Genomic DNA, 71426 nt, shown 5'->3' with positions numbered 1-71426 from the left:
CTGACATCCCTACTTCCAGGGCATTAGCTATCCGGCCCAATTTTCTGTCGTCTGCAAATTTGATCAGCATTCCCTGCACCTCCTCCTCCAAGTCATTAATGACAACGTTGAAGAGCACTGGGCCCAGGACTGAGTCCTGCGGTACCACACTCTTTACCTCTCCCCAGTTTGGGAAGATCCCACTGATAAGCACTCTTTGACTCCGATCATGTAGCCATCTGAGGATCCATCTGATCATTGCTTCATCTAGCCCACTTTGAGCAGGTTTGCTCATCAGGATGTCATGGGGCACTTTGTCGAATGCTTTGCTGAAGTCGAGGTATATGATGTCCACAGCATTCCCACAGTCCACAAGGGAGTCTACTGGATCAAAAAATGAGATCAGATTCATCTGGCAGGATTTGTTCTTGACAAATCCATGTTGGCTTTGAGTAATCACTGCATTGTTTTCAAGGTGCTTCCAGATGGATTGCTTTATCATCTACTCCAGAATTTTCCCAGGGATTGATGTGAGGCTGACTGGTCTGTAGTTTCCATGATGTTGGATACTTGAAATGTTTGAATTCATGCAGGCGGATCCTCTTGTATTTAGTGCTGTCATGCTGATACCTTTGTAGTAAAATGACAAAAAAAGACAAATCTTGTCTGAGAGTGTTTCTTAGTACTATTTCTTAGTAGAAATAGTAGGGATGGATGAAAATCCCTTACCTGGTCCCACAGCTTGCTTCGTGGTGGAGGGGAGGCGCTCCATCCCTCCCCCTGAAATTCTGGGCGGGGGGGAGGTACCCCATCCCTCCCCACCAAAATTCTGGCCGGGGGGGAGGCGCCCCGTCCCTCTGGCCGAAATTCTGGCTGGGGGGGAGGCACCCCGTCCCTCCGGCCGTGAAACCTCTTCTCCTGCCGGGATGCAAATGGCGGCGGCCGTAGCCGCCACCGTTTGCGTCCCTGCAGTCAGCCGTGATAGGCTATGTAAACATTTACGTACCCTATCACGGTGTTTTTTGAAAATCTAGCTGTGATAGGCTACGTAAATCTTTACGTAGCCTATCACGTTTGTTGTTGTTGTTTTTTACTTGGAAATGGCGGTGGCAGCAGCTGGTTGGGAGACCGGCCGCCGCCGCACCGCCGCCGCACCGCCGCCGCACCGCCGCCGCACCGCTGCCACACCGCCGCCGGGAGCCGCCGGGAGCTGCCGCCGCCAGGGACATTCGCACAAGGTAAGTCCCATCCCGGGGGGTGGCGGGGGGGATGGCGGACTGTTTCTCCACCAATTTCGGGGAGCCGAATGCGTTGGCATTCGGTCTCCCAGAGATTCATGGAGAAATTCTCCGACATCCCTGAGAAATAGAATCTCGTATCACCCATCTTGAGAGTGAAGGATTAGGCATGCTCTAACATGGTTTTGAGAGGGTTCTCTATGTGTGTGGTTCATCAGGTAACACAGCATTGCCTTCATACTGGTAACATATCTTGAGAGAACCTCTGAACTAGGGCTTATGCCACAGGACCGGGGGTGGGGGGTAGAGGTGGGATCATAGGGGGAGAAAAAGTACCATTTTGTACCTTTTCTGTTTCTGGTATTCTGATGGCCAAAGCATAAACAGAAAATTATCAAAGGTGTAAAGTAAGGTAGAGAATGGCTATTTCCATCCCTGTCTTTGAGGGCTGAACAAGACTTCACATAATGAACATCGTGTCATGTTTGCGATATTTCAATCGTTGTTGCTCATTGCAGATGCAGCTCACTGTGCCCCATGCCCAGAAGATCAACACCCAAACAAGAACCAAGACCAGTGTATCTCCAAGAAGATCCATTTCCTTTCCTATCGAGAGACACTGGGGCAAATCTTAGCTTCTCTAGCTCTTTTCCTCTCCTTGATCACGTCTCTAGTACTGGCAACCTTCACGCAACACCGTAACACACCAATCGTAAAAGCCAACAACCAAGAGCTCACTTATGTCCTCCTCATCTCCCTCCTGCTCTGCTTCCTCTGCTCCTTCCTCTTCATTGGCCAACCCACAAAACTCACCTGTCTTCTGCGACAAAGTGTTTTCAGCATCATCTTCTCTGTTGCGATTTCTTCCATTTTGGCAAAAACTGTCATGGTAGTTCTGGCCTTCATGGCCACCAAGCCAGGAAACATGGCCAGAAAACTCTTGGGGAGACAACTGACAAACTCCATTGTCCTGGCCTGCCCCCTCATCCAAGCTGTGATCTGCACTTTCTGGCTGATGACCTCTCCACCATTCCTAAACATCAACTTCCATTCCCTGCCTGGAGAGATCATTGTGGAATGCAACGAAGGCTCAGTCACCATGTTTTACACTGTCTTGGGTTACATGGGTTTCCTGTCTCTTGTTAGCTTCATGGTGGCTTTCCTAGCAAGGAAACTGCCCAGCAGCTTCAATGAAGCCAAGTTTATCACCTTCAGCATGCTGGGGTTTTGCAGTGTTTGGGTCTCCTTTGTTCCCACCTACCTGAGCACCAAGGGGAAGTCCATGGTGGCTGTGGAGGTCTTCTCCATCTTGGCCTCTGGGGCTGGTCTCCTCAGTTGCATCTTCCTTCCCAAATGTTACATTATTCTCCTGAGGCCCAGTCTCAATTGTAAAGATCACCTAATAAGCAGAGGAGCCTGTGATTAGAATACAGTCTTAAAACAAACCTCTGCTAATTCATTTTCCAGTCCATCACCCACAATTCAGATTCTAATTTTTTCTTACAGGATTTATTGTGATCCCAATTTGTTTTATTTTAAAATGAAACCTTCTAGTTAACTCCTGTATTGCTGTATATTTTTATACTGACTGGGAGGGATGGTGTTTTGTTTGTTAGCTTAAAGTTATGGACGGCTTTAATATTTTTTACATCATTGGGGTTGGTCTGAATGACCTTTGGGGGCACTTTACAGCCCAAAGACTCTGAGTGCAAAGAGATTCAGAGTCCCGCCCAACTGTGTAAGTCTTGGTTCTAAGATTTCAGTAGGCAGAGGAGATGCCTGGAGGCAACCCCTCTTAATGACATGACAAGAGACAGATAATAGCCCATAACCTTCTGTTTGTGTGTTTCAATGGGAGATGGGATGGGCCAAGAAATGTTTGTGGGCAGAGGTGACGCCACTCATCCTTTCTTTCCCCTCACTAGTCTCTTCTGGAAGAGGGTGACTGTTCTCTTTCTCTCTCACTGAGGAATATCCTGATTGCCTTTGGTGTGTGATTAGAAACCAGCTAAGCTCATGTGTGTCTTGGACAATCTGTGCCATAAGTGGATCTGAAGAGGAGGTAGTAGGTTGACTTTGCTCTCTGCAGTAAATCCTGTTGGACTCAGGGGTCCCCCTGGACATTGGAAGGGGAACAGGGCCCTGTTGGTGTGCTAATGTTGTGGTTCATCACCTTATGCTCACCCTGTATTTACGTAGAAATAAAATGTCAATCACAGAGGTCTCCTTGTATGGAAAATGAACCATGCCTAAAGTGCTGGAACCCCTGAAACTTCTCACTGTTCAGAGTTGGGGTGGCTGCACATAAAAATGCTGCAGCCCAATTTGTTACATGGATTAACCACTTGCTAGAATGTTTTGTTAATAGGCAAATTGTTAAAAGACCATTTAAGGCATTTGACTGAGTGGAATGTTTTCTTGTTTCTTTGTTGGTTTATTTCATGTTATGGGAACTACATCCCAATTTGTTAAAGCTATATATTCAGCACCAGATATTTGAATGAACAAAGAACTGATGGGAAGACAGGATTGTCCCCTTATACCATTATTGGTTTCCCTGGGCATCAGACCACCTGCAATTGCAATCCACCTCTTACCCCACATGTATGGTACCAAGATAAATACGATTCAGATGAAAGCCACATTGTCTGCAGATCACGTCCTGACATATCTGACCCAGCCAGACTGTTCTTTATCAAAATGGTTTGAGGAGATTTGAAAATACAGCTCCATCTTATATTATCAAATGAACAGATCAACAACAGGACTTATCTCTATAAAGTGATAGGATCATGGAGAGAACTGAATTCTATTGAATCAGGGTCTCAAAACTGCCACCCAAGAAGGCTTTTATTACACAATTGCCAGGCCTCATTCACAGGGTTTGAGAAGGTTTTCAGACATCGCCATCTTCCACTTGTCACTCTCTTGTGTTTCGCAGCACTGCGTCTGTCTTGTTTTTCCCTCCACAAAATCCCATTCTGGAGGAAAGAACCAAGTAGCTTCACGAGGCCTTTGGACTGATGGTGCCAGGAGCCGTCTGTCTGGAGAGCACCCCCTCTCCTGTCAGCGGGCGGAACCACATCGTCTAACATGTGGGTGGTGGAGCAATGAGGGGCAGGTGGAGAAATGTATGCAAACCCCTACTACTGATACAGATGCACAGTGCCCCCTAGAGCATTTGGTCAGTTGCATCCTGCCAGGCAACCTGAATAGTTTTATCTAGCCTTAGCTAAACCACACTTGGAATACTGTGTACGGTTCTGGTCACCACACCTAAAAAAGTTACGGTAGAGCTGGAAAAAGTCCAGAAATGGGCAACTAACAAGATCAAGGGGCTGGAGCATCGCCACTGTGAGAGAAGGTTCCAGTAGCTGGGATTGTTTAGCTTAGGAAAAAGAAGGGTAAGGAGAGACATGGTGGAGGTCTACCAAATTATGCATGGTGTGGAGAATATGGATGGTGAGACATTTTTCTCTGTCTCTCAAAATACTAGAACCCGGGGTCATCCCATGAAGCTGATTGGTGGGAGATTCAGGGTAGATAGAAGGAAGGACTTCTTCACACAGCACATAGTTCAGCTGTGGAATTCGCGACCACAGGATGTAGTGATGGCCACCAATTTGGATGGCATTAAAAGGGGTTAGAGAAATTCCTGGAGGGAAGGCTATCAATGGCTACTAGTCTTGAGGGTTATGTGCTACCTCCAGAACCAGAGGCAGTGAGCCTATTTACACCAGTTTCTTGAACATGGGTGGGAGGGTGCTGTTGCACTCCTGTCCTGTTTGTGGGTTCCTGGTCAACAGCTGGATGGCCACTATGTGAACAGAATGCTGGACTAGATGCACCCTTGGTCTGATCCAGTATGGCTCTTATGTTCTTATGATCTTATCTCTCTTCTTTGTCCTCCAAAATGTGAACAACACTTTAATCCCTTTTCTTGAATAGACTGACTGGTTTCATACACCTTGGGCTTTTGAGATGGAAGTTACAGTCAGTAAAAACTTGGGTCCAGGTAATTACCAGGCACGAGGTCATTTCATGATTTGCTGGCGAGACCACTGACATCAGAAACGCAGGCTCTTACATCATCGGGCACATCAGCCATCAGTCTCTTCTAAGGTGCTGGCTTTGTACTGAATGGAGATCCCCCATAAAAAAAGACCCACTCAGTGCTTCTAGAGCTTTCCTATAATAACATCTCATGGGAAGCCAGATGTTCTCTCGCTGTCCCAGAGCATCCTCTCTGCAATAAACGCAGCACATGCTCTAAAACTCAAGGCTGTAGTCAAATAGGGAATATAACTCCCCAAGTTAGACTTCTTTTTTTATTGGGAATTCTGAATATGTGTGTGATTGTTGCCTTCCCTGTTGTTTCTCTCTCCCTTCTTTCTCTTTCCCCCCCGCTAAATAAACTCCTTTTTATATTTGGACATGTGGCTGTGTTGTTTTAAAAGGGATTTCTCACTGAGCTCTTCCCCACATGGTTACATTTGTCTTTTTAAAGTTTTAGATGGGTTTTGGAACGTTCACTTTTTCTGTGCTTTGGAAGGAAAGCCCAAAGTACCTACCTACCTTCCTTCCTTCCTTCCTTCCTTCCTTCCTTCCTTCCTTCCTTCTTTCCTTCCCAGGCTTGGGCTGAAGGAAAGGGTCCTTGGCGATTGTGCTCAGAAGCAGATGGACAGACTAGGGTGTGTGAGGAAGTGTTCTCTGAATGGCGGCAGCCTGTCAGATATTCTTTTCCTGGGGAACCCACATAAATAAGAGTGCTACCAGGAGGAAAAGCTATCCCCCCTCCCAGTCTCGTGACAGTATCCAGCAGCCACCTGACAATCAAAATTCCTTCCAGCCCTGGAAACAGCAGCTAGCCAGCCCCATGCTGCCCCAAGGGGTGGGTGGGGATGCCACGTCTGCTTTGCAGGAAGGGCTGGGGTGTTGGTGGGCCCTTGCAAAGTTCTCCGCAGTCACTGGTGTAGTAGTAGAACTTCAGGAGTGCTCTCCTCCTTCCATGAAGAACAGGCACAGCTTTTTATGAAGGAACAGAAAACTGCTCACATGAGTGTAAAAGACAATGGAGGCCAGGAGATGATCAGCCATCTTAAGAGTAGCACCCAGGCTGCTGCTTCTTCCCAGGCTGCTTCTGGGTGGCTGAGGCCCTCCTACGCATCCTAGTTGGTCTTCAGTCGCTAGACTACCCTTGCAAGCACTCCGCCACCCCTGGATTTCCCTGGGAGGCTGAGTGATGATGCAGGCATCCTGCAGGACACGTCCCCATCTTTGAGTCAGTGGGGAAACCATGTCCCCACCAAAGAAATGGAGTAACAGGCTTTGACTGGGAGAGCTGGATTAGCCATTATGGTAGGGGTGTACGAAACCCCGCTTACCTGGCTCCGCCGGGTTCCGCGGGGGGGGGAGGCAATCAGTTCCTCCCCCCGGAATCCTCAATGGGGGGGGGGAGGCGATCCGTTCCTCCCCCCCCCGGAATCCTGCCCGGCTGGCTCTGCTCCGTGGCCAGGCCGTGGAGCCACTGGACGGGCCAACTTGACGCGGGGCCTCTAGCCGCTGCTGGGCTGCTGCGGACGCATCCTCAAAATGGCATCCTCCGTAGGGGACGCTATTTGCGTCCCCACACAGACCCATGATAGGCTACGTAAATATTTACGTAGCCTATCACGGCTAAAGCAGTGACGCATATGGCGTCCCCTACACCATTTGCATCCCTGCTTTAGCTGTGATAGGCTACGTAAATATATACATAGGCTATCACAGGCCAGCGTAGGGACGCAAATGGCAGCTGCTACGACGGCCGCCATTTGCGTCCGCAGCAGCCTGGCAGCGGCCAGAGCTGCTGCCACCCCCACTGCCGCCGGAGCCAGAGATGCAGCCAGGTAGGCTCCGTTTCATGGGGCTTTCGCAGGGAGGTGGGGCGGGGGGCTCTGTTCTGCCACGGATTCTGTGGGGCTGAATGCACTGGAATTCGGCCCCCTTGGGATCCATGGCGGAATTCTCTAACATCCCTACATTATGGTCCTCTACCCAGAAGTCTTGGGTTCCGCCTGACAGCAAATAAGGCCTCATCCAGCCAACAGTTTCCAGAGGGCTGTCAGTGGTGTTAATCTGTTGCAGAGCAAAGCATCTCATGGGACATTGTTTATAAAATTTGCTGCATCATAAGCTTCCATGGTAGAGAGTGAAGTCAAGTGGGCCTTAGGAAGCATGACTAACAACAAAGCTAGCGGAGATGACAGTATTCCAGCCGAGCTATTTAAAATCCTAAAGATGATGCTGTTAAAGTGCTGCATTCAATGTGCCAACAAATCTGGAACACTCAACAGTGGCCACAAGACTGGAAAAGGTCAGTTTACATTCCAATTCCAAAGAAGGGCAATGCCAAAGAGTGTTCAAACTACCGCACAATTGCGCTCATTTCACATGCCAGCAAGGTGATGCTCAAAATCCTACAAGCTAGGCTTCAGCAGTATGTGAACCGAGAACTACTGGAATTACAAGCTGGGTTTCGAAGAGGCAGAGGAACTAGAGATCAAATCGCCAACATTCGCTGCATCATGGAGAAAGCAAGAGAATTCCAGAAAAACATCTATTTCTGCTTCATTGACTACGCTAAAGCCTTTGATTGTGTGGATCACAACAAACTGTGGCAAATTCTTAAAGTGATGGGAGTACCAGACCACCTTACCTGTCTCCTGAGAAACCTGTACGAGGGTCAAGAAGCAACAGTAAGAACCAGAGATGGAACAACCGATTGGTTCAAAATTGGGAAAGGAGTATGACAAGGCTGCATATTGTCGCCCTGCTTATTTAATTTATATGCAGAGTACATCATGAGAAATGCCGGGTTGGATGAATCAGAGGTCAGAATTAAGATTGCCGGGAGAATTATCAACAACCTCCGATATGCAGACGATACCACCCTAATGGCAGAAAGCGAAGAGGATCGAAAGAGCCTCTTGTTGAGGGTGAAAGAGGAGAGTGCAAAAGCTGGTTTGAAACTCAACATTAAAAAAACGAAGATCATGTCATCTGGCCCTATCACTTCCTGCCATATAGAAGGGGAAGAAATGGAAGCAGTGACAGATTTTACTTTCTTGGGCTCCAAGATCACCGCAGACGGTGACTGTAGCCCTGAAATTAAAAGACGCTTGCTCCTTGGGAGGAAAGCTATGGCAAACCTAGACAGCATAGTAAGAAGCAGAGACATCACCTTGCCGACAAAGGTCCGTCTAATCAAAGCTATGGTTTTCCCAGTAGTAATGTATGGCTGTGAGAGCTGGACTATAAGGAAGGCTGAGCGCCGAAGAATTGATGCTTTCGAACTGTGGTGCTGGAGAAGACTCTTACGAGTGCCCTGGACTGCCAGGAGGTCAAATCAGTCCATCCTAAAGGAAATCAACCCTGAGTGCTCATTGGAAGGACAGATAATGAAGCTGAAGCTCCAATATTTTGGCCACCTAATGCGAAGAGAAAACTCCCTGGAAAAGACCCTGATGCTGGGAAAGACTGAAGGCAAAAGGAGAAGGGGACGGCAGAGGATGAGATGGCTAGATAGCATCACGGATGCAATGAATATGAACTTGAGCACGCTCCGGGAGAGAGCGCAGGACAGGAAGGCCTGGCGTGCTATGGTCCATGGGGTCACGAAGAGTCGGACACGACTGAACGACTGAACAACAACAACAAAGCTTCCATGGACTGAGGTGGTCTACAGTCCAGAGAAGCTTATGCCATAATAAATCTGTTATTTTATTTTATGCTTTCTTCTTTAAAATCTGGGTTTGCAACATGCAGACCCTGCCACATACATCCCCCCAATGCCACCCCAGGATTTTTTAAGAAACAAAATGGCACTCTGTAGCAGCTATTGAGTGCTAAAATGAACAAATATAGCTTGATGGCAAGCTAACTTCAGCACTTTTGTCACTGCTGAGGACCACACGTCCGTCTGTCATCACGTTTTGACGACAGCCCCGCAATTTTCTTTTAATGTTAGTTGTTTCCCCTCCCAGAGCAAATGGGGGGGGCTGTTCTGAGGGTGACAATGGCCCCCAGACCTCCTGTAACTGCCTTCCCCTGTTTTAATTCATGCAAATAAGTCTGCTGTCTCCTCCCAATCTCAATCTTGTAGGGTTATATGAGAAGTTTGTTTCAATTCATGTTTGATGAGGATTTATCCATGAGAGGGATCCACAGCTGGCCACAGAGTCGGACTCAAAGAGTGCTTCTCAATGGGACCTTCTCAAACTGGGGAGAGGTAACGAGTGGGGTACCACGGCGCTCAGTCCTAGGCCCAGTTCTCTTCACCATTTCCATTAATGACTTGGAGGAGAAAGTGCAGGGAATGCTGATCAGATTTGCAGATGACACAAAATTGGGCCGGATAGCTAATTCCCTGGGAGACAGTAGCAAAATTCAAAGTGATCTTGCTAGGCTGGAGCACTGGGCAGAAAACAACAGAATGACATTTAATAGGGATAAATGCCACGTTCTGCATGTAGGAAAAAACCAAATGCACAGTTACAAGATGGGGGATACTAGGCTCAACAATACTACAAACGAGAAGGATTTTGGAATTGTTGTAGAGCACAAGCTGAATATGAGCCAACCATGTGACGTGGCTGCAAAAAAGGCAAATGCTCTTTTGGGCTGCATTAACAGAAGTATAGCTTCCAAATCCAGGGAAGTACTAGTTCCCCTCTACTCAGCACTGCTTAGGCCTCATCTGGAGTCCTGTGTCCAGTTCTGGGCACCACACTTCAAGAAGGATGCAGACAAGCTGGAGAGGGTTCAGAGGAGGGCAACAAAGAAAGTACTCTTAAAGTACTTCAAAGGTTGCCACAGAGAGGAAGGCAAGGATCTCTTCTCAGTCATCTCAGAATGCAGGACACAGAATAATGGGCTCAAGTGACAGGAAGCCAGTTCCCAGATGAACAGCAGGAAAAACTTCCTGACTGTTAGAGCAATATGACAATGGAGCCAATTCCCTAGGGAGGAAAGGCCTCTCCCACACTGGAGGCAGTCAAGACGAGGCTGGACAGCCATCTGTCAGGGATGCTCTGACTTGGATTCCTGCATTGACCAGGGGGTTGGACTCGATGCTCTTGGAGGCCCCTTCCAACCCTACTATTCTATGATTCCATGACTTCCGTCCAGCAGGGAGGTAGTCGGACATGTGGCAATAAGTGCAATACACTGGATAGCCTCCTCCCCACTTCTGGCTTTCTACCTTTCTCACTGGGTTTCTTTTCACTATTTTGGTGTGTTTCCTATTAGAAGGTGGGGAAATTATTCATAGTTATTTATTTACAGTTACTTACAGTGAGTACGGAGTTAGGAGGGAAGAGTTCTGTGATTCTACAGTTCTGTCATTTTTTCAGATTATGCACTTTCTTCAAAGGAGATGTGGAGGTGACAGAAATTAGTACTAAAGGAGGGGGGCCCACATCAAACTGTAAACCATGCCCCATTTGCGAAGGTGACAGTTGTGCTGCCCCCCGTTGAGACGGGGAGTCCCGCCCTAGCCGGAAGCCCCACATATGACCTTCAGGGTCACCTGACAGGGGTCATGTGACCCCTCTACGAACTCGCCATGGCACCGTGGGCCCAAAGGAATTAGTTTTAGAGCCCTATGGGGCACAGGCGCGGAAATGGCCCGTGGTGCCATTTCCAAGCTGCGCCCGGAGTGGTCCTGTGGGGGTCATGTGACCCCTCTACGAACTCGCCACGCCCCGTGGACCAATAGGGATTGGTTTTAGAGCCCTAGCGGGTACGGGCACAGAGATGGCCCGCAGGGCCTTTTCCAAGCCGCGCCCGGAGTGGTCCTGCAGGGTCATGTGACCCCTCTATGAACTCGCCATGCCGCCGTGGACCAATAGGAAGAGGTCTTAGAGCCTAACCCTGTAAGGTCACGCCCCGCAACCCCATTGACCAATAGGGACTGCCTTGCCCCCAGAAAAACAGCCTTTTATCATGCCCAGACTCGTTTTCTGCACAGAGAACATGGCGCAGCCAAGCACCTCTCCAGGGCCATCTGGTATTCTGCCACTGGCTGCAGGACGTGACCCCCGAAAATTATATATTAGTACCAGTTCTGATGACTCTGCTTTTCCACCACCTAAACTTCTACGCAAGGAGGAGGCCGAGGTTTCCCAAATGTGGCAGATCATGTTGGAAGCCATTTCACTAGAGAACATTGTAGCATAGGTAAGATTTCAATGTTTCTATCTATGTGTATGGATGGATGGTTGGAGGGGATATTTTATGGTGGTTTCCGAAGTTTGCAAAAGGGTTACAGGCAGGATACAGCTTCATAATAGATTGTACCATTTTTTCAGGACCCCTGTGTGAATAATGTTGGTGCAGAAGGTCTTGGAAAAACTGCTGAAATTAAAGCAGAGGGGCCATCACCGGTGGCATTATGGAAGATGGCCTCAATAGGAAACTTTCAAATACAGGTACGTGTGATTATTTGTAGTATCGTTATTAAAGACATGCTGTGTGTGTGTTTAGGAGACACCAAAAGTATTTTCTTAATTTTGTTTTTTAGGGTTGTGCTGATCTGTCAACGGGGCAGCCAGGCCATGTCATCCTGAAAAGTATTCTAGGCCTGGAAGCGGATGAAACAAGCTTCAGCTCACCCAGAAAGCGCCGCAGAGCAATGCAACGCATTGTCAGAGCCACTGTTTTTGGAATTCTGAAGCACTGCTTAATTGAATATCTACATGATACATGTATTGGATGTATAATCGATGCACCAGGACAATCCTCACATGAATGCGTATCTTGGCCAAAGAGTGTCATCTCTAGGAAGCTGAGAATTGTATGTGGGAAAATATGTTTTAAAAGTATACTGCATATTATTACGTTAATCGGATATAGCGAAAACTGTCTCGAGATCACACAAGATTGTGTTAACGAAATGTTGATACTGGTGACTAAAATTGGGCGTTCACACAGAGCTCTGAAACTGCTGGATAAAACCCTGAAAAATACCGACCATGTATTTTTAAATCATGTAATGAAAGTGATTAGAAACAGGTCCTATAAATATTTTCTTACATCTGTAAAGCAAAACTCTGAATAAAATGGCTAATGTGAAAACTGCTGCATTTTTTGTTTTGTTTTGTCAGAATTGTTTTTGAAAGAATCATTAAACATAGAAATCACAAGGGCTGCAGCCTTCAAGAGTCTTTAAAAAGTAAAACACTCCTTAAGCGCCACCGATATTTTGTAAAAAATACCCTAGCTAGCCCCCCCAAAAAAGCCTATGATCCCCCCCCCCCGGTAAAGTGACTTTTGAGATGAAGAAGACACAGATCAAGCAAAGGAGTCCACAGAATATCAGGATCCAACCACAACGTTCCCCTGTGTTGTTAGAAAGTTTTATGTTCTTTCTGCAGAGCACTTCTGTCTTATGTTTAAAACCTACTATAAGCCTACCTGCAATTGAGCCATCACCCTAAAAAATGCTGCTAGGTTTCCCAAAAACTATGCTCACCCCTGTAAATGATTGTGTAGCATTAATTTCCATTTTTGAGATGGGTCCTGAAACCCCATTACGTGTTTAGGGTAGGGCGCTGCTAAATTTTAGGAATTAGCTTTTTATCACTAGTTTTCAATACAGGTCAGAGGGCTCATGCCGCATGTCTCCAGATGGGGGTAGATTACATGGGCATTGAAACCGCATTACGTGCTTTGGGCATGGGTGTTCCTAAATTTTAGGAATCAGCTTTTTATCACTAGCTGCCAATACAGGGCAGAGGGCTGGTCCCGAAAAGGTTCATGCCGCATGTCTTCAGATACATGGGTCCTGAAACCGCATTACGTGTTTTTTGAGTAGGGCGTTTCTAAATTTCAGTGTTGGGAAAACAACCAGTGTTCTAATCTAATCTTTACACATTGATACGTAGGGGAAAACTATTCCCTCCTTTTCTTTTTAAATTATTATATTTTATTTTTGTCAGAATCATTTTTGAAAGAATCATTAAACATATAGAGAGCACAAGGGCTGCAAGTAAAACCTTCAAGAGTCTTTAAAAAGTAAATAATTCCTTAAATGCCACATAGATTTTGTAAAAATCCTACATGGCATGCCCTTTAGAAGAGGGGTGTGGGTGTGGGTGTGTGGGGGCAATGGTCTAGTCCTCTCACATTTGCTGTTAGCAGCTTGGTTAAAAAAAAAACATTAATGTAAACATCTGATATTGGAGAGAGGGGGAAAAAAATCTCAATAACGGTCTTTAAAATGATGGATACATAGGTATCCATTTTTAAAAATAAACATGATGGGGTGGTAGGGGGACCCCCCCCCCAACTTCATGCATTTATATGTAGGGGGAAACTATTTCCTTTTTAATATTCTATTTTTGTCAGAATCATTTTTGAAAGAATCAACTTCTATCACTAGTTTTCAATACAGGTCAGAGTGCTGGTCCCGAAAAGGCTCATGCTGCATGTCTCCAGATGGGGGCGGTGTAGATTACAGGGGACCTGAAACCCCATTTTGTGTTTTTGAGTAGGTGGTACTAACTTTTAGTGATGGGTTGGAGGCCAACCTTAGGGGAGGGGGGGATCCTTAACTTTATCCAATCACAGTGCCTGAATTCACACAATAGGACTAGCGCTGATAAAAAAGAGCCCGCACTTCTCTGTGTCTTTACACCCCCCAAACCTGAAGGGAAGGACCTGGAAGCCTACTTACATGTGAGTATACCGTAACTCTTTTTTTTTCCTTCTGCCAGCTAAATAAATATTTAGTGCGGATAAACTAAAATAAAAAGCAATACAGTTTATGCTTCTTTTCCCAATTTATCCCCGCAGAAAAACTAAAACACCCTTCAATGTTCTAAAAGAGGAGCAATATGCCTGCAGGCAAGTTCATTTTATTTATATTTATATTTATATTTATATTTATATTTATATATTCCTTTCTGGGGTTGTTATACTGGAAAAAAAAATAAAGGCTCTTTCTCTAAAACTTGTCTATTTTTTTCTTCTTATCCATAGAACAATCCCCAAAAGCAGTCTTGATGCCACAGGTCTATCAAGAAGGCATGTATTTTCTAGTTAATTTGTATGTTTTAAGGGGGGGGGCTTGTGTGTGTGTGTATATGTGGGGGGGGGGAACCACCTGCTGCTATCCACCTGCAGCTATTGGTAAAAATGAATCTGCATGACCAGGGAGCGCCAGTAGGTTAACCATTTTTCTTTATTATTATTATTTTTTATGCTTTCAAATATATATTTACATTCAGAGCTGTTGCTGCAACCTCTATGCATAGAACAACAGCCATTTTAGGGAAAAATAGTGCATGCAAGCAGCTTTGATTTTTGTCTTCACATTGAAGGAATGTGTAGGAATCCAGGCGTTTCTATCTTCAAACGTCCTTACAAATCCTTTTTCCTGCAATAAATAGAAAATTGTAGCTTCATCAGGCCCTATTTTTATGGAAGGTAAAACATTATGTTGGGGGTGGGGTGGGGGTTGGGGGTGGGGTGTCTTGTTTTTAATACAAGAGCAGTATAGCTTCTTTATCACCTTAGAACCCACACCCCACCCATAATAAATATTAAAAGAACACACATCTGTAGCAAGGGATATGGGTCTTAGTGTGGTGGGGTGTTTCAAGCTTACCCATCCATCATGATCCATGATCCAATTTGCTTTGGTGTTTATGATATAGGCAGTGATAAAATTAGCAATTTCTTCTATATTCTGTCTTGTTAGAGCCCCATCGCGTGTCTGTAGCTTCTGTACAATTATACCTCCAAACAGAAAAATGGTTAAAATCCACCCCCAGTTGATTTTTCCATCAGCAATCTCAGACTGCATCACCACAGTAGAAGTGTTGAACGCATCAGCCAGACTATGAATTTGGAGATTAAGGATGAGGGGGTTTAACTGCTGTTCAATATCGTCTTGAATTGTAGAGAGTGTTTTTTGCAAAATTAAGAACGTTTTGCATTTTGCTATTTTATAGGGTATTTGCCCACAAGCTGTGCTTAAATAAGCATGAACTAGCATAGCTGTTTCCCCCTCCATGCTTCTCAAGGGGTCTGCTAGAAATGGTCAAAAGGCTCTCATACCATACGTAGTGTGTGTGTGTGTGGGGGGGGGGATCAAAAGCTTGAGACAAGACTGTACATACCTTTGAGTGATCAAACTAGCACCTTCTCCTTATTTACTATCTCATGAAATCACATGTCTGACAGAAATGCACCAAAATTAAGTCAAATGATAAAGAACTGGGTAAGGCTTTTGGGGTGGGGGTATTTTTAATGTAAAATCAACATGCTGTTTCTGAAAGTACAGGCTATGTGTATAATGTTTTATTTTTATGTATATTTTTTACAGAAGACTTTATGGCCAGCCATCCTTTTAGCAAGAAAAGGCCCAGGACAGCACTCACACCGGCATCTGGTAGCGCAGATAAAACAGAATTGTTCTAATAATTGTCTTGTGGTTTTTAAGGTTTCCTGTAAAGCTGAAAGCAGTGTGTGTGTTTTCTATTTTAGAAACCACAACCAATGTTCAGGAGGCTGCTGTGATTAATCCCCCAAAGAAGGCCACAAGAAAAACCAAACACATAGACTCACCACCTTCTGATGATAAAATAGGTAAAAAAGTTAATGATGGTAAGGGATTAGGGGGGGGGGTCATATCGAAAGTAGGAATCTACTGAAGTGGTTATTGCTTTTTGCAGTGAACATGATGCCTGTTAGAGCTCCTTTTAAAACTCCAAAGGCTACTGGACCGCCACCAGGCACGGGTAAGGCATTGACGGGTTGTGTGTGTGTGTGTGTGTGAGAGAGGTTTGTACCGAATTAATAAGGTTGTGTCCTACCCCTTCTCATTTTTATTTTTTATTTTTTGGTTTTAGACCAGAAACCTGCAACTGTGAAAAGTGTCTCTGTAAAACCACATGACCCGAGAGGGCCAAAGGCCAAGATATCAAGATATGAAGGGCACCTAGAGTCTGCAATCTCTAAACCAGGGAGGGGACTTGCTAATTGGCTTGAACATGCTTCTAAAAGACTGAAAGAAGGCTATGAGCTCATGAAGTGCCATACAGAGATTGAAGCAGCCATACGCAAGTTTTTAAGTGCTGATAATGATGGGTTATCTGAAGTAAGCTCTTTTCAGAATATTAAAATGCATACAAAGTATCCTGCACATGGCAACACATTCTTTAGATATGTACAAGTTGGGGGTGGTAAACCACGCCGGAGGTGTTGGAAAAGACGGCATAGGAAGAACACATTCAACAAAGCACGATTTTACTGGCAGAGGAGGGTTAGTAAAATATTAAACAGGGCTAAAAAAACACTCTATGCTTGTAAAAATCAAAGGCCTCCTAAGAAAAGCTGCTCTCCATTGGCAGACTCTCAGGATGCCTCACAGTTTTCTGAAGCATGCATAGAGGGTGACCCTCCAGAGGTGGCGTCTCAAGATACCTCACAGTCTTCTGAAGCTTCCAGGGATGCCTCAGGGTTGGACCAAACCCCACCCACAAATAACACAAACGCGAACCAACCCCCGCAAGTGTATGCAGAACTTGTGCATAGGTGGGAGTGGGAACATGAGCATTACAGGTCAATGCACATAGGTGAAGAATTTAGATTTGTTAATTTAGAACATGTAACATAATTCTCACAGGCTGTGACTGCATTATACACAACGATCCAGCAAATCCTGGATGATGTTAATAGGAGAATCTCTCTTCAAGATTTTGTCCAACTACGATTGGACCACGGGGGATTAGCTTATCCTCTTTTTTCAGTTAAAAGACATAGGGATGTTTTACATGTAGAAGATTTTCTATCCCATATCAGTAATCTCCTGCAAAGCCGTGCTGAAATATGTGGGGATGTTACGCTGTGGTTGATCGTTACAATTGTGAGGGCTCCACAGGGCGGTGGGAATCCAAGTAGGAAAATAGGTTCTCTCCCGAACAGTCAAATCATCCTTAGAAAATGACAACATTTGGTAGATCTAAATTACACAGGCACCAATCTCTGCTTTGCTGGGGGTCTTTTAGCCGTAATGGCCAAGAGGACACCCACAGATGCAGAATTGTTGACTGCCGCCAGACAGTTACATACGGAGCTTGGTTGGTCTGAACAGAAAAAAGTAGCCCTCCGTGACATTTCATTGATTGAAAACCATTTAAGGGTCAACATTCAAGTCATACGTTTCGCAAAAAAAGGTTGGGGGCTATTTAAAGTACCAGGGCCTAGGTACCCCAAAACCTATACTATGATGCTACACGACGATCATTATTATGGTGTGCGTAATGTAAAGGTGGTTTTTGGAGCTCAAAACTATTGTGAAATATGCAGTGCAATCTTTACCCACAGTCACAGTTGTCTATATACGTGCAGGCTCTGCTTGAGTGCAGACTGTGCTGTAAATGTTGGTAAAATGAAGAGGTGCGGACGTTGTCGGATGAACTGCAGATCCAGCGCCTGCTTAAATAGACATAGAGAATTGGCCTTAGAGGGTAAAGTAAAATGTGTCTTTAGAGAGTATTGTGAATATTGTCAGACTTCCCAGAAAGGTGATCATGACTTTGAGCGTTGTCCAGGAAGGCGGTGCGCTGTCTGTTGGGGGTTTATCACATATGGTGATAAGCATGAGTGCTACATGGGGCATCTTAAGAAGCCTAACGTGTCTGTGAAATATGTGTTTTATGACTTTGAAGCGCACCAGTCTTCAGGATTTCATGTTCCTAATTTCTGCTTTGCAAAAGCGTTTGCGGGTGAAACTGTAGAAAGGTTTAAGGATAAACCAGGTAAGGGTAAGAAGAATAGAAAGCGGCGTGTGAAAGTGCATGGGGATGTAAGCCCGTGGGCCATGGCTGGCAAAACGTGGGAGTTTAAGGGTGATTCCTGTCTCTCTGGTTTTATCAAGACTTTCACAGACAGTGTAGGGGTGCACGAAACCCACTTACCTGGTCTCGCAGATTTTCGCGGGGGGGGAGGCGCTTTGCTGCTCTCCCCCCGAAGTTCAGGCCGGGGGGGGGAGGCTTCCCACCTCGCCTGGCCGAAATTCAGGCCGGGGGGGAGGCTTCCTGCCTCGCCCGGCCAAAATTCAGGCCGGGGAGGAGGTGCCTTGCCTCACCCGGCCGCGAAATAAAAAGTTTTTTTTTAAAAAAAACGCCCCCGTGATAGCCTACGTGACGATTAACATAGCCTATCATGGCTAGATCTGCAAAGTCAGCCATGATAGGCTACGTAAATCGTCACGTAGCTAGGGGTGCACGAAACCCACTTACCTGGTCTCGCAGCTTTTCGCGGTGGGGGGAGGCGCTTCGCTGCTTTCCCCCCGAAGTTCAGGCCAGGGGGGGGAGGCTTCCCGCCTCGCCCGGCCGAAATTCAGGCCGGGGAGGAGGCGCCTCGCCTCGCCCGGCCGCGAAATAAAAAGTAAAAAAAAAAAAAAAGCACGTACACAAATGGCGGCCCCCATAGGGAGCCGCCATTCACGTTCCTTATTTGGTCGCTGTAGTCTACGTAAATCTTTACGTAGACTACGGCGAAAATAAGGGCAACGCAAATAGCGTTGCCCTTATTTTCGCCGTAGTCTACATAATCTTTACGTAGACTACAGCGACCAAATAAGGAACGGGAATGGCGGCTCCCTATGGGGGCCGCCATTTGCGTACGTGCTTTTTTTTTTTTTAATTCACCCGTGATAGGCTACGTGACGATTTACGTAGCCTATCATGGCTGACTTTGCAAATCTAGCCATGATAGGCTACGTTAATCGTCACGTAGCCTATCACGGGGGTGTTTTTTTTTTTAGTTTTATTGGAATGGCGGCGGCGGCAGCCGGTCGAAAGATCGGCTGCCGCCCCCGCCCCTGACGAAGACCCGACGAACCGCCGCCGGGACCCGCCGCCGGGAGGGACATTCGGGAAAGGTAAGTCCCGTCCCGGGGGGTGTGCGGGGGGCAGGGGGGGTGCGGAGAATTTCTCCTCAAAACTTGTTCGGTGGGCCGAACATGTTGGCGCTTGGCCCCCCGAAGTTTCGGGGAGAACTTCTCCGCCAACCCTAAGACAGTGTGCAGTTCAAAGGGTGCACTTTTATAGCCCATAACTCAAAGGGGTATGATGGTTACTTTATTCTCAGCCAGCTGATAAAAGAGAAACTTACTGTAGATCTTATTACTCAAGGGGGGAAATTGCTGTGTATCACCGTGAAGGGGCTAGATATAAAATTTATCGATTCACTCTGTCATCTACCCATGACCCTCTCAAAGCTACCAAAAGCCTTGGGTTTTACCGGCACCAAGGGCTACTTCCCACATTATTTTAACAACCCTGAGAATTGGGACTATGTGGGCCCGCTGCCTAAAGCAGAGGACTATGGTGCCCAATACATGATGCCTGGAGAGAGAGAGGCTTTTTTAGTGTGGTGTGATGAGAACAAGTCAAAAACTTTTGAAGTGCAGAAGGAGTTGATGTTTTACTGCAGGCAAGATGTTAATATTTTGGAGTAGGCATTCACCAAGTACCGACATGAAATCATGGAACTGAGACAGACAGTGAGAGCATTTTGGAATGGTAAGAAGTATGTGAACAAAAGGTTAGCAGTAGATCCATTCCAATACCCCACTCTGGCTAGTACATGTTTTGCAATGTATAGGTTTAAGTTTCTGAAGGAATACACCATTGCCATACCCCCACCAGATAATTATCACCGGCAGTGTAAACGGTTTTCTACCCCTGCAATTCGGTGGTTGAGTTACATAGAGCATAAAGAAAACATTCAGATTCAGCATGCCTTAAAGGGTGGGGAATTCAAAGCTGGCCCTTATTTTCTAGATGGCTATGCGGTCATAGATAATAAGAAGACAGCCTTTGAATTTCATGGCTGCTTTTGGCATGGGTGTTTAGTGTGTTATTCTCCTGATGATAAAACCCCCCTGCAGGGTAAAACATATGAATGCCTGTACAACTCCACACACAAAAAAGGGATGCTGAACTGAAACTGATGGGGTTTGAAGTCAGGACTATATGGGAACACGAGTGGAGGCATATGTTAAAAACAGATGAGGGCCTCAAGAGTTTTCTTGCTGGTGCTCATTTTCCAGACCCTCTAGAACCTAGAGATGCTCTCTTTGGGGGGCGTACTAATGCGATCTGTCTGTATTATAAACCTGAAGATGAGGAACGGATTCATTACTATGATTTCACAAGCCTGTATCCCTATGTGAACAAGAATAAAGCATACCCTTGTGGTCACCCCAAAATAATTTATGAGAACTTTAAACCGCTCTCAGATTAATTTGGGATTGCAAAGGTTAAAGTTTACCCACCCCAAAGTCTTTTCTTCCCGGTCCTCCCTACCAAGGTGGGCAGTAAGCTCATGTTTGCCCTGTGTGCAGCTTGTGCAGCAGCGCATCAGCAGGAAACATGTAAACATTCTGATGAGGAACGGGCTCTGCTAGGAACATGGTGCACTGTTGAGCTGAATGCAACTGTAGAAAAGGGCTACAAGGTTGTGAAAATTTATGAAGTCTGGCATTTTGAAAAGTGGACCACCCGTTTGTTTTCAGATTACATTGACATGCACCTTCGCCAAAAACAGAAGGCTTCAGGGTAACCACACTGGTGTGTCAGCACAGAAGATAAACAGCAATACATCGCTGATTATCTCCAAAATGAAGGGGTGGCATTGCGCCCCGATGAGATTGCCGTGAACCCCGCAAAACGGCAAATTGCAAAATTATTTTTAAATTCTCTGTGGGGAAAATTTGGCCAGAGGACAAACCTGCCTAATACACAAGTGGTGAGAGACCCTGATGAGTTATTTCAGATTCTGTTTTCTGATGCTTATGAGGTTTCAATGTGTGAATTTATCGATACTGATACCGCATGCATGTCCTGGAAACATTCTGAAGATTGCATGATAACTCTAGGTAGGAAGAATGTGTTCATAGCTGCCTTTACAACTGCATATGCTCGGCTGAAGCTCTACACTTTGCTAGATGGCCTTCAAGATCGATGTTTATATCACGATACAGATTCAGTGATATTTGTGAGTAGGGAGGGGCAGTGGATGCCCCCTCTCAGTGATTACTTAGGAGACCTCACAAGTGAAATCCCTGCAAATGAATTTATCACAGAGTTTGTGTCGGCTGGTCCTAAGTCCTATGGTTTTAAACTTTCAGGAGAAGGGAAAGTTTTTTTGAAGGTCAAAGGCATTACAATGAACACCACTAACTGTGAAAAAAATAATTTCAACAGTCTCAAAGACTTAGTTTTTGCCTACGTCTCAGACAGGGAGCGCAGACCGCCTTGTGAGATTGTCGTACAGCAGCCAGGTATTGTAAGGAACAAAAGCCATTGGACTCTGGAAACTAAGACTCTCAGGAAAACTCAAAAGGTGGTATATGATAAAAGAGTTATTACTGAAGGGTTTAACACACTGCCTTACGGATTTTGACTATGAATACACGCTGGCAACACCCCTTTTCAGCCATTCTAGCAGGGCATAGCAACTGCGGGAAAAGCTTTTTCATGAAAAATATGCTGGACAATGCTCACAGTGTGTTCTCGGTTGTACCTGAAAATATTGTGTGGTGTTATGGTTGTTGGCAGCCTCTGTACAAAGCTCTGCTATGTAAATACCCATTTATTCAGTTTCTGGAGGGTTTGCCTGCAAAATTTGATGATAATGATTAATTACCCCTCAATAAAGTAAATTTTTTGGTGATAGAGGACCTGATGTTGTCGGCATCTGAGAGCTGTGAAGTCGAAAAGGCCTTTACTCAGTATGTACACCACAGGAACTTGAGTATTTTTTTCATCACGCAGAATATTTTCTGCAAGGGCAAAAGCATCCGCACCATCAGCCTAAATGCAAAATATATGGTGCTGTTCAAAAACCCCAGGGATAAATTACAAATTGCAATTTTAGCTCGTCAAATGTACCCGCAAAACAGTCAATTCTTCATGGAGGCGTTTGCAGATTCTACAAGCAAACCTTATGGTTATCTGGTGGTAGATTTAAATGCATCTACCCCAGAAACTTACAGGTTAAGAACAGGTCTTTTTCCACCAGACTGGCCTGTAGTGTACACCATGAAAAAAGCTCCAGCTGGTTACAAAAGGCATCGCCTTTAGTGCCAGCCCATCTATTGATGCCCAGCTCCTCTGCAAGGCAACATGTCTAACCGTGTAAAGAGAAATTTGGCACTCTTAAACATTCTTATTAAGGCACCGCCACGCCAGAGGAAAGCCATTTTCTATGCAGCATCTGATGATCTGATTGCGGCCATCTCAGAAATAGCACTCAATACTTTAAAAGGCAACATTCCTCTATCTCCCCAACAGGTACGTACATTAAGAAAGAAACGTAACCTTATTAAAAGCCTGAGTAAGAAGAAAGTCTCTCTGAGAAGAAAGAAGCATCTGGTGGGACAATCTGGTGGGTTTCTTGGACCGTTACTAACTTTTGCAGTCCCCCTGCTCACCGGGATTTTAGCCAATCAGTAATGGAGTATGCTGAAAAGATGCATTTGGTCCCTGGCCACCAGCTGGAAGAATTAAAGGGGCCACCTCCTAAGGAGGAAAGCATCAGAACTGCAGCAATCAGCTCACTAGATACTGAGATGCAGGGAATTCTCCACAGAAGCGACTTAACAGAACATGAAAAAGTTAAACGTTATGCTTCTTTGCTTCAAAAATATCTGACCCATGTAAGACAGAGGGAGGCGGAGAAAGAAAACCTAAACCTGTTTCTACCTCAGCCACAACATGCCTCTGTGGAAGCGTCAGTAGTCTCTGACAATGTCTTCCAAGAAGTACTGGACAGTCTTCCTGCTAGATATAAGAACAATGCAAGGCTCCTATTGATCAAAATGCAGCAAAACAGAGATGTTTCCTCGTGGGATGAGAAAGGAGCCTTTGTGTACAAGGGGGTGGTTGTACCTGGTTCCAATATTCTGGATTTGGTGAAGGGGATCACACAGACCCTGAAAACCAAGCATACCCCAAAAGGATGGGATGTTTTTATGAGTGCTCTGGCTGAACTAAATGTCCCAGCATCTGTAGTGGGTAATCCTACCCATAGAGAAACCTTGGACTACCTAAAGAACCCCAAAGGCGCGATGCCAATGCTGTTGCACACCTCTACGAGTGCTAAAAAACAAAAGCGTTCTGATGCTCCTACCTGGTTCAGCTTATGATGTAACCTTTTGTGGTTTTTGTTTTATCAGGACTAAAAAATAAATTAGTATTTATAAAAAACTTAAAGTAATCTGCGCTGTGCCTGTCTACTTTAAGGGTAAATACTTAGAAAACATACAGACAAGAAATTCTTTGTTTTAAAAACCCCAATAGAGGATGCTTTATTGGGAAATGCGGCTATGAAAAGCACAGTATGATCTACAGCGTAGGGCAGGTTGGAGAATGTCTAAGGCATGCCTGTGCAAGTTGGAACTTGTGTAAGACATGCCTGGGCATGTTGGAACTTGTCTAAGGCATGCCTGGGCATGTTGGAACTTGTCTAAGGCATGCCTGGGCATGTTGGAACTTGTCTAAGGCATGCCTGGGCAGGCTGGAGCATGTCTAAGGCATGCCTGGGCAGGCTGGAGCATGTCTAAGGCATGCCTGGGCAAGTTGGAACTTGTCTAAGGCATACCTGGACATGTTCTTCTTGTTTTTTACAAAATGATCCACCATTTGATCCTTTCTTTCTAAATTGTGAGAATAGGGTAAATAGTTAGAAAACATACAGACAAGACATTCTTTGTTTTAACAAACCCCCAATAGAGGTTGCTTTATTGGGAAAGACGGCTATGAAAATCACGACATGATCTACAGCGTTGGGCAGGTTGGAACATGTCTAAGGCGTGCCTGGACATATTCTTCTTGTTTTTCACAAAATGTTCCACCATTTGATCATTTCTTTCTAAATTGTGAGAATACAGTTCTTGAATCTGTTTAAATGTTAGGCCTTTACAATGCTGCTGCAGGAAAAATACACAATGGTAGCCACAAACCACGGACTCATCGGCTTGGAGTTGCCTGGGTTGAAACACAGTCTTCCTGGCATTTTTTCTTAAAAAACTCATGATGGTTTTAGGGAAGAGGTGGTGGTTGGGCGGGTGCCCGTAGGAATCAAAAAACTCTCCACTTTTATCCTCTGTCAAGTAGATGGCCAGCCAGTGTTCTCCAGGTAGGTTGTGGGGGTGGGTATTGACTACTAACCCCACAGGCCTTTGGTGTACCCTCCCACTGGGAAGCATGCCACAAGGAAACACACCGTAGAAAATCTTTCTGGTGTAGGAGCTTGAAGATAGCACACAAGTTAGCTGCACGCTGTCCATGTTACATATAGTCAAACAGGACATTTCTCCGGTGATTTATTTCTATCACATTGTCAAAAACACCATAAACAATCATGTTGACCGTGGCAGCCAGGGTTTTAGCAAAACGGAATTCTGCTCTCAGGTTCCCAGTTTTAATCAAAGAATAGTGATCTCCACATTCTTGGTCCAGCGTCAGGTCGAATGCAAAAAGTGTGTAACCGTTCGCATACTCCTCACGGTTAATTAAAAGGGCCCTATCTTTCATATGTTTGCCAGCTGTTTGTACCAGACTCATGTATTCTCTTACACAGTTTCCATCTTCAAAATTGGGTTGGAGTGGCTTCGTGGGGATTTGCTCTCCATCCAGGTAAAGAGCTGCGAAATTAATATCATAATGCTGAAAATTAAATGGATTTTTATTGAAAGCTCTGCTGAATGAATCATTGTCCACTAGTCCTTTAACAACCTGTTTAGGCAGTTGCCCCCAAAACAGGTTTTCCTGATTGGCAACGCGGCTTCCTCTGGGAATGCTAAACACTTTCATACTCACACGATCCACGGGTATTTGGCGTTGGCTGTCAACAGAACCTCTGCATGGCCTAAGCCAACGCCAGGGGCCACCCTCACTTTTTTCACAAATAGGGAGGCTGACAAAATTTGCAGTCTGTAACGTCTTGCTGTGTTTTCTGTCATTAAGCAGAAAGCATCTTTGCTGCGTGTAAGTTTAATTTTCACATCAACTCCATTTAACAGCAGCTTTTCCTGAAAAAAACAGCTCAGTATGAAGATGTCCCAATAGCTCTATTTTTCGGCTAAGAGCTGTTAGGTTTGCTCTTTCAATGAAGCCTTGATTGTTTCCGTCCAGACCCACAGATTTGTGTTCCCCAGCTGTATCTTTGTAAAATAGGCCTGCTGAGAATTGTGTTGCTAGAGTATCCTCACGATAGTTCAGCACAGATTCAATGAAAGCACGATAAGGGTAAGAATTATTACTCTGACTTATAAGACGATCTCCCACCGTTACATCCAGCTGACTAAAGATGGATGCTATGGGGTAATTCACCAGGCCTACTGCCGCATCTGCAGCGATGTTGCTCCCATCTTCATTGACAATTTTGCAGCACACATAGAGCAAGCTGTTATTTAGATCCATATAATCTTCACCATTTCCTGCGATGAAGAAGTCTAGGGGTGCAGATTCTGTCAGGGCTGACAAGGGGGGTACTTCGATAAATAAACTTCTCTCAATACTGGTCTGCGTAGGACCAATGCTGAATAGATCCAGTTCAGATTTAGTGCATTCTTCAGAGCCGCAGTGGATAAAAGCCATGATTGCGTCTAAAATATATCTCTTTTTGACACAGCTGGACGTCTCTTCTTTCTTACAACACGACGCTTCTGACATCTCTTTCCTCTCACAACTTTTCTTTTAAGGGGGTGGGGTGGTCCAAGCAATCTCACCCATGATGCTTTTCTTTTTCGGCTACTTTTCCTTTTAATATACATTAGGCCTGACCCCCCTTGAGAAAGTGGATTGTTCACTCTATTCAGAACTGCTTGAGTAACGTGACCAGCCACATCTTTAGCAATATTATGTGCAGCAGTCTTCGCGTGGGGTTTGATGATGTCCAAGCCTCTTCTCAAAAGGGGAACTGCTTTTCGGAAAAGGCTCCTGAAAATCCCGCCAATCCCCGCCCCCTACATAACAGGGGCACCATGGAATCCTGGCAACGCATTTCCGGCCTGGGCCCTATAATATCCCCTATACAGGGTAGGTTCCCCATATGTTTTTAGGATGACCATTTTAAAATACCTGGGATCTCCGGGGGCGAAAGTGCAGCTTCACAACAACCTTACCAAAACGAAATGGTACACTTTTGTTCTGATCCATCTTTATTTCAACAGTGATGGTGTCGATGTGATGCTTACTCACAGGTATGTAGTGAGGCTTGTCATACCCAATATTGACACATTCCTTGTTCTGTCCACGCACCGGCACACAACGCAGTAAAGGTACATAAAAGTCCCCAACAATCTGATGTTCCACGATATCTGTGTAGATATATAAGGTGTTAAAACCACTGGTAATGTCAGAATTTCCAGTTAACGGCCCCAATATGCAGATCAGCTCTGGACTGGCTTCTACGCTATACGGTGCTGTGGCTTTAACAACAACTTTTCCAGACACCGCATCGTAGTGCATAGTCATTTCCGGGCCACCTGGTTTATCTTGTATGAGCTTGTTTTTGACCAGATCAGGAATGCTCGGATAATAGCCACTGCGCAGAAAAAAGGTCCACTTGCTTTTCCCTTGATGAATTTCAATGGGTGCATCGCTAGTTAGAGTGTACCAGCTGTGAGGGTATTGTATTTTAACCAGACCCACTTCCCGTGACCCTGGAAGGTCCAGAGATCTTGCTAGGCGTATAGTAAATGCAGAGATGGTGTTCTGTGGGAAAACCTCTGCACAGGCATTACTAGGCAGGGTAATGTAAAACCCACTGTCACCCATCCTGTTCTGCCCTTTTATACAGGTTCACAAAGATCAGAAGCGAGCACCCAACTGTTGAACTTGCTAGGCCAGTCTAACCATTTCACTAGGTGATACTTTCTCCTACCCCTACCTTTTGTAGCCAGGACTTCTTCGATCCTGTACACCCTATCCTCCGTTGCATTAACCTTCTGTAATTCTTCAGGATAGAAGGCCCCCACTACTGTGTCTCCTTCATAATCTTTTAACTGGTAGACAGGTCTCTTTGCTCTTTGGATGAATTGATCCACTATAAGGTAAGCTGTCTGTTACAGTCACTGTGACTTCAGCTCCTTTCCCTGGTTTACTGTTTATGACTCCAGGTTTCATAGCTGCAGTTTCCATTTTTCTGGGCTGAATGCACAAGGGTACTGGGAGATGAGTAAAACCTGTAGGTCCCTCAGTCACTCTTGGCTGCGCCACATTCTCTGTGCAGAAAATGTGTCTGGGCATGATAAAAGGCTGTTTTTCTGGGGGCAAGGTGGTCCCTATTGGTCAATGGGGTTGTGGGGCGTGACCTTACAGGGCTAGGCTCTAAGACCTCTTCCTATTGGTCCATGGCAGCATGGCGAGTTCGTAGAGGGGTCACATGACCCCACAGGACCACTCCGGGCGCGGCTTGGAAAAGGCCCTGCGGGCCATCTCCATGCCCGTACCCGCTAGGGCTCTAAAACCAATCCCTATTGGTCCATGGCAGTGTGGCGAGTTCGTAGAGGGGTCACATGAACCCCGCAGGCCCACTCCGGGCACGGCTTGGAAATGGCACCATGGGCCATTTCCGCGCCTGTGCCCCCTAGGGCTCTAAAACCAATTCCTATGGGTCCACGGTGGCATGGCGAGTTTGTAGAGGGGTCACATGACCCCTGTCAGGTGACCCTGAAGGTCATATGTGGGGCTTCCGGCTAGGGCGGGACTCCCCGTCTCAACGGGGGGCGGCGCAACTGTCACCTTTGCAAACGGGGCGTGGTTTAGAGTTTGATGTGAGCCCCCCTCCTTTACTACTGAAATTACTAAACAGTAAAACACATTTTCTTTGACTTTGGAGTATCATGCTCCAATTGCTACAACAACTGATCAACGTTCAGCTTCATGTCTAATGCCAAACTGACTGAGGTTGGAAACATGGTGTTTAAAAAACTATGCATAGAAAGGTGAGCCAATGCAAACATCAAAGTACGTACATTATTATTCTTTTATTATTCCAATAGAAGGTTTCTTCAGGAAATGGTGAATAGTCTGAAAACTAGAAAACCACCAAATTATGCAATGGCTGTCTCTTCTCCTTGTCCATGATCTTCCCACCCCATGCTAACTCCAGTTTGCTCTGCCCTTTTTCAAGGCTCTGAATGCTTGAGCTACCCGTCCAGTTAGAAATCATCCCATCTGGACAACAATCACATCTGTAGCACCAAACCTGCTTCCCATCTAGAACTTTTCTCAGGTGCTCTGGGGAGCACCCCTCCACATATCTCACAGGGGGAGACACCTAAAAGGGGAGAGAGAGGTTTAACATGCGATGGATAGTGCACTAAAAATGACTTGGAGTTGCTCAACAGCATTTCCCATTACACAATGGATAGGATCACCATTTTAGAAAGTCTGAACTTTTCCTTCCTCTCCAGGGTTTCAGGCAGGAGTCTTTTTCCAGCCGTACCTGGAGATGCCAAAGACTGAACCTGGGACTATTGCATCATGCAAAGATGGTCCTTTCTCACTGGACAAGGACCCCTCCCTGGACTCAATAGGCCTTTGGTCTCATCTAGAAAGACACCTTCCATTCTCACGCCATAGAACTACAACATGCTTCAGTTCTCCCCTGACATTCACGTCAACCCCACCTCTGCAGCCCACACAATTGGATCAGAGTGAACGATGAAGTCTTGCCGGGGGATCCACCTGTCCAACGTTGGTGCGAGCAAAGGATTCATTTGGGAAGAAACTCCAGTTCACAATATCTGTAAAGAAAGAGACTTCATCTCCAACACTGAACATTCCTCAAAGTGGCAAGTATCTGAAATGGAAGAGACATTTGGAAAATGGGATAAGTTTGAGCGGGCTCCACTGTTTAGTTTAAGACTAAAAATGCAAATTCCATAGTTTAACTATGCATTGTGTGAAGAAGTACTTCCTTTTATCTCTTCAGAATCTCCCACAATCAGCTTCATGGGGTGACTCCGGGTTCTAGTATTTTGAGAGAGGCAGGAAAATATCTCCCTATCCACACTCTCCACACCATGCATAATTCTGTACACTGATATCATGTCTCCCCTTACTCCCCTTTTTTCAAGCTAAACAATCCCAGCTGTTGTAACCTTCCCTGATAGGGGAGATGCTCCAGCCCCTTGATCATTTTAGTTGGCCTTTTCTGCACATTTTCCAGCTGTACAATAACCTTCATTAGTAGTGTAATTCTCAATTGCTTTTCTAATGATGCCAAACATGGAGTTTGCCTTATTTAAAGCAGCTGCAAACTGGGTTGACATTTTCATCCAGCTGTCCACTGCAACCCCAAGATCTTTTTGTTGGTTGGTTACCGCTAGCTCAGAGCCCATCAGGTTATACTTGAAGTTGGGATTTTTTGTCCCAGCATGTATCACTTTGCATTTGCCTACATTGAACCGCATTTGCCATTTGGATGCCCATTCTCCCAGTTTGGAGAGATCCTTTTTGAGCTCCTCACAATCCCTTTTTGTTTTAGCCACCCTAAATAATTTGGTGTCATCGGCAAGCATGGCCACTTCACTGCACACTCCTAATTCCAGATCATTCATGAACAAGTTGAAAAGCACTGGTCCCAATACAGATCCCTGTGGGACCCCACTATTTACATCCCTGTATTTGCAGAATTTACTATTTATTCCTACTCTCTGCTTTCTGTTCTTTAACCAGTTACTGATCTATTAGAAAATCTGTCCTCTTATTCCATGACTGCTATGTATGCTCAGGAATCTTTGATGAGAGACTTTGTCAAAACCTTTTTTGATGACAGACTTTGTCAAAAGCTTTGTCAAAATCTACTGACACTCTCAAAGAACTCTAAAGGTTACTGAGACAGGATTTACCTTTGCAGAAGCCGTGTTGATTCCTTTCCAGCAGGGCTTGTCCTTTTAGATGTTTGCTAATTATAACTTTAATCATGCTTTCAACCAATTTACCCTGTTAAGCTAACTTGCCTGAAATTTCCCAGATTGCCCCTGGATCCCTTTTTAAAAATTGGTGTTACACTAGCCATCTTCCAGTCCAGTGCTACAGAGACTGATCTGAGGGACATGTTGCATATTTTGGTGAGAAGATCAGCCATTTCATGTTTGGGGTTTTTGAGAACTGTTTGCATCAGTTCCTCAGACTTCGTTCCTGAAAACATCAGTTCAGGCACAGGTGTCTGTCCTATATCTTCTGCAGTGAAGGCAGATGGAAAGAATTCATGCAGCTTCTCTGCAATCTCCTTGTTCTCATTTATTTCTCCCTTAGGAGGAGGCTTTTTTTGAGAATCTTTAAAGTGTTGCAAGACTCCATTTTATTTCTCCCAAGACAAAACTTTTTCTTACTAAACAGATCCATTGCTGGCTGGATATAGTCACACAATAGTAGGGATGGCGGAGAATTTCTCACCGAAACTTCGGGGGGCCGAGCGCCAAAGTGTTCGGCCCCCCGAACAAGTTTCGGGGAGAAATCCTCTGCCCCCCCCACCCCCACCCCCACCCCGGGACGGGACCTACCTTCCCTGAATGTCCCTCCCGGCGGCGGTTCCGGCTGGCGGTTCGGCGGGTGTTAGAGCGGGGCGGGAGCGGCAGCCGGTCTTTCCACCGGCTGCCGCCGCCGCCATTGCAATCAAAGAAAAAAAAAAAAAGTCCCCTGATAGGCTACGTGACGATTCACGTAGCCTATCACGGCTAGATTTGCAAAGTCAGCCGTGATAGGCTACGTCAATCGTCACGTAGCCTATCACGGGTGACTTAAAAAAAAAAGCGCGTACGGATAATTGCGGCCCCCATAGGGAGCCGCCATTCCCGTTCCTTATTTGGTCGCTGTAGTCTACGTAAATGTTTATGTAGACTACGGCGAAAATAGGGGCAACGCTATTTGCGTTGCCCTTATTTTTGCCGTAGTCTATGTAAACATTTACGTAGACTACAGCAACTAAATAAGGAATGCGAATGGCGGCTCCCTATGGGGGCCGCCATTAGCGTACGCGCTTTCCTTTTTTTTTTTAAAGTCACCCGTGATAGGCTACGTGACGATTGACGTAGCCTATCATGGCTGACTTTGCAGATCTAGCCGTGATAGGCTACGTGAATCGTCACGTAGCCTATCAGGGGGCGTTTTTTTTTTTTTTTAAACTTTCGCGTTCGCGGTCGGGCGAGGCGGCAAGCCTCCTCCCCGGTCTGAATTTCGGCCGGGCGAGGTGGGAAGCCTCCCCCCCCGGCCTGAACTTCGCGGGGGGAGCAGCGAAGCGCTCCCCCCCACCGCGAACAAGCTGCGAGAAAAGGTAAGTGACTTTCGTCCACCCCTACACAATAGCCACCTGAGATTTCTGGCGACCACCAAAGTCCTTCTGCTTGAGCATCAGTGTCAGTGTCTGGATGAAAGTTTCACCTCTGTCATCACAGTGGACAACCAGGACCAGCCCAATTCAGGTCCAATGGAAATGCAGGAGCAGCCGGACTTGGCCAACATACTGAGGTGAGGAACTTTTCTCGGATAGAGCTGGTGGAAGGAGGAAATTCCCTTTTCTCTCCCTCAACATGGTGGAAAAAGCTGTAACTGAGCTGAAGGAAGGAATTTCCTGCTAATGTCTTGCACAAAAATGTTGTGGCGTGTTCAAAACTAGCCTATTTCAGCTTTCATGGACTCCTATGCCTGACTTTAGATACCTGAAGTGCTGTCCAGGAGGAAAATGCCCACTTTTAAAAAAAGATATCCAAATATACAGTGAAGCTCTGTGAGGTCTTTAATACCACCACCCCGCCCCCAGTGTGGATATCACAACAGAGGTCAGGGCTGCCATGCAAGTAATCCTGACACTATTTCTTCCTATTGCAATGAATGGGCCCTTCTGTCTATATGCTAGATATATGACTCTTCATAAGCAACTGTGTGGCTTTCAGGCTTTAGGGCCCCTCCCCAAGGACAACAGTTTGGTCAAACTGCTTCAGGGACTTGAAACACAGATACACCCCTTAACCCAGGTCACGGTGAAAGGTACAGCCCTGGGAAGGGCTAGCATACCCAAGGAAAATGAGGGGTTTTTGGCATACAATAAATATACCGTGGAGAACCTGACTTAAGGAAGAAAATCGGACTTTAAGGGTGTTTCTACATTAAGCAAACCCACCGTAAAACCCCACATTCTTTCCAGAGCTTCCTGCTTCCAGTTTCTTGGCAGAATTAGGGAAGGCTTCTTTACATGGCAGCCCTATGGTTTGAACTGAGGGAGTGCCTCCCTCCCTCCCTCCCTCCCTCCCTGGCATGTGTGCAAAGGAGGGCGGGAGTCTTGTTTTCATAGCTTGCAGCCCCCAGGAAAGCTCTGACTAACTTCTGAGCAGAGATAATACCATGCTATAAGCCTGCAATCCTGGGCACACTTACATGGGAGTAAGCCACCCTGAACTCATTGGACTTACTTCTGAGTAGACAGAAGATCACCCTGTGAGTCCGCAACCCTTGGCACACTTTCTTGGGGGTAAGCCCCACTGAACTTAATAGGGTGCTCGGAAACCAGAGAGGACGTTGCTTCCGAGCTTGGTGGGATGGAGGATCAGATGTGTCTCCCTTCATTGCAGGGAGGCATTTCACCCTCTTCTCCCTCCAACTGAGAAATGCAGAGGTAGGAGACGCAATTGGCAGGCAATTCCTTACCTCTCGTCAAATCTGTTTGAGCCTCCTTCTCTGCAATTCCGCTCCCATCGTCAATGCATTTGTCATTGCAGCCAAAAACTAATGCCCACAGAAGGCAGACAGAGCAGTTTGTTCTGCTATGGGAGAATTTCACGTGGAGGTCATGATGTTCCATGGGCTGGGAAAAATACTGCATTTTTTGCATTTGGGGAGAACATGGGATAGGCTGCTCAAGCACTGCCCAATTCACAGCTGACCGAGATGGGCTGCAGCTCAGCGGCGGAGGCCCTGCTCTGCAGAGAAGGCCACCAGTTCAGTCCCCAACATCTCCAGCAGGGCTGGGAAAGAGCCCCTTCCTGAAACCCTGGGAAGCACTGCCAGTCCTTGCCAAAAAGTGTCATGGGAATGCAATGCTCTGGCTGGGGAGAAGATGGCTTCTGAGCCGGCTCAGTGTCTTCTGCTCCACTCCCTTTACTAGCACCTACAGGGGGATTGCCAGGTCTTGTGTTGTCCTGAAGATAAGCTAACAACACATATGTAAAATTATCCAGATGGAGAATGCTGGCCATGCAGGGGCTGATGGAAGCTGTAGTCCAACACAAGTAGAGGCTGTCAGTGTGGGGAAGGCAGCTCCACAGGGTTGGTTAGTGCTGCTGCCAGCATGTGGGTCTGCATGGAAAACGAATGTTCTTCTGTGCCCATATCACATCACAGGAGGTGGCGACATGTTACAGGGTGGCAGGGGGAGCAGACAGCTTCTTCACACAGAGCTTTTATCCTGCGACTGAGATGGATCTCTCACAGGTTTGCGGGCTCTTTAGGTGATGTCGGGAACCTCTAGGGCATCTCCCGCCATTCCCCCCAGCCTATCCGGGGTTTTCCCCAACCGCAAAAAATGTGGTATTTTCTCCAGGAGATGGAACAGGAGAACCATGATCACACTCTGGAATTCTCCAAGAGAGGAAAAACCCGCTGTGTCTGGGCTTGCCGAGGAAGGACTTCCCTGGATTCAAACCACGTCTCCGCCACGTAAATGCTTGAGCACATTTCTCGACAGGAGGGAGAAGAGGGTCAAATTCTGCCCTGCAAGGGAGGGAGACAGACCTGATCCCGCACCCCACTGAGCTCAGATTCAAGGTCCCCTGTTGATTCAGAGCTCCCCATGGAGTTCAACAGGGCTTACTTTCAAGTAAGTGTGCTGAGGGTTGCAGACTCACAGCCTGCTCTTATGTCTACTCAGAAGTAAGTCATAGCTTTTCTGGGGGCTGCGAGGAAACAGTATGGCACAAGTTAAGCAAGGAAAACAAGATGCCCCTGCTCCTTTGCACACGTGCCAGGGAGGGGAGGCGCTCCTCGGATTCAAACAGTGTCTTCCAAGTGGCCACTATATCAGAGGGCAGGGAAGAAGGTGAGGCAGACATCTTCTCAGGCTTGGCATGTACATGCACACAGCCATTGAATGGACTTGCACTCATGCCTGTGAAAACATCCGTACGATGGGGAAGCCAGTCAGCCACTATCAATTCTCCTGGCCCACGTTGCAGGGTCACTGGGAAGCCAGAATAAAGGGGAAGTGGATGGGGGGAGAAAACCAGTTGAGGGGAAGCCTCCTGTGGCAGCACCATGAGGACCCAAGCAGATGTGTCTGGAAGGGGGGCTCCCTCCACCGTCAAGGCCACGGGAAGGGCTTCCAAAGTCCCTCCTGCTGCGGAATCCAAAGGATCCACCGATCGGCCTTCTGTCCTGACTTCTCCATGCAGCCATGAAAAGGGACAGAGCAGATGCATCCGGAAGGGGGGCTCCATCCACCGTCAAGGCCACGGGAAGGGCTCCCGACTTCCCTCCTGCTGCGGAATCCAAAGGATCCGATGATCAGCCTTCTGTCCTGACTTCTCCATGCAGCCATGAAAACGGACAGAGCGGAGGGACGCGCTAGGAGAGATGCCTGTATACCGGGCCAGTCCAAATCCCAGAAAGGATCCGGAATCCAAAGGACTGGTTTGTAGTGGGATAAACCGCCAGGCGTGAAGAGATCCGACCGCTCCGTGCCTTCACCTGTAACAGGTCATTCTGCGCAAATTGCACCACAAAGACCTCCCCCATCTCTTTATTTTAAAAACTAAGTTCTTCCCCTTTGGGGCAGAAGAACGTGAGGTGGGCCGGTCCCCTTTTTAAAAAATCCAAGCAAAACAGAGAAAGGGGACTCCCAGTTGAGGCTTTCCTTGGGCCCTCATCCTGCCTCAGTCCCTGAATTTTTACAGGGGATCCAGACATGGTTGTCTTTATCTTGCAACCCCCCAGTATTTTCTCACTGCTCCGTCCGAGGGAGATCCATTCAGGAAGGCGGAAGAGCAGCACTAGGCCTTCCGTGTCTCAGCGCTGAGGCCTCTTCTGCACGTGAATTAGTGCGCTTCAGTGGCCTTCCTAATCCCCCTCAGAGTCTCTCTCAGAAAATTATTTTCTCCTCAGTCAGTCTGGCTCTCCTCTCCGGTCTCCCCTTCACACCGGGCTTTTATCAAGTGGTTGAGATGGCTCCTTCATGGAAGTTGGTGGACTCTTTACATGATGCTGTGACCCTCCAAGGCGTCTCATGCACTAAATGTCCCTTTTTCCATTTTTAAACGGGTCGCAGATCATGAGCTATCAAATTACCCCGCTGTGTCCCACTTGAGTTCCCTCCGTGAAAAGAGGAAAAGCGGCAAAAAGAGGAGCGAGATCAATGAATGATAATGGAAGACTGACACGGGGAGAAGCACGTGTAAAGGGGGCCAGTTGTGATCCTGCATTTCACACGGAAGCAGATAACCCCGTTTTAAATGCAGGATGTTAGGCTGGTGTAGAGATGCCCTCAGAGTCTGTCACTAATGTACTCTATGTATGTGTGCTTTGCTTGGCAAACTCCCTTGATGGTTCTTTACTGGCTATTCCCCCCCCCCTCAGCCGAAGGGAGTTAAACGGAAAATGGAGCTCCAAATTGCCTACATGCTATTTCTTGTGGGCCAGTAACTTGAACAGGCAGCTGAAGTAGGCACAAGAAAATTTTACTAATGCACTTGACAATCTTTTAACAGGGAGGGAAAAGATCAATCCCAAGCCAGCAATATGTCAACTGAACGATCATACATAAACTGTCAAAAGAATCTAGCAGATGAACTGTTCAGCTAACCCAGAAACTTCCATTCGGCCTGCAAGAGAAACAAACATGCATTTAAGCTTAGAAACACAGCTCCCATACTATGGTCGCTCCAAGCATCACTGAGCACGACTCTGCCACACCCAGCTCCTCCCTTTCCCCAGTCACCTATCTGGGCTAATGAACTTTGGCACAAGCTCGGACTCCATCTTGGATTTAGGTGCTCAGCTCCACACAGGCCCAAGGCCGGAACGTGACAACTCAAGCCCGATCTCAGAGCTTGTCTGCCCCACAGAGAAGCAGTTAAAACTCCCTCTCCCTCCACTTTGCAAAGGGAGCTCAGCGCTGTGGGGCTGTGGCTATTTTGCCACTCTGGAATTGTGGAAATGACAGTAATTTCTGATGAACCTCCGTGGATTTCCGCCCACCCAATCAAGAACAAAGACATCCAGGATAAAACATGCTTCACATAAATATGTCCTGGGCCCTTCCATGTGGGGTGGGGCGGTGTCTGATGACTTGAGGGCTGATTATTTCTGGCTACACTTGAATTCCCTTGCTGGGGCCTGTATATTCAGCTCTTCTTCAAGGTCTGTCTGGTCGCTGACCTAGGAGGGAAGGTCTCTCTGTGCTGCAGATGATCTTGTTGCTGCAGCTGCTGCTGCTGCTCTGGATGGTGCCTCAGGCCACCGAGAGGATGCTGAGAACCACCTGCCTCTTGACCAGGCCTAAGGAACTGCAAGCCTATCACAGCCCCGGAGGCCTCCTTGTCGGAGGGAATTTACCGGTTGGCATGAATTATTATAAAGAGACTCAGGACTTTCGTGGTTTAGCACCACCAGAACTCCGCACTTCTGGTTTGTAAGTGTCCACAAGAGGGATCTGGGACAGATGTTTGCCGGCTTTGCTTGCAGGTGAGAGGGCGCCTTCCAGGCTGTTCCTAATTTGGCCTCAACCTGTAATGAGAAGCAGAGACCTGGGGGTCCTTCTCCGGCTGCATGGCAACATAGGAAGCTGCAGTATACCGAGTCAGACCCTTGGTCCATCCAGCCCGGAGTTGTCAGCACTGACTGGCAGCAGCGGCTCTCCAGGGTTTCAGTCAGGACGTTTTCCTGCCTTTTCTGGAGAAGCCAGGCATTGAACCTGGGGCCTCCTGCATGCAAAGGATGCAAAGTATGTGTTCTGTGGCTCTGAGCTACGTATGGCCCCATTCCAAGCCAGAGTGTAATTCCTCTTTCCTTCTGTGGCAAGAATCAATGGTTCAGTGCTAGTGACACAGAAATTCTGGGAACTATAATGTCCAGAGACTGGGGGAGCCAAGCTCTGCTGTTGCATCTACTGCTGCAAGATGAAATATGTGGAAAGAGGTGTGTGTGTGTGTGTGTGTGTGTGTAAGGCAGAGAAGGGGCACTTGGAAGCTGGGATTTGTGCATACAACCAATAGTTTGGGAGGACACTTCATACTTTGTTCCACCAACACTGAAGTCACTGGATTGTGTCCTCCTTGTAACTGAGTCTAGAATAAATAATTTTCGGAGTCTTGAGCCAGAAGCTGGCTTTGCAGTCTCCTCCTCTGAATCAAGCTGAGGGTGGGGGTGACCTGGGGAGGGTTGGCCATCATATATCCACTTCCTTGCGAACTGGGAGAACAGGTGACCTGCCCCTAGAAGCTGTTTGGTGCAAGGAGGGAAGGCAGAGCGAAACAATGGTTGGGCTTCATGTTAAGAGTTTCATAATGACCTAGAAATGCCCACCGTTCCAGCCCCCGCAGACTTCATGTAAGACAGGGGTGGGGAAGGTTGATTTCTGGGTGAGCTGAAGTAGATGAGCAAACATTTCAGACTTGCATTTGGGTAATAAGGGCAACAAATGTCTCCCTCCCACCTGATATTAAATTATATTCTATCTTCACTTGCCTCCCAACATATCTCCCATCATTGCAGGATGATATTCAGGCACTACCAGCAAGTCCTGGCCTTGGCATTCGCCATAAAGGAGATCAACAAGGACACAATTCTCCTCCCCAACCACACGCTTGGCTTTCGCATCTATGACCACAGCAACATCGCAAGATGGATCCACTTGAACAGTCTGTCTCTGCTCTCCACATGGGGGCAAATGTCTCCTAATTATAAATGTGACAGGCAAGATGAGGTGTTCTCTGTTATTGGGGGTCTTGATTCCAAATCCTCAAGGGAGATTGTTTCCTTAATGGGCATCTTCAAGATCCCACAGGTAAGGCGATTCAATTGGGGAAAGATGTGGGGGATCTGCAGAATTTAGGAACTCTGAGATGGAGAGGCCAATCTCTGAAACCATTTCCGCCCATGCAGTGGGTGTGTTGCCTTGATTTTGGACGGGAGGAGTAGGAGTCCTCCCCATGATAGCCTTGGTCGTAGCCAGAAATCTCAGGTCTCTATTGTTTGACTAATCCCAATCAGCAATTGGTCTGTTACATAAGAAAAAGCTTTGGATTGGGAGTAAAAAATGGAGTCTTGCAACACCTTAAAGATTCACAAACAAACCTCCTCCTAAAGGAGAAATAAATGAGGACAAGGATATTGCAGAGAAGCTGCATGAATTCTTTTCCTCTGTCTTCACTGCAGAAGATATAGGACAGATACCTGTGCCTGAACTGATGTTTTCAAGAAGGGAGTCTGAGGAATTGGGACAAATAGTGGTGACCAGAGATGAAGTTCTCAACCTTATGGATAAATTGAAAGCAAATAAATTCACCGGGCCCAGATGGTATCCATACTAGAGTTCTCAAAGAATTCAAGTATGAAATTGCTGATCTTCTAGCCAAAATATGCATCATGTCCCTAAGATCAGCCTCTGTACCAGAGGACTGAGAGATGGCCAATGTAACACCAATTTTTAAAAAGGGATCCAGGGGCGATCCGGGAAATATCAAGCCCGCTAGCTTAACATTTATTCTGGGTAAATTGGTTGAAAGCATTATGAAAGAAAAAATTAGCAAGCCTCTAGAAGGACAAGCCCTGCTGGAAGCGAATAAACGCATCTTCTGCAAAGGTAAGTCCTGTCTCAGTAACCTTTTAGAGTTCTTTGAGAGTTTCATTAGACATGTAGACAGGAGTGATCCAGTAGACATTGTCTAGATGTACTTCCAAAAAGCTTTTGAAACAGCTGCTCACCAAAGATTCCTGAGCAAACTTGGCAGTCATGAAACAAGAGGACAGGTCCTCTTATGGATCAGTAACTGATTAAAGAACAGAAAGCAGCGAGTAAGAATACATGGTAAATTCTGCCAACGGAGGGATGTAAATAGTGGGGTCCCACAAGGTTCTGTACTGGACCAATGCTTTTTGAATTGTTCATAAATGGTCTGGAATGAGGAGTGTGCAGTGAACTGTCCATGTTTGCCGATGACACCGACTTATTTAGGGTGGTTAAAACAAAAAGGGATTGTGAGGAGCTCCAAAAGGATCTCTCCAAACTGGGAGAATGGGCATCCAAATGGCAAATGAGGTTCAGTGTAGGCAAATGCAAAGTGATGCACGTTGGGACAAAAAAGCCCGACTTCAAGTATAACCTGATGGGATATGAGCTAGTGGTGAGTGACCAAGAAAACGTTCTTGAGATTGCGGTGGAGAGCATCATGAAAATGTCATCCTGGTGCAACCAGGCAATAAAAGATATTGTAGAGCTGGGAAAAGTGCAGAAAAGGGCAACTGAGATGATCAAGGGGCTGGAGCATCTCCCCCATGAGGGAAGGTTACAACAACTGGGCTGGTTCAGCTTGGAAAAAAACGACAGTAAGGGGAGACATGATAGAGGTGTACAAAATTATGCATGGTGTGGAGAATGTGGATAGGGAGATATTTTTGTGCCTCTCTCAAAATATTAGAACCTGGTATCATCCCATGAAGCTGATTGGTGGGAGACTCAGGACAGAGAAAAGGAAGGCTTTTTTTTCGCAGAGTGCATAGTTAAATTATGGAATTCACTACCACAGCATGTAGTGATGGCCACCAACTTAGATTGCTCTAAAAGGGGGTTAGATGAATTCCTGGAGGAGAAGGCCACCCATGGCTCCTGGTCCTGATTTCCATGTGCTACCTCCAGGATCAGAGGCAGTATGCCTATGTAGACCTATTGCTGGGAAACATGGCCGGCAGGGTGCTGTTGCACTTGTGTCCTCCTGGGGGGTTCCCAGTTGACAGCTGGTTGGCCACTGTGGGAAAAGAATGGTGGGCTAGATGGCCCCTTGGTGTGAGGCAGCATGGCTCTTCTTCTGAACTTGTGTTCTTGAACAAGGTGACACAAGACTCCTTCTTGATTTTGCTGCAGTCGGTTAATGCATTTCATTAAACCCTCCAGTGATTGTGGGAACCTGAACCCACAACAATATAAAATTTGTCAGTGCTTTATGTATTGGGACACATTTCCATATAAAAGAGCTTCTGTTTCAGCCACACAGCATGGGATGCAAACAGAAAGTGTTTGGAGTGGAGGAACTTACGGGGTTTCTGATTAAGACCCACTAACATTATGTTACATTTTCAATTTTGTGTGTCCTAATGGATTTTGACACGCAATGGAACTGTTTGACCAAACTATCGTATTTGGGTAGGGACCCTAAATCCCCACCACACTTAGAAAGTGTCCTTTTGCTTCAGGATAGTGACATGGTCCTCTTCAGGACAATGGCTAGAAACTGTGCCAAGGTTACCTCCATGGCAGCCCTGACTTTTAGATTGATATTCACAGGGGGGGGGGGGGCTTAAAGAGAGCTTCATTTCATATTAGACACCTGTGTTTCAAATGGATGTCTTCCTTCTGGATAGCACTTCATGCATCTGACGCTGGCTGTAGCAGTCCATGGAAGGTTATGCCATTAAAAATGTGTCAGTCTTTAAAGGAGCACAAATTCACTGCAGTAGACTAACAAGAATATCGTCTTTCAGCTCGGTTATGATTTGGTTGACCCTGTTCCGGGAGAAAAAGCAGAATTTCCTTCCTTCTACCGGATTGATACTAATGAAATTGCTCAATATGTGGGCCTTGCCTGCCTGCTCCTGCATTTTCATTGGAACTGGATTGGACTGGTTGCCTTAACTGAGGAGAGTGGCGAAAACTTCATCCAGACACTGACACCAATGCTCAAGCAGAAGGATATCTGTGTAGCCTTCACTGACATGTTTGAGCCAACAAACCCTCTCCTTCTACAACAAGCACTATCTGGATCTATTCCTAGTGCTTGGTTTGAACCCCAAGTGATTCAAACTTGCCTTTTTTCCCCCTTGCCTTTTTTCCCTGCCAAACCCTTCTTGGGTGGCATCGCTGTGTGTTGGGAGATCTGCCAACTGTCTTTAAATGGAATCCTGAATGAAATGCGCTTACCTATGGATATATTTGGTATGTTTCCAATTTCTATTTCTGTAATTCTTATTTATTTATTTATTTATTTATTTATTTATTTATAGGTAATATTATTGTACGTATTAATTTGTGTGTAAATTAATTTGTTTATTTGTTTGTTTGTTTGCTTTGTCTTTAATTACTATTATTATTTATATTAAATCACACCCTATACTTTCCAGGCAAAGCCTTGTGCCTTACTTGTGCTCCCCTTAAACAGCTGCTCCCTTATTTTTTTTAATTAATTTATTTTCCCCTCCCTCCCTCCTTCCCTCCCTCCCCCCTCCCTCCATCCCTCCCCCTTTCTTTCTTTATGAAGCAAAGGGGGTTGAAGGCACAACAGGCCACTAGGGGGTGGCAGAGTGCTAACGAAAGCCCGGGAAAATCTCTGTACTCCGGGGACGAAAGGAAAGAAGCTGCCGATAGTGCGCTGAAGGCAGCCGCAGATAAACGGCCTATGGAGGTGAAAAGGAGGAGGTAAGCCCAGGCACCAGAACCCTTTCCCTTCCCTCACCTTAATAACGGCTACCTGGAAGCTCAAGGAAGCCAAACGGAAACCCCCCCCACGCCCACGCCCACACACACCCACAAACTGTGAAGGTGTTATGGAGCGCGAAAGGGGCGAAACAGGAGACTTTCCCCTCCTGAAATCAGCTGGGGGGGGCAGAAACGCGGAGGAAACCAGAGCGGGCACCACTGAAGAAAGGGGGAGGGAAGGGTGAAAAGCCTCTCGCTTGCCGGGGAAGGGGCGCAAACCACGCAGCTCAGTGGCTGCCTTGTCCCGGGAATGCTGCCGCTGCCACTGCTGCCAATCTGCCGCCACGCCGCCAATCCGCCGCCTCGTCCCGGGGGTGCCACCGCCGCGCCGCTGCCTCGTCCCTGGGGTTGCTGCCACCGCTGTGCCACTGCTGCCGAGATCGAGGACGGACGGAGAACACTGCTGATGTGCTGCCACTTGAAAAGGGTGCGAAAATTCCAGCTGGAATAGCCGGAATGAGGAGGCGGCGGGGCAGCGCGGCCTAAATAGTGGCCGGCTTGACCCACCCCTTGGTGACGCCAGGGGCGAAGTCCAGTGGCCTTCACCCTTGTCCCATCCTCCCCCCACCACCTGCAACAGCCCCCCCCCCACAGCCAGGCAAGCCGGGCGTGGGGTGAGGGCACTTCCTTTTGAAACCTCCCTTCTTCTGTCCATTGAAAGTACTATGGCAGACCCCAGTGGCAGAGACCTATTTATTACAAGTGCCATAGGAGGTTCATAGTATATATTTGCGACTTTGTACTCCCCAGATTCAAATCAACATAGTTTTTTACATGACACTTTGCAAAAATTAGTTATTTCGACAAGGTGTAACAATTGTAGGGGGGATTTCCACATAGGAAGTGCTCCAACTCCGTACAGAACTTACTTTGGGGATAAGTGCAGGACCACCACTACCTCATCATTTAGTGACCTTTTGGCTAAATTTAGATTAATAGATTCTTGGCCATTTTAAATATAGGATCCTGAGGTATGCATACTTTGCCCCTCGCTATCAAACATACACTAGAATAGACCATCTATTCATTTCTTCAACTCATCCTTCTTCCATCGTAAGCAGAGAGATCTATCAAAAAAGTGTATCAGATCATTCAGCTATAAGTCTAACCATGAGCTGGATTGGAGATAGGAGCTAGTAGGCCCGTGCCCCTATGTACTTAGCGCCCCTATGTACTTAGTGTTTCTGAGTGATTCTGGGGAGGGCCTGCCTGGGCAGCCAAGCCAGGCCAGCAGCCTGTGTTTAGGCCTGCTGAGAAGGATTCCATCTTCCATCCTCCTGGGCTTTCCAGGATCAATCAATGTGCTTTTCAACTCCAAGAGTGATATGTCCCTATGTACTTAGTGTTTCTGAGTGCTTCTGGGGAGGGCCTGCCTGGGCAGCCAGGCCAGGCCAGGCCAGCAGCCTGTGTTTAGGCCTGCTGAGAAGGACTCCATCCCCCAGCATCCTGTGTGTACTGTAGGCTTGTGTTTTTCAGGCCGCATGGATGGACTACATCCTCCATCCTGGGCTTTTCAGCCTAATCTGCTGTAATATGCAATATGCCCCTATTTCGTTAGCATTGGATGGCTGGATGGGTGGGGAACTACTTTTACACTGCACTATATCTGAGAATTGTAGGCTGTTCACATGATTGTAGGCTGTTCACATGATTTCAGCTTTGCCACATGCATTTATGTCTCCTTCTGCCTAGAGAAATGAACATGGAGAAAAGAGGAATCCGTAGTCAATCCAGCACTCAAATGAGGTGTGGATGCCTGGTGAGAATGTACACTGCTGAAGTTGCATTTCAACGGTATTTTAAGAATGAGATGGCAGAGGAGGAAGCCCAAGGTGTGACCAGCAGCGACAGCAGCCCCAGCAGTAGTCCACCCCGCAACCGTAAGCAGCACCCACCACCAATTACTGCCACAGAAAGGGGCACAGGCACAGCCAGCCACAACTCCAGAGGAAGAGGAAGAAAGTTCATGGATGGTGAGTGGAAGGGCAGTGTCTCCAAAGTGGATGAAAATGTTCCCAAGGAGACTCTACAGCAGCAGAATGAAAGTCAAGAAGTCTACATCATTCCAAAGGATGAATCTGGTAAGCCTCTGTCATTGCAGGTGCTTGTAAATATCTGGATACAAATAAATATCTCCGAATATTTGAATAGTCCCTACATTAGCCTTCTGCAACCTGCAGCCTTCCAGATGTTTTGGGCTACCACTCCCAGCATTTTTGACCATTGGTCATGCCAACTGGGGCTGATGGGAGTTGAAGTCCAAAACCTTTGGAGGGAACCATTTGGGGAAGAGTACCCCGTGGGATCTTCTTCTTCAACACCACAAAACATACACGACTGTTTTACATTCATTCATATTCATTGCTGTGAACATATTTCATATTATTAAAATGTTATATGGTACTCCAGTACTAAAGAAAACCCCAACTCTTTAAAAGAATTGCAATAATTTCTCAAACGAAACACATTTTCAGTGGGAAAACACTTCAGTGTTTTGTTTAGGGGTGGACGAAAGTCACTTACCTGTCGTCGAAGGCCGTTCGCGGTGGGGGGGAGCGCTTTGCTGCTCCCCCTGCGAAGTTCAGGCCGGGGGGGGAGGCTTCCCGCCTCGCCCGGCTGAAATTCAGGCCGGGGGGGAGGCTTCCTGCCTCGCCCGGCTGAAATTCAGGCCGGGGAGGAGGCGCCTCGCCTCGCCCGGCCGCGAACGCGAAAGTAAAAAAAAAACAAAAACCACTTCCCCTGATAGGCTACGTGACGATTCACGTAGCCTATCACGGCTAGATCTGCAAAGTCAGCCGTGATAGGCTATGTGAATCGTCACGTAGCCTATCACGGGTGACTTTAAAAAAAAAAAAGCGCGTACGTGAATGGCGGCCCCCATAGGGAGCCGCCATTCACGTTCCTTATTTGGTGGCTGTAGTCTACGTAAATGTTTACGTAGACTACGGCGAAAATAAGGGCAACGCAAACAGCAAATAGCGTTGCCCTTATTTTCGCCGTAGTCTACGTAAACATTTACGTAGACTACAGCCACCAAATAAGGAACGGGAATGGCGGCTCCCTATGGGGGCCGCCATTCGCGTACGCGCTTTTTTTTTTTTAAAGTCACCTGTGATAGGCTACGTGACGATTCACGTAGCCTATCACGGCTAGATCTGCAAAGTCAGCCGTGATAGGCTATGTGAATCGTCACGTAGCCTATCACGGGTGACTTTAAAAAAAAAAAAGCGCGTACGTGAATGGCGGCCCCCATAGGGAGCCGCCATTCACGTTCCTTATTTGGTGGCTGTAGTCTACGTAAATGTTTACGTAGACTACAGCCACCAAATAAGGAACGGGAATGGCGGCTCCCTATGGGGGCCGCCATTCGCGTACGCGCTTTTTTTTTTTTTTTTTAAAGTCACCTGTGATAGGCTACGTGACGATTCACGTAGCCTATCACGGCTGACTTTGCAGATCTAGCCGTGATAGGCTACGTGAATCGTCACGTAGCCTATCAGAGGAAGTTTTTTTTTTTCTTTCATTACAATGGCGGCGGCGGCAGCCGGTCGAAGGACCAGCTGCCGCTCCCGCCTCGATCGAAAACCCGCCGAACTGCCGGCCGGACCAGCCACCGGGAGGGACATTCACAAAAGGTAAGTCCCGTCCCGGGGGGGTGCGGGGTGCGGGGGTGTGTGCGGAGGATTTCTCCCCGAAACTTGTTCGGGGGGCCGAACACGTTGGCGCTCGGCCCCCCGAAGTTTCGGGGAGAAATTCTCCACCATCCCTAGTTTTGTTCTGGCTTTGGAAACAAAGCCATTCATCATAGTTTGCTGTCTTGTTTGGCCTTGATCTCTTTTAACTAGAGCTGCAATGTGAATGGATTAAGCAATTACATTTTGGAGGATGGTTTTTAAAACAGGGCCTGACTAATCAGGCACTGCTCCCGGGGGACCACAAATGCACCCCGGAAAAAGGCAGTGGGATTTGCCAAGTAAGTGCTCAGGACCAGCCCTATCATTAGGTAGCAGCGAGGTGTTGGGGCACATGACTGTGGGTGCTCCTCAGACTGCCTTGTACCTCCTCAGCCAGCTTGTTGTCCTCTGGTGTGGTGGAAGAAGCTCCCCCATTGTCACTGTTCAAGTAAGATTCAGCTATCGCTGTATGTAGGTTGGAGGGGTGCCATTTTATCCTTTGCCTCAGGAAGCAAAATGCTTTGGGCCAGCCCTGTAGGTGCTGAGTCTCACACAGTGGTATAATAGAGCTGATGCAAAGGAGTGGACCTTGCAAGGGAGCCAGATATCTCCTCGTCCATGCTTTTCAGACTTTTACCAGTGAGGACACGTTTAGATAACTCTCATGGAGTTTTTAAGTCTGTACAGTACTTTTTTTTTGCACCTTGTCTCATGTGTTGTTTTCTCAGTGCTAGCTAGTGCAATGTTGATTGATTGCAATTCCAAGCTATGTTTCATAGATTTCTACAAGTACAGAGTTTTATTCTCTTGGCTATTACTCATGTGTAAAAGGTGCATTTCTCATGAAACTCCGCTTCTATCTATTTTGAATCTTTACAGAGACGCCCACAACCGTCCTCCCTGCGTCAGAGAGCGGAAGTGGGACAGGTGAACCAGGTCCACAGCTGCCTGCTTATAATCACCTTGTGGGCAGTGGCTCATGTGAGTTGGAGAAAAAGTCCGGAGGACTTAGATTCATCAGTGATCAGGACAGCAAAGATGCTGAGGAGCCCTTCTATATCAATGTCCCTGCTGAGACTGAGTCCGACTCTGTGTTCCACTTCCAGACTGCTGGGTTCTTTGGGAGCAATCCCAAACTCAGGAACAAACCTCCCCTGCTAAGCGCTGGTCAGCGCCATCAACAACGCCAACAACAACACCATCCACAGATGAGCGGAGACGTGCAGCTCCCGATGCCACCTCATCTGGAACCGATACCCCCATTCCCCAAAGAAGAAATGGTGGTGGCAGGGTGAGTTCCTATGTGTGGCGCTTCTTCAAATATGCGGAGAACGACCGCTATGTCGTGCTTTGCGATATTTGTCGAAGCCGTGTGCGGCTAGGAAAAGAAGGGGGCTGTGGACGAGTGGGCACGTCTGCCATGAGGTGACACACGGAGGTGCATCATGCGCTTCTTGTGCCCAAAGATAGCAATGGGAAGTCCCCGCCACAACCATCCAAAAAGAACATTACAGCCTTCTTTGCCTCATCTTCCAAAGACCTCACGCAAAGTGGTCTGGGTGAGAAGGGCACAGAAGGCAACTTAGCTAAGAGGCAGGCGTCACTGGAGAAATGCCTCACGCTGACACAGACATTCCCCTCTGACAACGTCCATGGAACGAAGATTGAATCACGACCTGACAGCACTCAGTTCTCAATGTATGCTTCACTTCTCCCTGGTGGAAGACGAGGTCTTCCTATACTTCGTGAAGAGGTTGTGCCCTCGGTGGGATGTCCCCTCTCATCACTACATTAGTGGCGTTGCCATTCCAGCCCTGGCTTCTGAAATCAGAAGGGGACTCCAACAGGATTTGAGGAAGTGTACATTTAACGAGTGACACAAGGACATGTAATCAAACAAAGTCTTATCTGTGTGTCACCGCACAATGCGTATCTGTCAGTGCGAGCAGCTGTCTGACTCGGAGAACCGCGACATTGGCCCTCACAATGCTCTCAGGGACACACACAGCAGAAAACATCAGCAGTAGCATCAGTGGTGTTGTTCAGTCCTGGTTGGCCCCCTTAAATCTAATAGTGGGCTGTGTAGCAAAAGACAATGCCTCCAACTACCTAAAAGCAGCCCGCATCGCACGGCTAAACCACGTTCAGTGCGTTGTGCACTGTTTGAACCTTGTGGTGCGTTCCGGATTGAGCAACACATCTCCTAAAATAGGCAAGCTACTTAAGGTGGCCCGATCCATTGGCACCCACTTCAGGCAGTCCTGCTTAGCAATGGAGGCAATCGGCGCCATCCAACGTAGCTGTGGCCTTCCAGAACACAAATTCATTTTGGATGTGTGCACATGCTGGAATAGCACATTGCATATGCTTCAGAGACTCTGTGAGCAGCGATCAGCTATAAACAACTACATTACTGAGAAACAGCACCACTCCAAATTTTTTGTCACACCACATCAGTGGCTCTGGATGCAAGACCTGGTGGACATTTTAAACATATTCGATGAATGCACAATGCTACTGAGTGCAGACTATGCCACACTGAGCCAAGTTCTACCTGTGCTGAAGATTATAGAGGGGGTTCTGACAAAACGCCATGCTGAGCTTTGTGAGCACATTAGTGCCCGCACCAGGCAGTCAAGTCCCCAATCCTGCAGTTAGGCTTGCTGAATTCCTTCTGCAGGAGCTGGGCACCAACAACATCTACGCTATTTGCGTTCCCCTTATTTTTGCTGTCTTAGTCTACGTAAATGTTTACGTAGACTAAGACGTGCCAAAATAAGGAACGCGCATTTTTTTTTTTTTTTAAGTCAGCCGTGATATGCTACGTGACGATTAACGTAGCCTATCACGGCTGATTTTGCAAATCTAGCCGTGATAGGCCACGTTAATCGTTACGTAGCCTATCACGGGGGTATTTTTTTTTTTTTAACTTTCCTTGTAATGGCGGCAGCGGAGGCAGCCGGTCGAAAGACCGTCTGCCGCCCCCGCCCCTGACGAAGACCCGACGAACCGCCGCCGGGACCCGCCACTGGGAGGGACATTCGTGAAAGGGAAGTCCCATCCTGGGGGGGGGGGTGGCGGGGGGGTGGCGGGGGGTGGCGGAGAATTTCACCGCCAATTTCGGGGGGTCGAATGCGTTGGCACTCGGCCCCCCGAAGTTTCGGGGAGAAATTCTCCCCCATCCCTAGGAAAAACCCGCTGTGCCTGGGCTTGCCGAGGAAGGACTTCCCTGGATTCAAACCACGTGTCTGCCATGTAAATACTTGAGCACATTTCTCGACGGAGGGAGAAGAGGGTCAAATTCTGCCCTGCGACAGAGGGAGACAGATCTGATCCCACACCCCACTGAGCTCAGAATCAAGGTCCTCTGTTGATTCAGAGCGCCCCATTGAGTTCAATGGGGTTTACTTCGAAGTAAGTGTGCCAAGGGTTGCAGACTTACAGCCAGCTCTTATGTCTACTCAGAAGTAAGTCATAGCTTTCCTGGGTGCTGTGAGGAAACAGTATGGCACAAGTTAAGCAAGGAAAACAAGATGGCCCTGCCCCTGCTCCTTTGCACACGTGCCAGGGAGGGGAGGCACTCCTCTGATTCAAACCATGTCTTCTGAGTGGCCACCATCTCGGAGGGCAGGGAAGAAGGTGAGGCAGACACCTGTGCAGGGTTGGCGTGTACGTGCACCCAGCCTTTGAATGGACTTGCACTCATGCCTGTGAAAACATCCGTTAGGGGTGTATGAATCCCTTACCTGGCTCTGTGCAGGGGCATCCGTGGGGGGGGGGAGGTGCTCCATCCCTCCCCCCGGAATCCTCAACGGGGGGGAGGAGCTCCGTCCCTCCCCCCAGAATCCTGCTTGGCTGGCTCTGCTCCGCGGCCAAGCCGCAGAGCCGCCGGCCGGCTCTGGCTGCCCGCAGCTGGACATCCGGCTGCTGGGCAGCCCTGCAGGGATGCAAATGGTGGCTGTTGTAGCTGCTGCCATTTCCATCCCCGTATTGAGCTGTGATAGGCTACGTAAATATTTACGTAGCCGATCATGGCAGGGGGAAAAAACCCCAGCGTATGCAAATGGTGGTAGCTGCTGCCATTTGCGTACGCTGGGGTTCCCCCCCCCGCCGTGATAGGCTACGTAAGTATTTACATAGCCTATCATGACTTGAAGAGGAGGAAGTGAATGGCGGCCGCAGGATGGCCGCCATTCGCAAAGCAGCGCGGATGGGAGCAGGTAAGTGCTCCGTTTTGCATGCCTTTTGTGGGGTGGGGGCGGCGGGGACTTCGTCCCACGCACCCTTCGTGGGTTGGGGGGCATGGGCTTCGTTCCGCAACAGATTTTGGGGGGCCAAATGCACTGGCATTCGGCCTCACCGAGATCCTTCGTGGAATTCTCTGACATCCCTAACATCTGTACGATGGGGAAGCCAGCCAGTCACTATCTCTTCTCCTAGCCCACCTTGCAGGGTCACTGGGAAGCCAGAATAAAGGGGAAGTGGGGGGGGGAATCAGAAGATGGGAAGCCTCCTGTGGCAGCACCATGAGGACCCGAGCAGATGCATCCGGAAGGGGGGCTCCCTCCACCGTCAAGGCCACGGGAAGGGCTCCCGACTTCCCTCCTGCTGCGGAATCCAAAGGATCCACCGATCAGCCTTCTGTCCTGATTTTTCCGTGCAGCCATGAGAAGGGACAGAGCAGAGGGACGCGCTAGGAGAGATGCCCGTATACAGGGCCAGTCCAACTTCCGGAAAGGATCTGGGATCCAAAGGACTGGTTTGTAGTGGGATGAACTGCCGGGTGTGAAGAGAGCCGACAGCTCTGTGCCTTCGCCTGTGACAGGTCATTCTGCGCTAATTGCGCCACCAAGAGCTCCCCCGTCTCTCCATTTTAAGCTGGAAAATCCTCCTCCTTGGGGCAGAAGAACGTGAGGGGGGCCGGTCCCCTTTTTAAAAGATCCAAGCAAAACAGAGAAGTGGGCTCCCAGATGAGGCTTTCCTTGTGCTGTCATCCTGTCTCAGTCCCTGAATTTTTACAGGGGGTCCAGACATGGTTGTCTTTATCTTGCAACCCCCCAGCATTTTCCCACTGCTCCTTCTGAGGGAGATCCATTAAGGAGAGGCGGAAGAGCAGCGCTAGGCCTTCGGCCTCTCAGTGCTGAGGCCTCATCTGCAGGTGAATTAGGGCGCTTCAGTGGCCTTCCGTAATCCCCCTCAGAGTCTCTCTCAGAATGGTTTCTCCTCAGACAGGAGACTGGCTCTCTCCTCTGGTCTCTCCTTCCCCCTGGCCCAGAGGGGGCCCATCTCAGAGTCTGTCACTAATGTACTCTATATCTGTATGCTTTGCTTGACAAACTCTCTTGATGGTTCTTTACTGGCTATTTTCCCCACAGCTGAAAGGATTTAAATGGAAAGTGGAGCTCCAAATTGGCTGCATGCTGTTTCTTGTGGGCCAGTAACTTGAACAGGCAGCTGAAGTAGACAAAAGAAAACTTTAGTAATGAACTTGACAATCTTTTAACAGGGAGGGAAAAGATCTGTCCCGAGACAGCGATATGTTATCTGAATGGTCATATATAAACTGTCAAAAGAAACTAGCAGATGGACTGTTCAGCTAACAGAGAAACTTCCATCCGGCCTGCAAGAGCAACAAACATGCATTTAAGCTTAGACACACAGCTCACATACTATGGTGGCTCCAAGCATCACTTAGTATGACTCTGCCACACCCAGCTCCTCCCTTTCCCCAGTCACCTATCTGGGCAAATGAACTTTGGCACAAGCTCGGACTCCATCTTGGATTTAGGTCCTCAGCTCCACACAGGCCCAAGGCCGGACCTTGACAACTCAAGTCCAATCTCAGAGCCTGTCTGCCCCACAGAGAAGCAATTGAAACTTTTCCCTCCTCCCTCCACTGTGCAAAGGGAGCTCAGTGCTGTGGGGCTGTGGCTATTTTGCCAGTCTGGAATTGTGGAAATGACAGTAATTTCTGATGAACCCCCATGGATTTCCGCCCACCCAACCAAGAACAAAGACATCCAGGAGAAAACATGCTTCATATAAAGATGTCCTTCCATGTGGGGCGGGGCGGTGTCTGATGACTTCAGGGCTGATCATTTCTGGCTACGCTCCAATTCCCCTGCTGGGGCCTGTATATTCAGCTCTTCTTCCAGTTCTGCCTGGTCGCTGACCTAGGAGGGAAGGTATCTCTGTGCCGCTGATGATTTCACTGCTGCTGCTCTGGATGGTGCCTCAGGCCACCCAGAGGATGCTGAGGACCACCTGCCTCTTGACCAGGCCTAAGGAACTGCAAGCCTATCACAGCCCAGGAGACCTCATTGTCGGAGGGAATTTACCAGTTGGCATGAATACTTATGAAGAGACTCAGGACTTTCGTGGTTTAGCACCACCAGAACTCCGCGCTTCTGCTTTGTAAGTGTCCACAAGAGGGATCTGGGACAGATGTTTGCCTGCTTAGCTTGCAGGTTAGAGGGCTCCTTCCAGGCTGATCCTAATTTGGCTTCAACCTGAAATGAGAAGCAGAGACCTGGGGGTTCTTCTCCGCCTGCATGGCAACATAGGAAGCTGCAGTGTACCTAGTCAGACCCTTGGTCCATCCAGCCTGGTATTGTAAGCACTGACTGGCAGCAGCAGCTCTCCAGGGTTTCAGGCAGGAAGCTTTCCTGCCTTTTCTGGAGAACCCGGGCATTGAACCTGGGACCTTCCACATGCAAAGGATGCAAAGCTTGTGCTGTGTCGCACTGAGCTATGTATGGTCCCATTCTAAGCTGGAGCACGATTCCTCTCTCCCTTTCTGGCAAGATGGATGGTGTGATGGTAGTGACACAGAAACCCTGGGGAATATAATTTCCAGAGACTGGGGGAGCCAAGCTCTGCTGTTGCATCTACTGCTGCACGGCGAAATATGTGGAAAGGTGTGTGTGTGTGTGTGTGTGTGTGTGTAAGGCAGAGAAGGGGCACTTGGAAGCTGGGATTTGTGCATTCAACCAATAGTTTGGGAGGGCACTTCATACTTTGTTCCACCAATACTGAAGTCACTGGATTGTGTCCTCCTTGTAACTGAGTCTAGAATAAATAATTTTCAGGGTCTTGAGCCAGAAGCTGGCTTTGCAGTCTCCTCCTCTGAATCGAGCTGAGGGTGGGGGTGACCTAGGGAAGGTTGGCCATCATATCTCCCCTTCCTTGTGAACTGGGAGAACAGGTGACCTGCCCCTAGAGGCTGCTTGGTGCAATGAGGGAAGGCAGAGCGAAACAATGGTTGTGGTTCATGTTAAGAGTTTCATAATGACCTAGAAATGCCCACCCTTCCACCCCCCGCAGACTTCATGTAAGACAGGGGTGGGGAAGGTTGAGTTCTGGGTGAGCTGAAGTAGATGAGCAAACATTTCAGACTCACAGTTGGGTAATCATAGCAGCAACAAATGTCTCCCTCCCACCTTATACTGTATTATATCTTCACTCGCCTCCCGTCATAACTCCCATCACTGCAGGATATTCAAGCACTACCAGCAAGTCCTGGCCTTGGCATTCGCCATGAAGGAGATCCACAAGGACAGAATTCTCCTCCCCAACCACACCCTTGGCTTTCGCATCTATGACCACAGCAACATCGCAAGATGGATTCACTTGAACAGCCTGTCTCTGCTGTCCACACGGGGGCAAATGTCTCCTAATTATAAATGTGACAAGCAAGATGAGCTGCTCTCCGTTATTGGGGGTCTCGATTCCAAATCCTCAAGGGAGATTGCTTCTTTAATGGGCACCTTCAAGATCCCACAGGTGAGGGATTCATTTGGGGAGAGATGCGGGGGATCTGCAGACCTCAGGAACTCTAAGATGGAGAGGCCAATCTCTGAAGCCATTTCCCACCATGCAGTGGGTGTGTTACCTTGATTGTGGATGGTAAGAGCAGGAGGCCTTCTGACCTCGGCTAATCTGCCCAGTGATAACCTTGGTTGTAGCCAGGAGTGTCAGATGCCTATTGTTTGACTAGTCCCAAACAGCACTGGGTCTGTTACATAAGAAAATGCTTTGGATTGGGAGAACAAAATGGAGTCTTGCAACAACTTAAAGATTCACAAACAAACCTCCTGCTAAAGGAGGACAAGGAGATTGCAGAGAAGCTGTATGAATTCTTTTCATCTGTCTTCACTGCAGAAGATATAGGACAGATACCTGTGCCTGAATAGATGTTTTCAAGAATGGAGTCTGAGGAACTGAGAGAAATAGTGGTGACCAGAGATGAAGTTCTCAACCTTATTGATATATTGAAAGAAAATAAATTCAGCGGGCCCAGATGGTATCCATGCTAGAGTTCTCAAAGAATTGAAATATGAAATTGCTCATTTTCTAGCCAAAGTATGCAACATGTCCTTAAGATCAGCCTTTGTACCAGAGGACTGGACGATGGCCAATGTAACAGCAATTTTTAAAACGGGATCCAGGGGCAATCCAGGAAATCTCAGGCCAGTTAGCTTAAGGTTTATTCTGGGTAAATTGGTTGAAAGCATTATTCAAGATAAAATTAGCAAGCCTTTAGTAGGACAAGCCCTGCTGGAAAAGAATCAGCACGGCTTCTGCAAATGTAAGTCCTGTCTCAGTAACCTTTTATTTATTTTATTATTGCATTTATATCCTGCCTTTTTTCCTCTTGCAAGGCACCCAAGGTGGCTTACATTATCCTCCTCCTCTCCATTTTATCCTCACAACAACAACCCTGTGAGGTAGGTTGGGCTGAGAGTGTGTGACTGGCCCAAAGTCACCCCGTGAGCTTCCTTGACTGAGTGGGGACTAGAACCCGGATCTCCCAGCTCCCAGTCCAACACTCTTTCCACTTCACCACACTGGCTCTCGGGTTCTTTGAGAGTTTCAATTGACGTGTAGACAAGAGTGACCCATTAGACATCGTCTGCATGTCCTTCCAAAAATCTTTTGACAAAGTCCCCCATCAAAGTCTCCTGAGCAAATGTAGTGGTCATGGAAGAAGAGGACGGCTCTTCTTATGGATGCGTAACTGCCAATGGAGGGATGTAAATAGTGGGGTCCCACAAGGTTCTGTACTGGGATCAAAGCTCTTCGACATGTTCATAAATGGTCTGGAATTAGTAGTGTGCAGTGCAGTGTCCATCCCTGCTGATGGCAGCAAATTATTTGGGGTGGATAAAACATAGAGGGATTGTGAGGAGCTCGAAAAGGATCTCTCCAAACTGGGAGAATGGGCATTGAAATGGCAAATGAGGTTCAATGTAGGCAAATGCAAAGTGATGCACACTGGGACAAAAAACCCCAACTTCAAGTATAACCTGATGGGATGTGAGCTAGTGGTGACTGAACATGGAAATGGTTTTGGGCTTGTGGTGGGCAGCTTGATGAAAGTGTCAGCCCAGTGTGTGGCCGCTGTAAAAAAGGCAAACTCCATGTTTGGCATATTTGGACAAGGAACTGAGAATAAAACTGCCAATAAAGGATATTGTAGAGCTGGGAAAAGTGCAGAAAAGGGCAATTAAGTTGATCAAGGGGCTGGAGCATCTCCCCCTGTCGCCCATGAGGGAAGGATACAACAGCTGGGATTGTTTAGCTTGGAAAAAAGGAGGGTAAGGGGAGACATGATAGGGGTGTACAAAATTATGCATGGTGTGGAGAATGTGGATAGGGAGCTATTTTTCTGCCTCTCTCAAAATATTAGAACCTGGGGTCATCCCATGAAGCTGATTGGTTGGAGACTCAGGACAGAGAAAAGGAAGACCTTTTCGCAGAGTGCATAGTGAAACTATGGAATTCGCTACCACAACATGTAGTGATGGCCACCAACGTGGATGGCTTTAAAAGGGGGTTAGATGAATTCCTGGAGGAAAAGGCTCTCAATGGCTCATAGTCCTGATGGCTATGTGCTACGTCCAGAACCAGAGGCAGTATGCCTAAGTAGACCTGTTGCTGGGAAACATGGACGGGACGATGCTGTTGCACTTCTATCCTCCTGGAGGCTTCCAGTTGACAGCTAGTTGGCCACTGTGGGAAAGGAATGGTGGGCTTGATGGACCTTTGGTGTGATGCAGCATGGCGCTTCTTCTGTACATGTGTTCTTGAAGAAGGTGACACAAGACTCCTTCTTGATTTTGCTGCAGTCGGTTGATGAATTTAATTAATTCCTCCAGTGATTGTGGGAACCTGAACCCACCATAATATAACATTTGTCAGTGTTGTATGTATTGGGACACATTTCCATATAAAAGAGCTTCTGTTTCAGCCACACATCTTGGGATGGAAACGGAAAGTGTTCCGAGTAGAGGAACTTATGGGGTTTCTGATTAAGACCCACTATCATTATGTCATGTTTTCCATTTCGTGTGTCCTAATGGATTTTGACACACAATGGAACTGTTTGACCAAACTATCCTATTGGGGGGGGGGACCCTAAATCCCCACCACACTGACAAAGAGTCCTATTGCTTCAGTATAGTGACATGGGCCTCTTCAGGACAATGGCAAGAAACTGTGCCAAGGTTACCTCCAGGGCAGCCCTGACTTTTGGGTTGATATCCACCGTGGGGGGGGGGGGCTTAAAGAGAGCTTCATTTCATATTAGATGTCCATGTTTCAAATGGATGTCTTCCTTCTGGATAGCACTTCATGGATCTGAAGCTGGCTGTAGCAGTCCATGGAAGATTATGCCATTAAAAATGTGTCAGTCTTGAAAGGAGTACAAAATTCACTGCACTATACTCACAAGAAAATCCTTCTTTCAGCTCGGTTATGGTTTGGCTGACCCTGTTCAGGGAGAAAAAACAGAGTTTCCTTCCTTCTACCGGATTGATACTAACGAACTTGCTCAATATGTGGGCCTTGTCCGGCTGCTCCTGCATTTCCATTGGAACTGGATTGGTCTGGTTGCCTTAACTGAGGAGAGAGGTGAAAATTTCATCCAGACACTGACACCAATGCTCAAGCAGAAGGACATCTGTGTGGCCTTCACTGACATGTTCGAACCAACAAGCCCTCTCCTTTTACAACAAGCATATCTTGGATCTATTCCTAGTGCTTGGTTTGAACCCCAAGTGATTATTGTCTTTGGGGACACCAACGTTGTACTCATATTAAGAGTGTTCTTGACTATTCATGAAGAAAAGACCAAGATCCCATTTAGGAAGGTTTGGATCATGACAGCCCATCGGGAAACTTCTGCAGAAAGAAAAAATTTATACAAGGCCAAAGACTTCCATGGTGCTTTGCACTTCAGAGTCCAAAGCAGGGATGTGCCAGAATTCACACATTTTCTCTGGGCCTTAAATCCACACCGACCACAAGGAGATGTCTTTCTCCAACAATGGTGGGGAGTCACATTTAACTGTGACTTTCTGAAATCAGGAGAAAACTCTCCTTGGGGATGGAGGAACTGCACTGGGGAGGAGAAGGTACAGGACCTGCAGAGCCATATCCTTGCAGTGACCATGTCCAGTTACAGCTACAGTATCTACAATGCTGTCTATTCCGTTGCACACACGTTACATGCTGTGTCCTCCTCTGTATCCAAACATGCATTGAGAGGGGGAGGCAAGAGGCTGCTGAATCTTCAGCCATGGCAGGTAACGTCCTCGTTGAGAGTTGACAATCTTATAATAGGTTCCTTGGTGGTTTCTCGGTGGTCTGATCCTGGAAGCCAAGGTTGAGCCTAGGAGAAGGGTTTTTTGTCCAATCTAAAGGTCCCAATAGAGACATTCCACAAAGATATTCTTCCATGCCCATCGTTTCCCTTAAAGAGCACTAGGAAGTGAATAAAAAGCAGTGGAGACCAATGATGCTTCTGTGATAATCATGTATTTAAAACTGTGGCTACTGAGGAGGATGAATCAAGCAAGCTGTCATCCCAAATACATACTATTCTTATCCCCACCCCTCATCTCCAGGACCAAAAAACAGGCAGCTTCTCCGCCCCCCCCGCCCCATGTTCATTCTTGCCAGGCAGCATGAGGACACCTCAGGTGTTGTTCAACTTGATGGCACCACCCTACTGCTTCTGGTACACACACAAAGATAGGAACATGGCTTGTAGCAAGTAGACCCAAAGAAAAATGGGCAAACCACTGGGCAAGCATATTTGAGAAATTGCCCAATGAAGCCATCTGAATGCACCTTCAGTGTTCATCAAAACAATAGAGTAAAGAAAAGAAGAAGTCTCTAACTTGATGGCAGTCACAGAATGTCAGAAGACACCAGAACTCACTCACCATTACCCTGTTTATAATTCTCTCTTCCATTTCAGATTCTTGCCTCTTTGAGGAATGTCCGGTTTAACAACAGTGCTGGAGATGAAGTCTCTTTCTTTAAAAAGGGGGAGAGATACGACATTGTGAATGTGATTTTCTTCCCAAATGAATCTTTAGCTCACACCAAAGTTGGACAGGTGGATCCGGAAGCTCCACCTGACCAGGACTTCACCATTCATGCTGATGCAATCGTGTGGGCTACAGAGGTGGGTTTGAAGTGAAACTCATGGGGGCAATACAGAATGCTGCAGTTCTATATCTTGAGAAAGGAAGGTGTCTTCCTAGATGAGACCAAAGGCCTATTGAGCCCAGGGAGGGGCCCTTGTCCAGTGAGAAAGAACCATCTTTGTATGCAAATTCCCAGTTTGAGTCCTTGGCATCTCCAGGTATGGCTGGAAAAAGGCCCCGGTCTTAAAGCTTGGAGAGCGACTTCCACTCAGTGCAGACAATAGTGGGCGAGATATAGGGATGTAAAAATCCCTTACCTTGCTGTCCGTGGGGGGGGGGCGTGTAGGGGTGCACGAAAGCCACTTATGTGGTCTCGCAGCTTGCTTCGCGGTGGGGAGGAGGCGCTTCGCTGCTCCCCCCGAAATTCAGGCCGGGGGGGAGGCTTCCCGCCTCGCCCGGCTGAAATTCAGGCCGGGGAGGAGGCGCCTCGCCTCACCCAGCTGCGAAATAAAAAGTTAAAACAAAAAACAAAAAATGCCCCCGTGATAGGCTACGTGATGATTAACGTAGCCTATCACGGCTAGATCTGCAAAGTCAGCCGTGATAGGCTACGTTAATCGTCACGTAGCCTATCACGGGTGACTTAAAAAAAAAAGAAAAAAGCGCGTACGCAAATGGCGGCCCCCATAGGGAGCCACCATTCGTGTTCCTTATTTGGTCGCTGTAGTCTACGTAAATCTTTACGTAGACTACAGCCAGCGACCAAATAAGGAACGCGAATGGCGGCTCCCTACGGGGGCTGCCATTAGCCGTACGTGTTTTTTTTTTTTAAGTCACTTTTTTTAAAAAAGTTTTTTTTTAAAGCTGACTTTGCAAATCTAGCCATGATAGGCTACGTTAATCGTCACATAGCCTATCACGGGGGCGTTTTTTTTTTTTTACTTTTATTGGAATGGCGGCGGCGGCAGCCGGTCGAAAGACCGGCAGCCGCCTCTGCCCCTGTTGAAGACCTGCTGATCCGCCGCCGGGACCCGCCGCCGGGACAGACGTTCGGGAAAGGTAAGTCCCATCCCGGGGGGGGGGTGCGGGGGGCGGGGGGGCCGGAGAATTTCTCCCTGAAACTACTTCGGGGGGCCGAATACGTTGGCACTCAGCCCCCTGAAGTTTCGGGGAGAAATTCTCCCCCATCCCTAGCGCCATGGGGGGAAGCGATCCGTTCCTCCCCCACCGGAATTCTTGTCAGCTGACCCACTCTGCATTGTTTCTGGGGAGCCGCAGGCCAGCTCCAAAACCACAGCAGGGACTTTGGAGCTGGGATGCAAATACACCGTTTGTGTCCCTGTTTTTTCACACAATAGGCTACGTAAGATTAACATAGCCTATCATGTCAAATAGCAGGGACACAAGTGGTGTAGAGGACCCCTCACTGGGGTCTGTGGAGGATTTCTCCAGTATCCCTAGAGAGGCAGAGATAGGGTCTGATATAGTAGGAGGCAGCTTCATGTTTTTGCATCTGTATGAGCATGTATATCTCCATCAGCTTCCATTACGATGATTCTAAGTAACCTGCAGAAATCCAGAAAAGATTCAGACTTTCTAAACTCGTGTTCCTATCCATTGTGTATTGGGAAACTCTGTTGAGTAACTCTATCCTATTTCGGTGCAACATCCCTTGCATGAAAAACCTCAATTAATTCTGTCTCCCCTTTTAGGTGCCTCCCTCTGCGAGGTGTGTGGAACAGTGCTCTCCAGGGCACCAGAGAAAAGTTCCAGAGGGGAAGCCGGTTTGCTGCTACAGATGTGATTGTTGCCCAGAAGGGACGATTTCTAACCGGACAGGTAGCTCAAGCATTCAGAGCCTTGTTCAATTGCAGAGCATACCGGGGTTAGCATGGGAAGATCATGTGCAAGGAGAAGACACAGCCATTTAACCTATGAACAGTTTCTCCATGAAAACCATTGGGGATTCATAACTCGGTGGTTTACTGTTTTGCAAACTATTCACAAATTTCTGAAGAAACCTTTTGTTAAAATAATAAAGAATAATAATATCCTTAAATACTTGCCTTGGCTCACCTCTCCATGCATAGTGTTTTAAACACCATGTTTCCAATCTCGGTTGTTTGGGCATTAAACATGAAGCTGAACGGTGATTAGTTGTTGTAGCAATGGCAGCATGATACTCCAATGTCAAGGAAACTGCTGTTTAATCTATATTGATTCCTGTCAGCTATTTCCAAGCCTCTGCACCAACACATCTCCTCTGAAGAAAGTGCGTCATCTGAAGCAAATGCCTTATTTATTTATTTATTTATTTATTTGCCCATTCGGAAGGCGCTGCATGTGACAGGCTATGGTGATGTTCTTACCCTTAACAGTTTTCAATTTCTAGTTACACACTTCAGGTTTTTCTTCTTGCAGAATATGGAACATGGGTCTGCTAGCATGGGCTATCCTACACAGGTGAAAACGAGTGTTTTGTACCCTTCCTGACTCTGCTCTTATGCAATATGTTGTTGAAACGTAAAGAGAAAATATGAAACTGGAGGCTGCACGCTTATATGGACAGTAAGCTAGGGAACTGACATTTCTGTCCCCTTCTTTGTGGCCTGCACTGTCTGTACAAAAAGAACATGTAAGCCAAGTTGAGATACTTTTGCTCATTCCAGATGCAGATCACTGTGTCCCATGCCCAGAAGATCAACATCCAAACAGCAACCAAAACCATTGTTTCCCCAAGAAGACCCACTTCCTTTCCTATCAGGAGGCACTGGGGTTCATTTTAGCTTCTCTGGCTCTTTTCCTCTCTCTGACTACATCTGTAGTGTTGGCCACCTTCATTCTACACCATGACACACCCATCGTCAAAGCCAACAACCGAGACCTCACCTATGTCCTCCTTCTTTCTCTCCTGCTCTGTTTCTTCAGCTGCTTTCTGTTCATCGGTCGCCCCATGAAGGTCACGTGTCTTCTACGTCAAACTGCTTTTGGCATCATTTTCTCCATTGCCATTTCTTCTGTGCTTGCAAAAACTGTCACAGTGGTTCTGGCCTTCAAGGCCACCAAGCCAGGAAACATGGCCAGAAAACTCTTGGGAAGACAACTACCAAACTCCATTCTCCTGGCCTGTCCCCTTATCCAAGCTATTATCTGTGCTTTCTGGCTGGTGACCTCTCCCCCATTCCCAGTCTTGGACTTCCATTCCCTGGCTGGAGAAATCATCGTCGAATGTAATGAAGGCTCAGTCACTATGTTTTACACTGTCCTGGGTTACATGGGTTTCCTGGCTGTCGTCAGCTTCATGGCGGCTTTCCTAGCCAGAAAACTGCCTGACACCTTCAACGAAGCCAAGTTTATCACCTTCAGCATGCTGGTGCTTTGCAGTGTTTGGGTCTCCTTTGTGCCCACCTACCTGAGCACCAAGGGGAAGTCCATGGTGGCTGTGGAGGTCTTCTCCATCTTGGCCTCTGGGGCTGGTCTCCTGGCTTGCATCTTCCTCCCCAAATGCTACATCATAGTGCTGAGGCCCAGTCTCAACTGTAAAGATCATCTAATCAGGAGAAGGATTTAGGGTGTCTATCACTTCGAAACATGCCCTGCTACTCTAGTTTCCTGTCAAGTACATGTGTAAGAAGGCCAAAAACATTGTTAAATGTGCTGAGTTATTCCTCAAACTACAGGGTCCTTTCCACACTGGGCTTTTGCTCTTTCCCACTCAACTGGAAGTGGACTTAAAAGTTGTCTGTATGGCATTATATTGCTCCTAGATATCTTTCAACCATATTTTTTTTTTTAAAAAAAATCACGCCATCACACTATCAGGAATTAGTGTTACATATCATGAATTATAGGTACAACAGAGAGTTGCAGTATGGTTCAGAGTTAGGCTCACTTCAAAGATACACTAAATTGTAGTGATCTCACTTCCCCTACAAGGAGAACATTCTTCTCTCCTCCATGCCATTCTCCGTTCTGCTCACTGGATTGGTCTTGGGGAGGATAGGTTTCATTTCATTTTATTGGCCACTGTTGAGGCATTTGAAACTTGAGTTCCTTCAAAGAGGAAACATGGCGGGATATAAATGTAATGCTAAATGAAAATGAATAAAATAAATTGTGTTCATGTTTCAGTACTTCTCCAAACCTGTTTCCTTCCAGAATGCTCATCCTTCTCCCTTGTTTCTCAGGAGCCCCATTGTGGCTTGGTTGGTGTTGGCACTTGCCCCCTGAGCTCACTTTTAGAGGGAGTGATACTAGCAGCAAGAACACATTATGGTCAGTCATGAAGAATGTCAGCGAGACCCATATTTGCAGATCTGGAATGTAAAATGTATGAATATGCTGATGTGGAAAAATGGAAAGGTAGGGTGAGAGAGGAGACAACAGTGTAACAGATTCCTTCAGAATCAGGGACCTTTTATTGAACACTGGAAAAATAACAATGCACCTCTTCGTTATAGCAGGCCTGGTTGTGGCTCCCGTTAGATAAGGTGTCAGGGACAAAACAGGGTTCCGTAATGTGGAATGGAAATCAGGCAGGTGGGTTGTTCTAAGCTTTATAAAATCAAAAAGATTTCACCATCCTTCCTGAGATTTGCAGGTGCCAGAAAGACATGCTTGTTTTACATCACCGGAAAATTTCAGGGAGATTGGTTAAATATTGCAGGAGAAAGGGCAGTTAACAGAGAAAAGACGAAAAAACTCAGTCATGCAAGAGTGTTCCTCTAAGCCTTTGTTGGCTCCCTTTGGTGCCCATCATTTGTGAACAAAAGTATAGGCTCCTTATTTTAGAGACTGATATTTTCCTATTCCTTTCCACTGTCATTGATGGAACTGATTTTTAAAATGCCATGTCCTTATTTTAAAAATATTTTTTATTTGCATAATGCAAGTCTGTGGGTGTCTCATCATGTGGACCGCGGAATGTGCAGGTGTGGTGGGGAGGGGAATCACTGCCGTGTGGAGGAGAGTCCCAAGCAGCAGCAGAGGTTTAGTGGTGCGTTTCTGGGACCTCTGTGTGTGTGTGTGAACATGGTCAAGCAGCACAGTTGTTAAAAGGAAAAGGGTTACAACAGAAATTACAAAGCACTCTCCAGAGGTCGTATTTTTGCCAGAGACGCATCTAACTAAGAAATATAAGGCAGTATTCAAACACCCATATTTTGGACACCAATTTACTGCCTCAGGCTCTAGCTGCCAAATTGGAGCTGAACTTAATGCAGCAGTCTCCGGTCAGTGACAGGGGTGGAGGAGGGGGAGATCAGCCTGCGTTCGGTTCATTGCATGAGAGAGAGCTGGTTAGAGTTGGTTACAAAAGAAGATGGCACATGAGTTGCAGCGTTCATTTTGGGTGCCGCTGTTTTTTTTAATTCTTCAATTAATTTCGTCATTTTTGTCACCTCGCTTGACATCTCACTCAACAGTTTCAACACCTCGCTAGACTCTCAAATTATGGAGTTTGTATTGGAAAAGTTACACTTGGGGTTTACTTAGAGGTCCCCCACCCTGCTTACAGGTTGGATCCAGCACTGCAGCTTGGGTGATCCCTCAACCATTTGGAAAACAGAAGCGCTCTTCTGTTTCCTCACAACAGCACTGAGAAGAGAAGAGAACCTCATATGAATGAGTGGATGACATTACTGACTAAGTCTTCTGACGTTGTCATAATATCAACACATCACTGCATGGGATTTTTATTTTTGCAAAGAGAGGCTGATTCTCCCCTGCAGAGAATATGACTGACTAAGCCCAACTTGGGCTCATCGAGAGGGGATTAAAAGCTTTACACTGGATATTGTACTCTCAATTTTTATCATTGTGGGAAAGGAATCTCCTAGTGGTGTTTGAGGCAGACTGGTAAAAATAATTTTATTCCGAGCTTTTAGACACTGATTTTTAGTTTTTCTTTTGTTTTCAATGTTTACTCGTTATTGATATTGATAATTGTCTTAACATTTTAGAAACATTGTTTTCCAGCTAGTTGTATCATTTTACAATTCTAACTTGACAGATCATTTGTCTTATTTTTAAATGAGAAATTCTAAATGAATCAGTCATCCTGGAGATCATGATCTCTTGCCCACCTCCAAACAGAGTAAGATTGTGAGTTCTTTTTCACCACTGGAGAATCAGCTTCGAACGTTAGTTGTTTGTCAAGATCTGCCTTCTGCTAGGCACTCTCCGCGTCTCCAAGCCATTCAGTTGACATTCAAGACCAGGAGACCTTTCGGTCCTCCAAGGAGCTAGTTACTTTGAAGGTGTCAACTGGTTTTGCTTAGGGATGGAAGAGAATTCTGCCACGGATCATGGTGAGGTCGAATGACAGTGCGTTCGGCACCCTGATCTCCGTGGCGGAATGGCCTGCCCCCCACCTCCCTGTGGATCTCCCCCGGGACGAGACTTACCTGGGGGGATCTTCCGGGCTGCGGCGGCTGCGGCGGCTGGTCTTCCGACCGGCTGCCACTGCCGCCATTTGCAGTCTTGTAAAAAAACACACAAAAAACCCGACGTGATAGGCTATGGAAAGATTTATGTAGCCTATCATGGCTCGGTTATGAAAAAACAAACAAACCCGCGTACGCAAATGGCAGCGGCTACGGCCACCACCATTTGCGTTCCTTATTTTTGGCCGTCTTAGTCTACGTAAATATTTATGTAGACTATGACAGCGAAAATAAAGGGGAACGCAAATTGCGTAGTGGGTGCTATTTGCATCCCTTTTTGATTCACCGTTTTAGCCTACATAAATATTTACAAATATTTAGCCGCTGACATTTGCGTGTGCGGGTTTGTTTGTTTTTTCCCCCAGAGCCCTCCACGGCCGGAAATCTGGCTGCGGACGGCTCTGGCCTTGATGGGCCTGGCTGGCTGCTCCGTGGAACTGCCGCGGAGCACAGCCGGCCGTGGAGGATTCCGCAGGGGAGGAACGGAGTGCCTCCCACCCGTCGAGGATTCCGGGGGAAGGGATGGAACGCCTCCCCTCATAGCATCAACATAATCTGTGGAAAGGTAAGTGACTTTCGTACATTCCTAGTTTTGCTCCAAAACCCCCCTCAGTCCTCTGCTTGGTTGCTACCAAAGCAAAGCCCTGAAGACTGGCAGGCCTTTAGGTATTTAAATATCAAATTAATTTTGTTCTCCTTAAACAACTGCTATCCACCTACGTAGCAGAGCATTATTGAAGCCTGAAGTAAATTTAGTCGCTCAGGATTGGGTAAAGAACCCCTTGTCAGTAGGTCCTAACACTAGGCAGCTACAGGCAGCAATTAACATACTGGCCCCCAAAGAGAATCTATATTTAAAAAGGAAGATCCATTGTATGGGTTCAAATGGGGCACTTGCCTCCTCTAGTGATAGATTACAGTTGATGTCTCCAATATAAGGCTGTGCTGTAAATCTGTGTTTTTTTATTGGATGGTGATGCATTGTGAATTGGCAAATTAATCCCTTTTTGAGAAGCTTTCTCTCAGGGATTGTGAAGGATTGCTGGTTTCACCCCAACAACACAGCAAGGTAGACAAGGCCAAACACGGCCACCAGATTCTCCTAAATTGACCCAGGAACTCCCTTCCCGACCAATAGGCACTGTATTCAGCACTGAAGTTATTCAGGACACACCACACCAACTGGAAGTTGGGTAAAAATGTTTTTGGGGGAAGGAACAAAGAGGAAGGAATAGGGAGAGGTGGTCAGTTGTCCAAGAAATTACAAGCAGGGTACAAAACTCTAAGCAACACCAGAAACACCAAACACCAAGCCACACATCTCATGAGCTAAACAGTAAAGCTAGCTGGACCATCCTACACATACAAAAGTATGGGCCTCCCAGGATCGCCATCGACCAGCACCATACCCTAGTACTGTCAGGGCCAAGAAGAGATGCCGCCCCTTCTCTAGCCCCCTTTTATTGCCCAGCCCTAGCAACCCAAGGCATGTTCGAGGCACCCAGTCCAAACCCAGCCCTGGGACACCCCACTCCACCCTCCAAAGATGTTGCATCTTCCCACCAGGCATGGCTGTTATCATTTTCCCAACTAGCCAGGCACATCATGGCCTTGGACTGCAGGATGAGACACAACTGAAAACAACCAACCTCCAGGGGGCTGCTACATACCAGACCACCCCAGCGGCCATCATGGCTCCTACTCTATTAACCCATTCTTGACAGGGATCATTGCTGGTATAATTTATAGAGTTGCGCGTCTTTGTCAAAAGTGTCATTTATTTCAAGTCTACTTGTTTGGTCATCACTTGTAGCCATTTTGGACCTTCTTAGATAGTTTCAAAAGAAACACTTATGTCAGAAATAAAACTTCTGGAAATGAAACACAAAAAATCAAGTGGGGCAAAAAATTACCATCTTCTTTCACAAAAAGGAATGGAATGTAAATCCCTTGAAGTAGATAAGATTTCGACATCACTCGTTTGCCTTCAACAAAAATACCATGTATTTGGGGATAGAAGCTCTAAATTGCTAGCCTATGAGCTGAAACACCGCAACCTAAGAAATTTTATTTGCTCAATTAAAGACAATCAAAATTCATTGGTTTTTGGGACTATACAGATCAGTAATGAATTTGTGCAATTTTATTCAGAACTGTATTCTAATCCAGATCCTGATGTCACAAAGGGTGCAATCCTATGGCCACTAGTCAGCGGCTAGGTGGCCAGGGATAGGTCGGCTCCCAGGAACCGACCTCTGAGCCTGCACTCCAAGGTTGGTTCCCTGAGAACTGACCTCCACCCCTTCCCACACATCCTCATAGGCAGCGCAGAGGAGCTCTGCGTTCTGCCCTTGGAAGAGGAGCACAGAGCAGCAAAAACAGGGTGTTCCTGGGGGCGTACCAGGGCGGGGAAGTCAGAAATGCCAGTATGACACATCCTATGTGTCGTCCGGCTGCCACTTCCCCCTCTCCGAGGTCCCATGGCTAGAGAGCCGAAATCGGCTGTCTAGCCGCAAATGCAGGGCACGAGAAGCAAGACGGAATGATCCCCCCGTGTCGCTCCTGCCCTGCATTGCATTGAGGGAACCAGGTTGGGGAAGATGTGACCACACTGACTGGCAGTGACTTTCCGGAGACTTAGACAAGAGCCATTCCCAGCCCTAGCTGGAGATCCCAGGGATCAAACTTGGGAACTTCTGCATGAAGACTGTGTGCTCTAGCCCTGAACTCCGGCCCTTCTCTGCCTGCCTCTCCTGCTAGCTCAGCTCCTCCATTCTCGCCTCCTGCATGACGGGATGTAGACTTGAAAGACTGGTTGAACAATCAATGGCTATGGCTGAGCCTGCATTTCATCCACAGCTTTGGAACCAGAATGAAACTTCCAGAGCCTTCACCAGGGGAACCCTGGAACCCCTCAGAGTGTCACAAGGAATTCTTATTCATTTTATGACTCCTTTATTATTTCTAAAGGAGCTTACAGGCTCTACTGCTGTTGCTCTTGGAGACACTCCCTTGAACCCTCAGGGTTCGGAAGAGAGGGGCCGCTTCCTGACAGAACTGCTCCCCCATTATGGCAGCTTCAGAGGGAAAGGCAGGAAGTCCTAGGCTAGGAGGGAACTCCCTTGTCTCAGACTGGAGACATGGTGGCCCCTTCTGTTTCTGAGGTCTGTGTGTATGAAACGCTCCACAGAGGAAAAAAATGGTTTCTGATTCTCTGATGTGTCCTCACCAGAGAGCTCAGCCCTCCTTTCTTCTGAGGGATGAGGGAGTCTAATAGTCTCATCAAAAATAAGTACTGGAACTCTTTGGCTTCCTCACTACAAAGTTTGCCACCCCTTCCGTTTCTGAGGTGGGGAGAGGTGTGGCATAGTTAACCTCTTGATGTCCTGAGGTAAAGCCCCCTCCCCCCCCATCGTGGACTGACTGACATGTCTTGAGGGGTCATTATAACTCCAGAACTTTGTGAAGACAGTGCACGGAGCAAAGGGTAAGAGATCTATGTTTGTGCTTGCTCCTTTTGTACCCCATTTCTGCTCCTAACTCAGTGGTGGAGCCCTTTTTTCCTTTTCCCTGTGTGTCTCACACATACCCAGGTGTAAGGCCCCAGGCCTGTAATGAAGTTGCCAGTAGTTTTAGAGAGACTTAGCGATCTATAGGGCTTTTTGCTTTGGTTCATTAGCTGCAGTTTTCTTGCTAGTGGGCATCTCAGCTTGTAAGGTGAGTCAAAGGGCGATATCTCCGCATCAGCACATTCCATGCTAATGACCTCTGGCACCGTTTATCTTATCAGAGCCTAGGATGTGCCTGAGAAGGGCGGCTATGTTTATGCTCAGCTAGACTCCATCTTGGATGTAAGTGCTCACATTTGTTGCACAAAATGCTAGTTTCACCCCCTGGAGGCTGGTTCAATTTGCCCCAAAGAGGAGAGTCAACTTCAGGCTGGGTCCAACTCGATTTTATTGTTTGCAAACAGTTCGACAAAGGAGCTCATGCTCAAAAGCAGAGTCGACCCTGGGTGACCCCCGCGCTACAGTTTTATCACCTCAGCTTGCATTCCTTAGCCAGCGTGTCACTTTGATTGGTTGCTAGCAGTTTGCTTGGCAACCTTATCTTAGGGTTACCGTCTGCTCATTCCAGGCATGCGCAGCTCTTACAATACTACGTGCTGCTTAAGACACATACAATGGCTTTTAGGTTACATTTTTACTACAATTCCCCCCTCAAAAGGCTTTTCTCAAATTTATACTCTCTTTGGTCCAGCGGTGGACTACGCACTTAAAGGCGCAAACTATTATCGCTGTGGCATTGATGGTTTTCTCTAAACAGCAAGTGAGGCCTAGGACGCCTTTGTTCTAGCTACTAGAATGTTGACAACAAAAACACAGTTTTTTTGAACTTTTGGAACTCAGTTTTGTTCCGTTCATCAGGAACCCTTGAAACGAGAGTGCCCTCTTTCTGTAGAGCTACTTGAGTCCTTTCAGGGGTTCATTATTCTAACGGTGACCTTCAGGTGGGTCAGCTTCCGGTGTGACACTCTCTGGTGCAGGTGATGCCTTTATTCAGTGTGATGAATCCACTTCTTTTCTTTGGCGACTTTCATAGCAATGGGAGTGGTAAGTAGGATCTGAAACAGACCCTTCTGCTTCTTGGTAGGTGGTTCATCTTTCTAGGACTGGATTAGCACCCAATCGCTGGGATTGAGATTATGCACTGGAGCATCTAAAGGCCAGGATTGGTGCAGTGTCGCAAACCTGTGAAAACAAAACAGACTGCAAAGCAGTAACATAACCTTGAATCTTAAAACTTTTACTTCTAAATTCACATTTAAGCTATCAGCCATAGGTAATATCCGAGGTGGGCGCTTATGGAACGTTTAAAAGGTGTCAATTTAATACTTCCCTTGGGGGTGCACCGTACTCAAGTCAAGGTGATGGCAAGGCCTGTGGCCTTTCAACTTAATCTTTAAACAAATTTTAGTGAGCATTGTCTTTAAGGTGCGGTCAATTGGTTTTATCATTACTAGCAGGTACCGATAGCCATGAGTTTGGGGCAACTCTGAAAAGTCAATTTGAAATCTCTGAAAAGGATAGTAAGCACATGGGCGACTTCTCATTTGAGCTGGGGGCTCAAACATTTTTGAATTGTTTTTGAGGCACAAAGGGCAGTCAGCCACTGTTCTCAGGTCTTGGTCTAACCTGAAGGAGGTGCTATCTGCCTCGGGCGCACCCAAAATCGGGGTGTTAAAGGGGGATGATCCCTTTATTAGCTAACCATAATTTTTGAACTTCTCAATGAGCGGCTTCAAGCCTGCACAGGTGGCTTTCTTCAGAGGATACTGCCTCACGCACACAGGGCTCTCCCTTTTTAAAAGAAGATTTTAACTGGTGTTATGCATTTCCTCAGGCAGGGGTTCTGTCTGCCCACACACATGGATCAACATTCTCTAAAATCTCAGTCCCTTTGGCCTCTGACACAATCTTGATTGCTTGAAGGGCCATCTGCTAATTTGAGCCCTGCATTGCTGGCAGCTGTACTACAATCTGATTATCATGGAAGTAGGGATGGCGGAGAATTTCTCCCCGAAACTTCGGGGGGCCGAGCGCCAACGTGTTCGGCCCCCCGAACAAGTTTCGGGGAGAAATCCTCCGCCCCCCTGCCCCCCGCCCCCCCCGGGACGGGACTTACCTTCCCTGAATGTCCCTCCCGGCGGCGGGTCCGGCTGGCGGTTCGTCCGGTGTTCGAGTGGGGCGGGAGCGGCAGCCGGTCTTTCGACCGGCTGCCGCCCCCGCCATTGCAATCAAAGAAAAAAAAACAAAAACGCCCCCTGATAGGCTACGTGACGATTTACGTAGCCTATCACGGCTAGATTTGCAAAGTCAGCCGTGATAGGCTACGTGAATCGTCATGTAGCCTATCACGGGTGACTTTAAAAAAAAAAAAAAGTGTGTACGGATAATGGCGGCCCCCATAGGGAGCCGCCATTCGCGTTCCTTATTTGGTGGCTGTAGTCTACGTAAATGTTTATGTAGACTACGGCGAAAATAAGGGCAACGCAAATAGCGTTGCCCTTATTTTCGCCGTAGTCTACGTAAACATTTACGTAGACTACAGCAACTAAATAAGGAACGCGAATGGCGGCTCCCTATGGGGGCCGCCATTCGCGTACGCATTTTTTTTTTTTTAAGTCACCCATGATAGGCTACGTGACGATTCATGTAGCCTATCACGGCTGACTTTCCAGATCTAGCCGTGATAGGCTACGTGAATCGTCACGTAGCCTATCAGGGGACTTCTTTTTTTTTTTTTTTTACTTTCGTGTTCGCGGCCGGGCGAGGCGGGAAGCCTCCTCCCCGGCCTGAATTTCGGCCGGGCGAGGCGGGAAGCCTCCCCCCCGCCTGAACTTCGCGGGGGGAGCAGCGAAGCGCTCCCCCCCACCGCGAACAAGCTGCGAGAAAAGGTAAGTGACTTTCGTCCACCCCTACATGGAAGAAGATTTTAGCTTGCAGTTTTGTTAACAAGTCCTGCTCCAAGAGGGCAACCAGGTATGCAGATGAAACTACAAAGGCATGTTCTAGTATGTTATTTGCAGTCTTCGTGAGGAGGGGCTTACACATGGGCAATTTAGTTTGTTTTTTTTCCCTTTAATTCCTTTTATAGTTACATGCTTTCCACTTTCTCTCGCCGGGGGGGCTTCACAGGAATCATAGAAAATGTGGCTCCAGTATCTTACTAGGGCTTTATAGTCCTTGCCACCAACCCTTTCTTTTATCTTGGGATTCTCCCGAGCGTTTGTTCGTAGGGTGGTGGCCCTTCAGCTAGACTCCCCCCCACTGGAGGACCCTGCCAGCATTTGGCAGCCTTCAGGGTGAGTCTCTTTTCTCTTCTCTTTCAACTCTGGAAAAAGTGTCT

General features: G+C 47.2%; 3 protein-coding genes across 3 annotated transcripts in view; all 3 read left to right on the top strand.

Moving 5' to 3' along the window:
* LOC146340994 (vomeronasal type-2 receptor 26-like) overlaps positions 1 to 2643 on the top strand; it is a 21632-nt gene extending 18989 nt beyond the window's left edge. The window contains exon 4 of the mRNA XM_084807305.1: positions 1736 to 2643. Within this exon, the coding sequence (XP_084663431.1) occupies positions 1736 to 2643 (908 nt within the window). The remainder of the gene's footprint in view (positions 1 to 1735) is intronic.
* A 47153-nt stretch (positions 2644 to 49796) lies between these two features.
* On the top strand, positions 49797 to 60131 carry LOC146340993 (vomeronasal type-2 receptor 116-like). The gene is made up of 4 exons (XM_084808250.1): positions 49797 to 49860; positions 56389 to 57225; positions 57903 to 58112; positions 59787 to 60131. The coding sequence occupies exons 1-4, from the start codon at positions 49810 to 49812 to the stop codon at positions 60003 to 60005; spliced, it is 1317 nt and encodes a 438-aa protein (XP_084664376.1). The 5' UTR covers positions 49797 to 49809; the 3' UTR covers positions 60006 to 60131.
* A 504-nt stretch (positions 60132 to 60635) lies between these two features.
* Positions 60636 to 61645, top strand: LOC146340992 (vomeronasal type-2 receptor 26-like). Its single transcript, XM_084807304.1, has 2 exons — positions 60636 to 60642; positions 60744 to 61645. The coding sequence occupies exons 1-2, from the start codon at positions 60636 to 60638 to the stop codon at positions 61643 to 61645; spliced, it is 909 nt and encodes a 302-aa protein (XP_084663430.1).
* Positions 61646 to 71426: the final 9781 nt, after the last annotated feature.

Source organism: Heloderma suspectum, chromosome 6, assembly GCF_057233095.1.
Source record: "Heloderma suspectum isolate Gila_16-S chromosome 6, 16-S_ref, whole genome shotgun sequence".
Taxonomy (NCBI): domain Eukaryota; kingdom Metazoa; phylum Chordata; class Lepidosauria; order Squamata; family Helodermatidae; genus Heloderma; species Heloderma suspectum.
This window is presented reverse-complemented; position numbering and strand designations above follow the sequence as displayed.

Bases quoted from the DNA above. Each gene is read 5' to 3' on its own strand.
- LOC146340993 (XM_084808250.1), top strand. From the start codon at position 49,810: ATGGCGGCCGCAGGATGGCCGCCATTCGCAAAGCAGCGCGGATGGGAG. The intron at 49,861-56,388 runs GTAAGTGCTCCG...TCCTTCTTTCAG, and splicing joins AGCAGCGCGGATGGGAGCAG to CTCGGTTATGGTTTGGCTGA. The intron at 57,226-57,902 runs GTAACGTCCTCG...CTTCCATTTCAG, and splicing joins TGAATCTTCAGCCATGGCAG to ATTCTTGCCTCTTTGAGGAA.